This window comes from Peromyscus eremicus, chromosome 3, assembly GCF_949786415.1.
Source record: "Peromyscus eremicus chromosome 3, PerEre_H2_v1, whole genome shotgun sequence".
Taxonomy (NCBI): domain Eukaryota; kingdom Metazoa; phylum Chordata; class Mammalia; order Rodentia; family Cricetidae; genus Peromyscus; species Peromyscus eremicus.
In genome coordinates, this window is record NC_081418.1 from 53,239,733 (window position 1) to 53,309,498 (window position 69,766).

Here is a 69,766-nt window from a genome sequence, read left to right on the forward strand (position 1 = left end):
CATGCAGTAGTTCACAGTTTGATGACATGATGTTCAAAGCTGGCAGTCATTATGGAGGAACAAAGGGGAATTGTCTAGGCATGGCAGTGAGGATCCAAAGAGACATTTGTTCCATGGTCAGTGCTAGTAGCACAAAGGCTGTGGTGGAAAGACATTGCTGCCACTTGATAGGGCTACAGAGGAGGTGTGTCCTTGGCAGTTTAGAGCAGGAAGGGAGAGGATGTGTTTTGCTCAAGCATGGCTTGTGAGCTCCAGATCCACCTGGAAGGTTCAGGAGCTGAGCAAGAGAGTAAGATGTAAGGTGAATTGAAGATCTAGGGCTTCTTAAGGGACTGGCATACATGGTGTTAGGGAACTTGATGAGATGCACTCCGGTGGTTTCCAGGCAGAGAACAGAGGGAAGGCTGTGCGTGCAAGAAGGTAGAGAGGCGAGAGCATCCTTTATTCTCTTCTGCTAGAGGACATGGGACACTGGGGAAATGGGGGTCATACTTGAGTTTGAGGAAGGGACACACTGGCTTTTCTACCTAGCCACCAAATGACGGGGCCCCTCAAAGACCACCATCCTAAGTGCTCGCCAATTCTCAAACAATACTTGCAGTATTGTTTGCATGGTCTTAACAAATGTCAACAAAAGGCCCATATGCTAAATGCTAGGCTGCTGGCCGGCCGGTGGTACTATCATGATGCCTTGGTGGGACTTTTAGGAGTTAAGGGCTGGTGGAAGAAAGTTATTCACAGAGGGTCTGTCCTCAAGGGGACTACTGGCACCTTGGCCCCTCCTTTCTTCTCAGCTGCTATGAGATAAGCCTTTCTATCACTATCACCTCACAGGCACAAGGGCCACAGGGTCTGGTGACTATGGCTTGATATCCTTTAAGTATAGGTGATTGACAAGTGACTTCCTTAGCCAAGAATGTCTTCAAATTACTGTTCAGAGGTAGATGACTTATAAATTTGAAACCTTAACAAAAGTCTACGCTCTGGATGAGGGTTGAGCACTGCCCCCTGTGCACTGACACCCCCCCCCCCCCCCCCGGGGAATGTCTAGACCGAAACAGCTCGTATTTCTAGAGCTGTGACCCTTAAGGGAAAACCATACCTGCAAAAGCCATGAGGTCAGAAGCTGAGCCAGGTCCATGATGTCTCCCTTACTCCCTCATCATGTTCAATCCATCACTAGTTTCGGCCCACAATTTAAGGTACCTAAACTCTAATCTGTCTCTTTGGTTCATCTGCAAAATCTCTCTTGCCCCTCCTGTTCTACAACAGCCTTTTGACTATACACATGTTCTTGCTATTTCCACATTGTCCTACTGTGGCATTTACAACATTCCAAGCTCTTGTCATGCCATTCTTTGTAATCTAAATCTCTGCAGTGGCTCCACATTGTTCTCAGGATAAAGCCACAGCTCTGGCTCAAGCTCTGTATCCTGACCATCCCCAAGCCAGCCTTTCTTCAATTTGCACTGCCCCTCACCCTCAGATGCCCTGTGGGCTTGCCTCTCTGGGGTCCTGGCATGGGCTATGTCCCCAGCTGTCACAGAGTCTTGCAGGAGTGGTTGCTCCAAGTTAATGTTCATGCTTATCTTCCCGATTTTGTATTGGACATCCTTTTCTTGAGCTCTGGGGGTAATACATGCCTCCCAGTTCTATGTTCTTTCCAGTCTCCAGAACAGCTGCAGGTTGCTATTATTTGATGGACATTTACCCTAGCAGATCCCCTAAGGGTGTGGACTGTCTCTGAGGGCTCAATATATGCTTTATGTTATTATGTAATTATACTATGCTTTGTGTTAAATGAAAGGCTGAGAAGCAACTTTGTTTATACTATATCTCACCACAGAATGTACTGGATGTCATCAAAATTCTGAAGCTTTTTTACAATAGAGGGTTGGGCATCTACAATGGGATTCTAGTGGCCCTAAAATTCAGTGTCGGTCAGTAAGTGTATGTAAGGCCTGAGATTTGTGCCAGGCTCTGTGTTGGGTCACTACTAAGCCAACTGCAGCAAGTAGGCTGGAACTGGGAGATTTTTGGTTGGCACAAGTATCATAACTCATGCTTAGGACAAGACCTGTAGTAGTTTGCCTGAGCAAGTTGGTGATCTTGGCATACGCTGTTCTGAGCAAATTCCTTTCCTTTTTCTGACACAGCAGCCATTCGGCACCTAGTGCCCACCCCTGGATGTTGAGGCAAATAGCAACCTACTAGGTAGCATAACCAAACTCCGCTGGCTAACCCATGAGCAGCCACTTCCTGTGTCAAATCTGACCCTTGGGTGAGTTTCCGATGCTCAGCCCACCTTATTACAGGGGAGTGGGAGTGGGAGGCAGTTTCATGTAAGTCCTTTTCATCTCAGTCATACAGGTTAGCTAGCTATCCATACTCATCACCACCGACTCTCTGAAATGTTTACTCCCTGTAATGACATAGCTATTTTCAGTGACAAATGCTGCAGCTTCTAGGCCAGGCTCGCTCTGGTTCTGGCTTCCTCTGGGTGCAGGAAGACGGAAGCAGCAGATGTCCCACTACCGGTAGCCTCTGTGCCAGCAATCTGCCTGGGTTGCTGGGGGTGCCCTGGGCCTCTTTTCCTGTCTGCCCTTCACAGCTCCTGTGGCTGCTGACTCTTTGCCATTTGACCATCTGCCTTGCCTGGCCCCCACGTTGGTGAGCTGACGCTGGCAATGCTTTGGGGTGCCCATCTGGCCCAGCACTAAGGGTGGAGGTCTCTGCCTGCCACGGCTCCTCTGACCCCTGCAGACTTGGCTCCTTCGGCCCTGTTCTCCTCTCACTGCTACTTCAGATCCGATGGGATCCTAACGGAGGTGACAGCTGAGAAGGCCAAGCGGCTATCGCTGTCTCCTCCCTAAGAAAGCACTATGGAGTAGATGATGGAAAAAACAAAAACACCAACATAGCTTTATTTTTTTTTCCTCTGTGAGCAAGGACTAGGCTATCTAGAATATGGAAGTTATTTGAAAATGTGGGTTGACCTGAGATTGGGAAAGAGGAAGAGAAAGTGCATAGAGGAGGAAGCTCTGACATCAGCCACTTGGGCTGACCTGAAAGAACCGAGGTCCAGTGACATTGTAGTTGTCTGTCCTGCCCTTCCACTGGGGGAGTGGCAGCTGGGCATAGCAGGAAGCTGCTCACTGGGGCCTTGGCCACAAAGCTCCACCTTCATCTAGTCTCCATTCTCAAGTCCCAGAGTCTTTTGTACTGGCTAGCACGTGCCCCTGGGACCGGGGAACAACACATTGGGCTGCAAGTGGGAAACAGTAGGCCACGTGTGTGCAGCACTCAGTGCAAGGAGCGTACTCTGCAAAAGCAAAGAGATGTGATAGAGTTCACTCCTCTCTTATATTTCTTAGATTACAGAAGCGATTCACATCCGTGGGGAAATACAACCGTATAAAAGTCTTTTGCTATCCCTGATTCTAGTCCCCAGAGCTAACAACTAATGTTAACAATCCTGTGAAACCTCTTGGCAACATGACGGTATGTAACGGGATTATAGCAGTGTACAAATACAGAATACATGTGTGTGTGTGCTGGCACATAGTTGGACAGACAGAATCTGATGGTGTGGCATGATAGAAAGTGAGTAGTGGAGTCCAGTGGAGGCAGAATTTAAAAGTCTATGGAGGGGCCAAACTGGACTGCAAGAGAAGTTATGGAACACAATGATATAAGTAAGACTGGAGGGGGTAATAAGAAGTAGGCAGGAATATTTAAAATAGTAAAGAACATGTGTATCTTGGTTTGCTTTCTGTTGTTGTGATAAACACCATGACCAAAAGCAACCTGGGGACGAAAGGGTTTATTTGGCTTTTACATCCCAGGTCACAGTCTGTCATTGAGGGGAGCCAGGACAAAAGTTCAAGACATGGAGGGAAGAACTGGAGCAGAGACCATAGAAGAACACTGCTTCTTGGCTTGTTCCTCATGGCTAGCTCCTCATGGCTAGCTCAGCTTGCTTTTACATATACCCCAGGACCACCTGTCCAGGGATGACACAGCCCCCATTGAGCCAGGCTCTCCCACATCAATCATAAATCCAGAAACTATCTCAAATTTGCCTAGAGGCAATCTGATGGAGGCATTTTCTTATTTGAGATTCCTCTTCCCAGATGACCTTAGCTGTGGACAAAAAACTAACCAACACACTGTATTACCAAAAAAAGTATGTAGCTTGGGGGGAAAAAAAAATCCAACATCCAGTTAGCTATAGTTTCCTTAACTGCCAAATGAGGTAATAATAGTAATAATAATAATATATCCTCATGGATTTCTTGTTAATACTAAGTGGGAGTAATATATTCCTACAGCTTAGAAATGTATAACCAACAATGACAATGTATTCTCTCTCTCTCTCTCTCTCTCTCTCTGTGTGTGTGTGTGTGTGTGTGTGTGTGTGTGTGTGTGTGTGTGTATGCATAGTCAGGCATGCTAGGCAGGCACTGTACCACTGAGGTGTACCTGTCCTGAGTGTGAGCAATTATGACAGTCATTGTTACTGTCACGTCATTCCTCTTTTGCCTGTCTGCAGCCTGCATATAGAAGAAACGGCCGATAATATCTCTGGCTCTGCTTTGGAATTTTTTCTTTAGTCATTATGCTGCTTCTTCCATAAAGAATGCTTTGAATGCCATACTTTGTACTGTACACCTTTGCGGGGAAAATACTTTCCCATATCTGGTGCATATAAAGCCTTGGAACTGTGTAGGGATATTTTAGTAGCCAAAGTCAGTGACCATTTTCTGGCTTTCTTTTCCTGATCTAGTACGTGCTTGAAGTGGAGACATTGACTGATTTCCTACACATTACTCATACTATCCAAGAACACCAAATAGAATTGCTTGCTTAAGAAACACACCCAAGAATCATTAGGGTAATTTCTGCTTGCTGTCTGTACATTAAAAGCATTGACTATACCCTCCATCTGAGACATCCTGGGCCAGTCATTCTGACCCTTTGGGGAATTCTGTTTTACTTCTCATTAGTATTTAGAATGGCTGCCTTAAAACTCTTAGCTCTAATATTCTGCATCCTGAATGCTCTTAGTTGTCTGTGAAATTGAGTCTGCCTACACACTCTCTTATTCTTGATTTATAAATAGGCTCAGCTGCCAACAATTACACATACTCTATTTTTTGATGTTCCTTAAGGAGGCTTTGGGAGGGTAGGTCGTTTTTACTCTTATAAAGTTATCTGGAAACTATCTCCATTTCCCCACATGGGCATATTTGGAAGGATGGTGACGAGTCTTGGACTCAAAAGCCCAAGAAACAATCTCCAACATGCAGAGTAAATCCAGTATCAAGTTTCCAACAGACCGTCATAGGGACAGGCCTGGAACCAGCTTATGCATGTTAGAGTGTGAGCACCTGCACACTCTGTGTCATACATGGCCACCCATGGTATGCAAACTATTGTTGATGGAAACATTAAGATCACAGAGAAAAGAGAGACTGGTGGGGCCTAGAAAGATGATGGATGTATAGTCACAGATATAACTAAAGACTTAAGGTTGAAGGAAGGAAAGAGCATTGAATGTACCAAGACGCATTAGACCTGCCTGGCCAACTAGAAGGGAGCTTGTGAGGCAAAGCTGCCTAGGTTCACTGGCTGGGAATTTCCGTTCTTGGCCAGCCTAGGACTTGCATGGTAGGTAATACTGAGAACGATATAAAAATTTCAGGCATGGCATGTTATTTATTTCTTCACATAAACCAGCAGGCAAATGAATTAAAAAACATCCCTTTTACAGATGGAGGCAATGAAACCGAATGAATGAGGAAACTTGTCCGTGGACTACAAAATTGGGCTCCCTGGCTTCACTCTTTGCCAAGGGAGCTAATTAACTCTGACCTGAATTAGCCCCTGGGGCCATCTCTTCAGGTAATGCCCCCGTTTTTTTTCATCCCAAATTCATGGTATTAGTTTGCATTCCCCCCAAACCATAGCCCAGGGCTGTAGGGCGCAGCAGATGGGAAGCGCCAAGAGTTAGGAACTCACAAGTGTTGAGTGTTAGGAGTGTCTCAGACACCAGTCGGGGATTACAGGGTAAAACTAAAGGGAGCACCCGGGCAGTGGTGCGGGGGACGGGGCACGGGGGTGAGTGGGTGAATATTGGACTAGAGGCCTGAATGCATGACTCTATAATTAGGACGTAGGGAATGTGCGAGAAGTTTCCGTGTGTAATTTTACCTAAAGAAAGAAGGGGAGGAAGGTAGGAAGGAAGGAGAGTGAGAAAGATAGGCAGACTCTAGCTGTGTCAGATCTCTTTCATGTAGCCTGCGGCACAGTCTCAGGCTGAGGAATCCGGTTGGACCAGTGGGGGGCTCCACCGAGCTTTATCCCCCGTGAGCCGCTGACACCCCACTGGGGAAGGTTTGCCGAAGGACCCTCAAGGACTAGTCTCCGGAGGCTACTTGGGTCTACCTAGGTTGTAAGTCCCAGAGCGGCCTCACCCAGACTGAGCCCTCGCGCCTCCATTTCCTAGACTCGGAGCTCTGGACTCTTTCCCTGGGGCAGTAGATTGCAGGCAGGGTCTGTGGCTATGCGAATTCCTAGAAGCCTTAAGAGGCTGCCTAGTTTTGGAAGTTAGCATCCCCCAAGAGCGCTTAGGCTCCAGCTCATACACTGGTAGGTTACACAAGGCCCAGCTAGGAGCCGGGTGCCAGCAGGGCTAACGCCCCCCTCACCATCCCCGCCCACCCAGGAGCAGAGTCCCACATCCCAGCCCTGCGATCCCCGACTGACCACAGGACACGTGGGACGCGGAGCTGAAGCTGCAGGGGGTGGCGGGGGTCAGTCAATGGCAGGCAGGCCGGGGGGAGCGGGACTGAGCTGTTTCGGGACCTCTGGGATACTCGCCGGCCCGCTCAGCCTGGAGTGGGGACGGTGAGTCAGATCTCCTGCACCCGCGGGTCGGGAGGGGGGGGGGGTAGGTGGCAGGTCAGGAAATGACATCAGAGGCCTGTGCTGGGGAAGGGTGGTCTATGCCCGGCGGGGGCGGTGGTGAGTGGGGAGGCCACAGGCGGACTTTCGAAGAGCCTGGAGCCCGGGGCAGGACCCGGGCCCCTTCCTGGGGGAGTTTCCTGCCCAGTCCGCCCTCCCCGGCCTCTCCCCGCCCCCTCTCCGGGCCGCTCCTTGTATGGTCTGGGCGCCGCTCTCTCCCCGCCCCCTCCCTCCCTTCCCTTGCACGTCGTCCCTCCCCGCTTGGCTAGAGGCTGCTCCGGACCGGGACGCAGAGTCCGCGGACTCGGCGCCGACGCGGTCACCCGAGACGCGGCGCTCAAGCTCCTGCCCGCGGTGAGGTGCGGGGAGCCGCTCCGCCGCCCCAGGAAGGGGACTCAGGGAGGCGCGGGTGGGGTCACCGAGGGGAGCTTGGACCGAGGGGTGTCAGCCCGGCACGGCGCTGCGTAACCTGACGACCCCACCCCCCTAGCAGCCCGGCCTGGCCATGGCGGCCCCCCGCCCGCCTCCCGCGATCTCCGTCTCCGTCTCGGCCCCGGCGTTTTACGCCCCGCAGAAGAAGTTCGCCCCGGTTGTGGCACCGAAACCCAAAGTGAATCCTTTCCGGCCTGGGGACAGCGAACCTTCTGTGGCAGCTGGGGCCCAGCGAGCACAAATGGGCCGGGTGGGCGAGATCCCCCCGCCGCCCCCGGAAGGTATGTGGCTGTGCTTGGGGGCCCCGATCCCTCTCCAGCGCCAGGTGGGGGTCGGAGGTTTGGGGAATTTGGAGGTGTCTGGAAAGGCTGTTGGGAAGGGGGCTGGGCGCAGCCACCCTGTCCTGAGCAGATGTTCTTACCTCATCTTGGAGCTCCTGGCTGGGAGCCAGGACCCTTGGGACTGTTCCAAGTCTCCCGCCTGGGGGTGGGAGGCGGGAATGTGGGCCAGGAATCTTCCCCTTTGGATCCGTTCTCTGAAGTGTAACGGGAGCTGCATGGTTCCTCAGCCGATCCCCGGCCTTTCTCGACCTGCTTCTCTCAGGGCGTCCTGAGCCCCTGGTTATGGTCCACACACACTCTGGGATGCAGAAAAGAGTTCTTGGATTAGGGGGTTAGAACTGTCGGCTAAGGAGAGGAGGAAAGAGGGCCAGTACTGATAGCCTTCTCTCTCCTTCCTACCTAGACTTTCCTTTGCCCCCTCCTCCCCTTATTGGCGAGGGCGACGACTCCGAGGGTGCCTTCCCACCTCCGCCTCCCCCGATGATCGAGGAACCATTCCCCCCAGCTCCTCTGGAGGAGGAAATCTTCCCCTCTCCACCACCTCCCCTGGAGGAAGAGGGAGGGCCTGAGGCCCCCACCCAGCTCCCACCGCAGGTAGGAAGGCCTTGGAGGGCAGTTTTATGTGAGGTGGGGTGGGGGGACACCTCCGTTGAGTGGAGAGGAGTCTTTACTCTCCCCCGATGGGATTGGGATGTCAAGGGAAGACTGGGATGGGTGCTCTGACCCCTGACCCTCCAGCCCAGGGAGAAAGTGAGCAGTATTGACCTGGAGATCGACTCTCTGTCCTCACTGCTGGATGACATGACCAAGAATGATCCCTTCAAAGCCCGGGTAAGGGGCAGGCTAGTAGGAAAGGCTGGGGCCCAGAAGGAGAGGAGGGAATGTTTGGAGGGGGTGACAGCCTTCTCTAAATGCATTTCTCCCTCTTCTGTTTCCCTTTGTAGGTGTCATCTGGCTATGTACCCCCACCAGTTGCCACTCCGTTTATTCCCAAGCCTAGTACCAAGCCTGTATCTGGGGGCACAGCACCCTTGCCTCCTTGGAAGACCCCTTCTAGCTCCCAGCCACCACCTCAGCCGCAGGCCAAGCCTCAGGTCCAGCTCCATGTCCAGCCTCAGGCCAAGCCCCAGGTCCAGCCCCAGCCTATGTCTTCTACTAACGCACAAGCCCGAGGTCCCCTTTCTCAGGCTCCAACTCCAGCACCCAAGTTTACTCCAGTGGCTCCCAAGTTTACTCCCGTGGCTCCCAAGTTCAGCCCTGGTGCCCCCAGTGGACCTGGGTCACAGCCCAATCAAAAAGCGGCGGTGCCTCTGGAAGCTCCCTCTTCTGTGGGCACAGGGTCCCCTCAGCCCCCAAGCTTCACCTATGCTCAGCAGAAAGAGAAGCCCTTGGTGCAAGAGAAGCAGCACCCAGTGCCTCCACCAGCTCAGAACCAAAACCAAACCCAGGTGAGGAAGCCACAGGCTGAGGCCAGGGGCTGGAGTGGGACTACAGATGAAAGGGCAAGTGGGGTAAGGGTGGGGTAGAGGAGGGGAGGAGCCAGAGTGGGTGTGGCAGTGGGGGAAGTGTGGGGTTATCTGGTGGGGCAGAGAGAAAGTTCTTCTGGGGGAAACCTAGTACCAGCTGGGGCCTGGGTCAGCAGGCAGAGAACAGCAGGGGCCTAGAATTAAAAGGATACAGTGTTCTCTTGTATCTCTGCTCCGGAATGTTAAAGGTGAGAATGAGATCACTAGCCCAACCTTACTTTTTCCCCGTTCTTGGGCCTTGACTTAATCCCAAGGCTCCTGGCTTTGCTGAGCACTTTCAGCACCCGAGGGCACAGCTAAAGATAAAAGTGTAGTCAGCACCAGTACACACCTGCTGGGCCAGCCTCAGCTGAGTGCCAGGGACTGTGCTCTGTGCTCTGGAGGCTGGGGCAGGGGGCAGGAGAGATCTCTCAAATAGGTTCAGCCTTCTGAGGTCATGGGTCTGGGGTAGAATTTCTAGCTTGTTTCTCACAAACTGTTAGACCTTAGTCAAGCTGGGTGAACTTTGAGCCCCCCTTTTTTCTCTGTCTTTGAAATAACCACCCACCCCAAACAGTGATGGCGAAGAGCAAGTGGGCTTATCTTCTTAGTCTTGCACATAAGTGCTCAGAATAGAAATAGACAGCATAGGTGTCTGTTAGTTCAAGAGAAGAGATCTTGAGTTGAAGGGACCTGGTGGTCATCTGGCCGGTCATTGTAAATGCCTGTGCATACTCAGACATGGTGTAGGAAGAAGCGTTGCCAAGTTCCTACAGCTCAGAATCTGAGTTACAGGGATTTGAAAGTAGGAGCCAACATGGGCACTGGCAAGTTCGGAACAGCTTCATGAGGTGGGTCTGCCTTCAAGTATTTGAGGCCTTGAGAATCGAGAAAGGATCAGGAATAGCACTCAGGTAGAAATAGCCTGTTCAGAATTCAAGGGTATGAACACATGGGGGCTGCTTGGAGGACCGGAAGCACGAGGTTCCTATGGGAAGAGCTTTGAGCTGTACTTGAGATTGGTGGAGGTAGAGGGCAGAAGTACTAGGTAAAGAAATCTCCAACAGGGAGCTTGTGCATACTACAGAATCACTGATGGTTTCTCAGTAGTGTGTGGTTTGTCCAGAGGGACTGCTGGAAGTAATACTTTTGGAAGTTTTCTGTAGTATTTCCAGCCGAGATGCATATGAGAGGTAGAGAGGTCTGTGAAGCAGGCAAGTTCACTCCTGGGCCACAGTGGTATTAGTTGCAGTGAGAACTAAGACCCACGGATGAGAGCTGTTCCAAAGGAAGAACCTCCAGAAGGAGGCGACTGATAAGCAGCTGGGGTAGGAGAACACAAATGCCAGGAGGGCTCAGAGCCTGGGCATGCTGGGGAATGACAGTATGACAGACCAAATAGAGAAGTACAGAAGGGGAAATGGTTGGACAGGAAGAGGAGGGGTCCAGCTGTCAGCATGTTGAGCAACAGGCTTCAGGCACACTCTCTTTCAGCTGCATCTGTCACTCAACTACTGTAGGACTGTAATTCAGGGGCAGCCCTCAAGCCAGAGACGTGCACATAGCCATACATACCACGAGATAGCTGACAAGTCTTTCAAGAACTCCATAGCGGAAGTTAAAGGCTTCGGGAACCTTGGGTCATGTAAAGAGAATGGAGGAAAATCCCAGGATGGGATCCTTAGAAGTGGATGAGGTGACCTTGGGGGCTCTTCAGTGTGGGCTTAGGGAATAAGGACTCAGATAAGCAGAGATTTGACTTAGGACTTGGTCGATGGCCTTGGGACTGTTTGTGCCCTATGGTGGTGACAAAGTTGAGTGAACAACTGACGAAAACATGGAAGTTGTTAGTGTAGCCCGATCTCAAAGTTTGGCAGTGAAGCTAAGGATAATGGCCTGTAAGTCATAGCACATGGGAAGTTGAGGCAGGAGGATTGTTAGGAGTTCAAATCAGACTACAGAGTGAGTCTTGCTCTGTGTCTCTCTTTCTTGTGTGTGTGTGTGTGTGTGTGTGTGTGTGTGTGTGTGTGTGTGCGCGCGTGTGTGTTAGGTGCTTCAAGTTAGGGCAGGAGAATCCAGGTGTACATTTCAACCAGGAGGTAGAAGCCAGCAGAGACTAGGCCAGAGATCCCTGAGAGCAGCAGTTGACCTCAGAGGCCCCGGAGGGAGCAAGGACAGGGTGACACACAGTGTTTGGTTGGAAAGAAAGAAGGATGAGGGAAGTTAAACTGGCTAGCTGCCAGACATTTAAGGGGTGAGGTCATCGGTGAGTGGAAGGGAGGGGGCCAAGCTGTGGGGGGCTCCAGGAGATAGGAAAGGTTTGGAACAGCTGCTGTTGGGAAGGCAACTGGGAATCTGGCAGAGCCAAATTCCAGACAGAGAAGCTGGGGCTGGAGGGTGTGGCAGGTGCTGCAGTGTTTGGGGAGCTCTGCAGTGTTCAGCGTCTCCACCTACTTTCTGCAGCACGGAGGCAGAAACAGGAAACAGGCGCTGCTGTGGCCCAGGGTTAGAGATTGGGTCAGCTAGCCTAGGGTGGTAGAAGAGGCCTTTGTAGAAAGAGCTAGTAAAGAAGCCAGTCTAGGGACTTGATGGACGAGGCACACGGGCAGGTTGAAGCCTGGGACACTCAAGCCCTCCTGCTAGGCTGTTAGTAGTATGGGTGGTGAAAGGAGAGGTGGGGATAGTTGGAAAGGATCTTGGGAGCAAAGTGCTAATAAATCATAGGTCCAAGCTATCCTGAGGTGGAAGATGCTGCAGCAGGGAATTTTGAGGCCGTGGCAGTCGGGCGGTGACATTGCTGCTGGCAGGCAGAGGAGGAAGCAGTGAGAGTGTCCCGCAGGAAGGACACGGGCATCCACAGGGAGGAGTGTGGTTGAATATCCTTCCCAAGATGGGGACAGCCATTTATAGTAGCATTTACTAGAGAGCAAGGATGAGCTGAGTCCATTCCCCTGTCCTCAAAGTGCCCGGAAGGGAATCTTAGAAAAGGGCAAAGGTGAAGCTTGCATTCAGGGACCCCCCCCCCCCACTAGTTAAGAGTAGGGGACTGAAGGAGTCAGTCTTAAGGAGAGTGGCTAAGATCCCGGGGAGTGTGACTTTTATACTTTCCTTGGGAAGGTACAGTATGGTAGGTAGAGCTCTGAGTACAGTTCTGGGGGTGGAGAAGGAGATAGTGAGGGGCTTCAGGGACTGGAGGGGTGAAGGCATCAGCAGGTGATGGGGTGACAGTGTCCTTAACCCTGCAATAGACTAGAACCATCCAGAGTTCGTGAAGGAGTGTCTCAGGGACACACTGGCGCAAGTCAGATAGCTCCTGCTCAAAACCCCAGGATTCTGAAGTGCCTTGTCCCTACACAAGGACATCCTTCCCCTCTCCAGTCTTTAGCCCTCAAGGTCCTCTACATAGGAGGAATGGGCTAGCCTAGGAACTGACCTCTGGCTCTCCCCTGGAGACTTGCTGGGGAAGGACTGGGATCAGGTGGACTACAAAACCTTCACTTAGGATGGAACCCAGGGTGTCTGAAGAGCTGAGGGTGGGCTCCTGCAGACAAGTTTAACCTATACTTCCAGCCTCGATGCATCCTCATGCTGACAGGGGCTACTCAGCAGCAGGTGGGATGAGTAGGTGTATGTGTGCATGTAGATGTGTGCATGTGTGGTGTGGCACTTGTCTGGGACGTGGAAGACACTGCCTGAGCATGCTCTGTGAAGTTGGGGTGTGGCCTGGTGTGTTTGAGGATTCAGTGACCTGAGCTGCTGTATGGGTAGTTTCCATTGCTTAGTTGTTCTGGTCTGTCTGGATGCCTCGGGGTGCAAGGATTTGAGCTAGACTGGTGAAGATGTCCCACTGTAGGAGATAGAGGCTAAGGTCAGCTCTGCCCCTATGTTTATATGTGTGGTACTAGGGGTCAGGGCAGGGAGCAGCAGAGAGGAGCTTGAAGAGTCCTAGCGTCAAGGAAAGGAGATGGAAGCTTAATTCTCAATGTAAGAAAGGGGTCAGCTGGTCCACCTGGAAGGAGTTAGAGAATATGAAAAAAGCGTTGGGGTTTTAGGTGCGCTCTCCTGGCGGCCCGGGACCCTTGACCCTCAAGGAGGTGGAGGAGTTGGAACAGCTGACCCAGCAGCTGATGCAGGACATGGAGCATCCTCAGAGGCAGAGTGTGTCAGTGAATGGTGAGTCCCCTGCCCACTCTTGGGGAACACCTTCCCTGTTGGTACGTTGGCTGGGCATGAACTTCCGAGAAGACCCCTTGGGATCTTCTGTTCTTACTGAGGTGAAATTCTCTGATCTCCCCAGAGTCCTGTGGCCGATGCAACCAGCCACTGCCCCGTGCACAGCCTGCAGTCCGTGCGCTGGGACAGCTGTTCCACATCAGCTGCTTCACTTGCCAACAGTGCCAGCAGCAGCTGCAGGGAGGGCAGTTCTACAGCCTGGAAGGGACGCCATATTGTGAGGGCTGCTATACCGTAAGTCTGGGTTGGGGCTTTCTGGCTGTGGTGGGGCTGGATGAGTCTTGGAAGATACGCCTTGGGTTCTCTGATTCCCTCACAACCTGCTCTGATTGTCTCCCAGGAGACCCTGGAGAAGTGTAACACCTGCGGGCAGCCCATCACTGACCGGATGCTGAGGGCCACTGGCAAAGCCTACCATCCCCAGTGTTTCACCTGTGTGGTCTGTGCCTGTCCCCTGGAGGGCACTTCTTTCATTATGGACCAGAGAAACCAACCTCACTGTGTCTCTGATTATCACAAGTGAGAACCTGTCATGTCTTTTTTTTTTTTTTTTTTTTCTCTTCATCCATGTTTTGTCTGGTAACCAGGCTGCCACCTGGCTCCAGGTCAGCGGCAGACCACAGATCTTGCTTGCTAGTCACAGTGGTGGCCCTTGGCTGCTTCCACGTCAGCCTTGGCTCCCTTGGGCTTCTTGGGGTGTGTCTTTGTTCAGCAGTTGGTCCTAGAATGGCTATGTTCGCGTGTAGGCTGGGTTCTCAAAGTTCCTTTGGAGTTCAGCTGCTTGGAGTACTGACTTCTCCCTAGGCCTGTAATAGTCCTAGGCTGGTAGGCCAATAAAGTATCGACATGTAACTATAGGATGGGAAAATTGAAGTCTGTCCCCACCTTGGACAATATGTCTGGGGGATACAGTTGCAGGATTTTGTGTGGGTGACTAGGATTCCTGGTCCCTCCGTTTTCTCTGGGGCCAGGCTGGAGGGAGGCCCCTGAGAGGGAGGTGTCTTCTGTCCTGCTCTGGAGTTCCTGCAGAACTGCACTTTGGGTGGGGCCGGGGTGTGGGAGTGAACACCTGTGAGCGAGGTGTGGGAGATGGAGCCTTGTGTGAGTGGAGAGGCAGGAAGTTTCTCTTGATGAGGGCCTGCGGTGTGTGCCACTTGGTCCTTTGGCCTTTCTCATGAACTCGCTCCACCCAGATATGTGGAATACGAGGGTGTGCCCTTGGCCACACAACCTATGCCTCCTTAGCCTGTGCCCTCCCAGGGTACGCCCGGGGTATCTGGATCCACTGAACCCTCTGGACCTGCTTTCTGACCCTTTAGGCAATATGCTCCAAGGTGCTCCGTCTGCTCGGAGCCCATCATGCCTGAGCCTGGCCGTGATGAAACTGTACGAGTGGTCGCTCTGGACAAGAACTTTCATATGAAGTGTTACAAGTGTGAGGTCAGTTGTCCCTCCTGTCTTTCAGAGGTCACTTGGAGCCTTGGAAAAACCAAGGGACTTCCCAGTGGGAGGGGAGAGCGGTGCGTTGGCCTGTGTGTGTGCGCATGTGTGTGTGTGGGGGGCTGGGTTGGGGGTGTGGGTTCTAGCAGTTGAGAAGCAGTCAGAGTGGAGCTGGGATAGGAGGGGACAGGCTCCAAACCTGTAGTGGGGTGGCAGGGGGTAGGTTCCCTGGGAACTATCTATTCTTGCCTTTCTTACAGGAGAGGCCTGGTAAGGAGCAGGGGAAGTAGTTTGGTCAGGAAGGTATGCAAGGCCTATAAAACGCTTGGTCTTCCTGCTTCAGATGGAGCTGTAGTACAGTAGGGTGGGGCAGCAACCTTCTTGGCCAGTGTCCCTCTTACCTCTCCTCCTTTCCAGGACTGTGGGAAGCCCCTGTCCATTGAGGCAGATGACAACGGCTGTTTCCCTCTGGATGGCCACGTCCTTTGTCGGAAGTGCCACACTGCTAGAGCCCAGACCTGAGTTGAGGATGGGCCTCCTTCCGGAGCACAGGTCCATTCCCCACCACGGACCACCCACACTGAGACCAGTCCTTGCCTCTACCCTCCCTGCATTCCGAACCCCTCCCCAGTATCTCAAGTGCCCTGACCCAGGGCCTCCGCATGGCCTCGCATGGCCTCGAGGTGCTGAGGCCCCGCCCCGTCCGTCCTGGTGCTGAGGCGCAGCCCGGGGCTCCACCCCTTGCCTCTCCTGCAGGGATCGCCCATCCTCCTGAGGTCCCCAACCCAAGGGTCACGTTTAGTGCTGCTGCTTTCACTGCTGCACCGATGCCCTTGGCTGGCCTGAGCAGCCTATGCAATGTGCTTGCTGAGGGTGGGAGAAGCCCTCACCCTCCAGGAGCCTGGCTCCAGCAGCCCGGACACCCACCTTGCCCTGTGCTGCTAGGTTGTGGCCACAGCTAACATGATAAAACCTCATTTTCCAGAATTGCTAGTACTTGCTTCTTTGATAACACCTCAACTCCAGGGGTTGAAATCGAGGGAGCCAATGGGGAAAAAAGATCACGGGTGAGGATGAAAACTCAACTCCTGTTTATTTACAAAAATAGATAATGCATATATAAGTATACATATATATATATATTAAACCCTCCCCCAGTACCCACCCACCCACAATCCCCTTCACTTGTACCGCCCACCTCCCTTTTATAAACAAAGGCTCCATGGTCCAAAGGCAGAGTCCTGATTGAATGGGCAGGAGCAGCACCAATAGCCTACATCTTGTAGGCTGAGGAAAGGCCCAGGGAGTGACCACAGCCCTGTCCTTGCTCATAGAGGGGGCAGAGGGATGAAGTGTCTTTTCAGTGGCCACTCAATCCTTAAATCCTTGAATACTGCAGAGAATGCGTTTCTGGTGCCCCGGCAATGTGATTCCCATCTGCGTCAGGTCCCTATGGAAGAGGGAAAGGAGGCCTTGAGTCTAGAGGCTCAGACCTCAGCCACCCTCTCAGGCCCAGGCTGCCTGGCCCCAGAGTTCTTACTCAGCTGTCAGCTCCAGCACACACTCCATGGTGTCCAGCCCAGCCGAACGGAAGTGCAGGATGTAGCGTTTCATGCGAATGGATTCGAGCCACTCAGAGACGCTTCGGTAAGGGATCCCATCAGAGCCACTCAGGCTGGGCAGCCGGAGGGTCACCCTGTGGGATTTGATGCCATGTTTGTTCCCTTGAAGTACAGGAGCTGGTTGGCCTGGGCCACCACCTTTCAGCCAGCACCAAATCTGATGCTTGCACATAGCTGACCTAGGCTCTCTGTACCTAAACTGGCTGTTATCTGAGCCTACTCCCTGACCTGTTTCCTGCTATGCTCCAAGCAGCAGGTGGGCAGCTGATTGACCTGTTCCATGGGTAGATCTAGGGAATGTGGATGCTATGGGCATCCCTAAGGAAGAATTCCCAGCCCTTCAGACATGAGTGCATCCTGACTAAGATAAATCAAAAGACAGGGGTAGGGGCCTGCTTGCCTTTTCCAAAGATGGCCACCTAGGAGCGGCTCTCACTTGCCACATTCAACCCCCCAACTGCTATTCTTACACTTTGATGGCCACAATACAATGAGTGTTCCTGTAGGAAAGCCAGCCAGAGCCAAAAACCATTAGCAAAGTAAATCTGCTGGGAGAAAAAATATCCAGCATTCCAGAAAGATTAGCACACACAGTCTCCAGCGTCCGAGGGAGTTGTGCTCCAAAAGATAGTCTCAAAAGTTGGAACATGGAAAACAATCCCAGAAACAAGGTTATATATGGTGGGTTTGATACAGAGGCCAGTACACCAGGCTGTCTTACCCGATAAAGCAGTTGAAGTCCACCCTTGCCTGGCTCCCTGACCTGACCCCCTCCTTCCACGTCATTCTCTACATTCTGGCCATGTTTTTGATAAAATACAATTTTGGGAAACTGGACAACATTTCTTGTTCTCACAGTCCTACCTCTGCAGCAGGGCTGGTCCTCTGCACTGATCGCTGCTGCTTTCCCTGTTCACAGGGCTGCTGCCCTCGTTCTGTACTGTCTGTGAACTGTCTGTCATTCCTCAGCTCCTTCTAGCCGAGCCATGCAGTCAGAGGTGGACTCAGCCTCCCTCCTGTCCCTACCCCAGCTTAGCTGCCCAAGCTCTCAGGAGCAGGTACCAGGCTGCAGCAAGGAGCTTGTACCAGGAGGTCCTCCAAGATTTGTTGAATCTGTGAATCTTTCCTCCACATGCAAGAATATATGTATATAGTATGTATATGGGGAAAAGAAATTACCCCAAGTCTCAGATGGCCACAGGAACACCAGAGGTGGGGTCCTAGTCACAATGCAACATAGTGGGAGTGACAAAAGTGACTGGAAAGGTTCCAGGGGAAACAGTGAGGTGGGTAATCTAGGGCTAACTCATGATAAGGTGGCGCACGCCTTTAATCCCAGCACCTCGGGAGGCAGAGCCAGGCGGATCTCTGTGAGTTCCAGGAAAGGCACAAAGCTACACAGAGAAACCCTGTCTCAAAAAAAACCAAAAAAAAAAACAAACAAAAAAACCACTCATGATAGATGGGATCCTACCTCTGTTAGCCTGGGCGTTCCCAAAGGGCATGGACTGGGTGCTATCTCATATGCCAGATTCTGTCCAGAGCTCCCCACGGCCCAGCATTCAGTGGATAGGCTCGACTGTCCATTTTTTATTCTTCCAGATTTGACCTCCACAAACTCCCATCCTTTCTGAACATACTTACCTGGGGTCGAAGTTGGCAATGGTCCTTAGGGAATGGGGGTCAGTAAGCAACTGCTCCAGGTGTGCCTGCAGCTGGAGGAAGTGAGGCCGACGGGTCCTGTCATAAGCCCAGCAGTTCTTCATGAGTTCATAGAGAGGGGCGGGGCAGTCCACAGGAGGGGGCAACCGGTAACCGTCTTCGATGCTTTTCATCACCTGTGGCAGGAGACAGGGAGGGATGCCTAGGCAAGGAGCTATATCTGCTAGGACATCACACGGAATTATGGAGCTCTAAGCAACCTGACCAGGGTAGATGGAGTAACGAACAAAGAAGTAACAGAGAAGAGACCACAGGAAATAGTACCAAATTGGAGTTGGAAAGAAAGTTATAGGGAAGGACCATGTTAGGGGGTGTAGAAGAGACAGGAGGTGTGTCAGGGACGTCATGGGGAAATAGTCCAGGTTTACCTCTTGATTGCTCATCTCCCCATAAGGCTTGTCACCAAAACTCAGCACCTCCCACATTACAATCCCAAAGCTCCACACATCGCTGGCTGTGGTGAAGATCCGGTGGGCAATAGCTTCTGGGGCTGTCCAGCGGATGGGGATCTTTCCTCCCTAAGAAGGCATGGCATCGGAGAGTGATGTTTCAGGGCACGGATGAGTACAAAACGGTGTGGGAAGGGAATCGGGTCTCATGCTTGTGCATGGGTCATCAATGTGAGTGTGGATGGGGCTCTCACCTGGGTTTCGTAGGTGCCATCAAAGTCATCCAGGAGGCGGGTTAAGCCAAAGTCAGATACCTTGCAGCACAAGTTCTGATTCACCAAGATATTCCTGGCAGCCAGGTCTCTATGGACGTAATTGTGGCCACTGAGGTAGTTCATGCCCGATGCTATGCCCAGCAGCATAGCCACTAGCTGACCAGGAGCTAGCTGGTCCTCTCGTTCCTGTAGTGGGATGAATGTATACATCAGAGGATGAACAGTCTCCCCACAAGGCATGGGGCTCCATGGTATGACCCCTCCTGAGCTGGCTCTCTGCCCATCTCACCTTTAGAAAGGCATCCAGGGCTCCATTCTCCATAAATTCTGTGACGATCATGATGGGCTTTCCTGAGACACAGCACATGCATCACACCCAGGCCCAGGTTTCCCCCCTTTGGCATCCTGCTCCCCTCCTCCATTGCTCCCACCCCATCCCCCCTTCCCACACTTTCTACTCCCGTTCCTGGGGATGACTGCATACTTTTTGTGACAACACCTTCTAGGCGGAGAATGTGTGGGTGATTGAACTGGCCCATGATAGTTGCTTCTCGAAGGAAATTCCACCACTGGCCATCTGGGGATGTGTCTTTCAAGGTCTTAATGGCCACGGTCTTGCAGTCTTGGCTGGGGAGTCTCAGGGCTCCCCGATACACTTCCCCAAACTCTCCTAGGTGGGATGAAAATAAGGTTGTGGTCTGATGCAGTCAGGCTACCTCATGATCAGGCAGTGACACCTCTAGTACCAGTTTCTCCTCGCTGGAAATCTGAGGAAGGACAGAGTTTAGGTTGCCCTTCTGGAGAAGCAACAGTCTGGAACCAACCTGAAGCTGGGCAACCTAACCACCACTGTCTTCCATGGCTAGCATGCTGCTTGGCTTATGTTAAGTAAGTACTCACTAAATGCAGAGGGACTGAGCTGTGTTGATGAAGGACAAGCTGGTCCAGGGCTAGTGCCCAAGTAACAGGAGGCCTGCCTGTTTCCTGTGAATGAGCTCCCTGGTCACAGTGCTGGCTTGGCTGCATCATTGACAAGGACACTGCCAAGCTTTGTTCTCTGCTGAGATCTATTTTCCCTGGTGACCCAGGGGATTGGGGCAGCGCGAGGACACTGGGCCCCTGATGGGATGGAAGGCTCTCTTAGGAAGGCTCTGAATCTCTCCAACTTTGGGAACCATCTGAGAACAACCTGCAGCTTGGCATGGTGACACCTCTATGGGTAGAGATGAGGTGTTTAACATTCTTTATCAGAAAGCCCATAACCACAGAGCAAAGTGTGTAGGAGGCAGAGGCTGCTCCAGGGCAGAGCAGTTCAAGGAGGATACAGGATACAGCAGGGCACAGGCTCATCTGGGAACTCAGGCTTGAAGAAAGGAACCTGCGGGCAGCCGCGTGCTACCACACAAAGGGGACCAGCTATGGTCACAGCAGGACTTACCTTCCCCTATGACAGTGTCTACAATCAGCCAGCCTGGGTCCAGTTCCTGGGCAAAGTCCAAGGCTCCCTGTGCAGGGTCCTCATAGGCCTGGAGGTCCACGTAGGGTTTTAGCCACAGCTTGTCCTCTAAGGAAGACAAGAGGGCTCAGCCACTGCAGTATACACTTCAGGGATCAGAGCATGGGGGTAGGGAGAAGGGCAGACAGCTGAGCCCCGTCTCAATCCTTCTCTGCTCTCTGAGGTGAGCCTGGCTCTTTTCTTAGCAATGAAGCCTCCACCACATCCCAGCCTTTTTCTTGTCTGTGCTCCAAGCTTCTTTGTCCTACTGTTCAGGGTCCATAGTGGTGGCCAGAACTCAGACCCTGGAGTAAATTCCCTGTCCAGAGTTACCCAATCTTCCTATGACTTGTGTCCCCAGCTTCTGACCCCATGCTGTCCAAGTCACTTACACCTCATTCAACTCCCAGATGAAGCCTCCCTTCAATGCCAGCTACTCAGACAGACAGCAGACTTTCCCTCTTGCAGAGCCACCTAATGAGGTGACAAGCAAGAAGCCCACATGCCTCAGAGGACTTTAATCCCTTCCTGCCTGGCCTCAGCTCACGGACCTGGCCACCGAGGTGGAGAACACTGCTCAGGGCCCAGGGTGGCTGTGCAATAGGACCAGAAGCTAGTAGATAATTGCAGAGGAGCTGCTGACAGTTAGCTATCACAGCAAAGTTAATTAAACAAAATTAATTAGGTGGCAAAATCCGAGAGCCCTAGGGACAATATACCCCACCTACACTCCCAGAGTTGACCTAGGCATCACACACACACACACACACACACACACACACACACACACACATACACACACACACACACATATACACACACCACTGCCTCACCTCGATCCACATTGGTGACACGTTCACGCTGCCTCTGCTGTCTCTGCCGCTGGCCTCTCCTGCAGAGGAGGTAGGACAACTTCTTCAGGGACCCAGGGAAATCTCAGTGGTCCAGTGGGCTCTGGCTGAATTTGCCACAGACATGAGAACTGGGTGTGGGGCACATCTGAGCTTTGGTTTTAGGGGACAGGAGGATCATCTGGGGGTACAGGCAGGGCTCCTAACAAGGCAGAGGGACCCCAGATAAATGGGTGTGGAAGACAGAGCCAGCACCTTGAACGGAAGACATAAATCCCGATCAGCAGAGCTATTCCAAGCAGCAACCCAAAGATGATGGCCACAATCTCTCCTCCAGTCAGGCTCCTAGAAACTGAGCATAGGGGTCAGATGTCTGGGGGTTCATTAGTCTTTAGGGGTGATAGAGGCTAAAAGGTAGGGTCCTAAGTGTATACCCAGAGTCAGTTTTTAAGTGGGCATTGGGTCTGTGTCTCTCTTTATAGAGATTATTGAGGAGACACATGTGCATATATACAGAGAAGAGCAAGGGTCATTAAAAAAATAGAAATTGAGCCGGGCAGTGGTGGCGCACGCCTTTAATCCCAGCACTCGGGAGGCAGGCAGATCTTTGTGAGTTCAAGGCCAGCCTGGTCTATAGAGCGAGATCTAGGAAAGGTGCAAAGCTACACAGAAAAACCCTGTCTCGAAAAACCAAAAAAAAAAAAAAAAAAAAAAAAAAGGAACTGAAGTGCCTCTGTGAGATGATAATTGCGTATGTTTGGGGTGGGACAAGAGGTAGATAACCTACCTGGTGGGCTTGTCCGAAACTCATGGTCAGGGGAGAAAGGGCCAGGGCCCAGTGGGGTCAATGTTCGCACTCTCACAATGTATGTGGTGTCTGGCTGTAGTTTTGTCAACAAGACCCTGGGTTCCGGAACCATCTGGTGCCATTCTTCGTCCTGTGGGTGGGGCTTGCATGAATGAGGCTGTGCTGAGCCACCCCCTTGGGAAAGCCAGGCAGGTATGGAAGGGCCTGGACAGGGTGGGCTGCCACAGTAAGGTCAGAGACCTTTGCAGACATTTGTCCCGCAAAAGCCTGTTAGCTTTGGATGTTTTCCCCAATGCTATACCCCTAGCTGGGAATGTTAGGGTATACTAAACACTAAAGGGGGTGTCCAAGTAACTTTCTGACCTGGTTCAGTACATGCAGCTCATAACTCAGATTCCCTCCAGGATTTCGGGGTCGGGACCCTGCCCAAGTCAGCTCCAGCTGCCTTGGTTCTTTCTTCACCAGCCTCAGGGACAGGCCAGAGAGTGACTCTGGACACGTAGAATGACAGGATTGAATGTGGAAGGAAAGCAGCAATAATTGAAGTTGCATCTCCACTGCGTCCTGCCCACCACTCATCCCTGTGGTCTTGGGCTTGCTCCAGGCTCCTCACCTGCATGCCCCATGTTGATGCTGAGGGAAGCGCTGCTGGGGCTGGAACTGTCCAGTCCAGACACTCTGTTTTGGGATTTGATGGTGAATGTGTAGTTGGCATAAGGCTCGAGGCCTTCCACCTGCACAGTAGATGCGGTGAGCCCCGAAGCCCCTGGGGCGAAGCGCACGCCTTTTCCGCAGGGTTGACAGGGACCCCCATCCTGTGCGATGCCTCGACACTGCAAGCACTCCACGCTGTATCTGATATCATGGCGTCCCCCTGTATCTTTGGGGGGCTCCCAACGCAGGGAGAGCTGAGTCCCTGATACAGAGAAGCTCAGATTTTGGGGAGCTGACGGGGGACCTGTGGGAGAAGAGGAGTCATCAAATAGGCACCCATTTTGCTCTCCCCTTGGCTACTGACCCCTGCTTCTGTCCATCATCCCAATTACTGATGCTCTCCAAAGCCCTCATGAGAGGAAGTAGTGTAACCACACCTCTGCATTCTAGAGAGATCAGAGGGCAGGGAGGAGCTGTGATCAGTGCCTGACACCCTGGGTCTCCACTACTTGGCAAGCTCTGGGAAGTCCTAGCCCCAAGGAGGGCCCAGTAACTGCTGCCAGATTGCCAGGCCCTGGCTGCAAGACTTACGTGTGCATGCTACCTGGGGGCCCTCCCCAGGGGCTCGGTAATGTCCATTCTCACAGGTACAGATGGTGGCCCCCTCAGACACTGCTGTGCTATGTTGGGGGCACTTGAGACAATGGAGTGTTTCCGTGTCCCTTCGGTAGGAGCCAACAGGGCAGGCTGGAGAGAGAAGACGGGCAGAACCATGTTTTTTGTTGTTTTGTTTTTACACGGGAAAACCAACCCTCCACATTCTTTGCCCCACTCCCTGGAACTGGCACACCCCTGCAGACATGTCACTTAGGTTAAAAATCATGGAAATGAAGCCCTGTTTTGGCACCTGGAAGGCCCACCCAGGTGGGTCCCTGGGGCTTCCTACTCCCCCATTTCTTACCGGTGCATCCCACGCTGCCACCGCGTTCCTCATAGCCAGGCTTGCAGTGGCACTGGCCCACAGGCACCAGCCACTCGCCATCAGGGCTGCAGTGCATCCGTGGTGTACCTGCGGAACCCGGGCTGACCTGTGCATGGGAGACGCAGGTTCCAGCCACTTCGACCAGCCCTCCAGGTCCAGGGAGAGTGTCCGGGAAGTGGGCCAAGCCATGCACAGTCTCTGCACAGTGCTGGTAGAACACTCTTACGGACACCAGGGCCACGCAGGAACCCGGGTTGTGGAAAGCTAGGTAGAGGCCACGGTGGGTCAGGCGGCCCAAGGAGCAGCGTTCTATGTTCAGTTTCACAGAGCCAGACTCCAGGTCTCTAATGGTGAAGCTCTGGTCTGCAGCCACGGTGGTTACCTAGGGGGGACAAAGGAATGATGGCGAGCCCATGCTTCAGCCCTGCATCACACACAATTTTTGGTGTCATATAGGCTGACTACCTCTAATCCACAATTCTAAAACCTGAAGTGCTCCCAAGCCTGACAATGCCCATAGCATGCCACAAATGGAAATTTCTATATATTATCTCATGTGATGGATCACAACAACAATGCAATCATTTACTTTGTATAAAATTACTTCAAGCTACATGTATAAGACATATATAAGACAAATGAAATTCATAATTCGAATTGGGTCCCATCCCCAAGATATGTCTATATAAATACTTGAAAGTCTGAAATCTGAAACACTTCAGACTCAAAGCATTATATGGATAAAGAATGCCCAATTTACATAGCCATGGTGGAAGAGCGTGATGTACAAGGCCCCACGGTAAGCATTTTGTAGACATGCTATACAGCTCATGTCTTACCATCTTACTTAACAGAAGAAGAAATTAAGGCTACGACAAATTAGTCCTTCTAAAAGACAATACAGCTATGACATGATGAAGCTAGGATTGGAACCCAGGCAGTGGACTGCTACAGACCATAAACTTTTCCACTACTGGGAGGTGTTCCCAAGCTTGGTGCCAATGAGGTGATCAGTTACAGAGTGTGTCATAACTAATTTATTACCAATAACAAACTTTACAACCTTCGCCCTTTAGAAAGAAATGAGAGCACATCCTATAATAAGCTCAGACTGTTTTGCTTTCTAGCAGGTTTCTACGTTATGAAAGAATGTCATGGTACTAGTGATTGGCAGCCAGGAACTACCCTGTGTAGTTCCAGGAATACTCTTGGGGTCATGTCACATATGAACATGATGGGCACTGAGGTAAAAAGTCTGAAAACCTCCACAATATACTCCCCTTTCAACCATAGCACCACACTATTTCAATGGATGCAAGTAATAAGGCTATTACATGATGTGGTAACCAATGTTCAGAGAGGTTAAATGATTCCCTTAAAGTCAGAGCACAGCCAGTAGTACTCAGTTCAGCCTTTCTGGCCTTCTGTCCTGAATTCTTTCCCTTATTCTACATTGACGTTTGCCCTGTTCCTTCTTGGCTGAGCTGAGTCATGACTGAGGATCGAGGTAAGGGTCTATCTATAGCAGGGATGGGATTGCATGAAGGGGCAGTAGCACCTTTTGGAACAAAGGCCGTCGGAGCTGAATGCCCACATCCTGGTCACTCTCCATGTAGAGAAGGTTGAAGGTCTCCTTGCATCCCAGAGGCCCAGCTCCCCCTGGGAAACTCTTACAATCCCGCACAGTGAACTGCAGCTCTACATAGACATGCGAAGCTTCTTCCCCTCGGTAGATCCAATTGGAGCGAAGCCAGTGGTTAGTGTCTCCACTTTCCTGTACTGGGCAGTCCTGATACATGTACAGGGGTGTCCCATTCAGCATTTGTTGCCCTTCACTCCACTGCAAGAAAAGAATCAGACTCAGTGACCAGAGCTGATGAAGAGGGAGTTGGAGCCAGAGTTCCCAGGTTAATGTGACTTGTCCTGCCTCACTGTCCTGCCTCCCAGCCCCAGGAGAGTAGGTTAAGTATTTCAAGCTGGGGGGTTATTTGGGCTTGAGGCAGATAAGGTAACAACCCTTTTACATCCTAGCCAGCTCTGGTTGGTCCCTTAATTTCTTTCTTTTTGGTTTTTCAAGACAGGGTTTCTCTGTGTAGCTTTGCGCCTTTTTCTGGAACTCACTTGGTAGCCCAGGCTGGCCTTGAACTCACAGAGATCCGCCTGGTTCTGCCTCCCGAGTGCTGGGATTAAAGGCGTGCGCCACCACCACCACCCGGCGGTCCCTTAATTTCATCTACTTCAATAAAAGAGTATGGACAGAAATTTCGACCTATTTAATCAGCAAAACTGTCAGATATCCCCAAGGGCAAAGCCCATTCAAAATCCATCTGCCTGTTTGTTCAAAGCCTTATTTTTCAAATAGCAAAGCCCCTCTGCCCTTGGAGGACAGGGACAAGCACAGAACTTTCTACATGGGGATCTCACACTCTCCAATATTCCTTCTAGTTAGAGCCATCACCGAAATCTCAACAGTGAACCGGACTCCCAGGCACCACCCAGTCTGTCCCTTGACTTTTTTCTTTAACATTGAGAGGATTTTTAAACCTAGTAATCATAATGGCTGACACTACTATAACTCTCCGCAGGCCGCTGATACAGGGCCAGTATAGAGGGACTTACTCGGGTATTAAGAGGCAGGGTTGGAATACAGAGCCAGGCACTTCAGGTCCAGAACCTATGTTCTTAATCTTCACATCTCTGCTTATTCTAGCAGGTTAGGGACTGACGTACGAAGGTGAGGTCTCCCCAGTCCTTCCACCTTTCTTCTGAGAGGTAGCCATTCTTAAGGGTTTGAAACAAAGCTTTCTAGATCACTTTCAAAACCTCCTGAGGAACTGTCTAAATGGTTCTGTGATTTTAGAATAAATGTCATACAAGGGCTGTTCTGTGACTTCCTTTGTTGTAAGAAATAACGCTGTGGAATTATGCCTATAGAATATGCATACAGACCTGTCTCTTGTTGCAATATATAAACAGCACCCCATCATACAGATGCACCATAATCGTCTAATCATTCACCTATTGTTGGGTAATTATTTAGTTCCTATTATTTATTTATTTATCTATCTATCTATCTATCTATCTATCTATCTATCTATCTATTTATTTATTTATTATTACTTTAGGGAAGTAGACTGAAGAATGTAAGATTTCTATTGAATTGAGTGAATCAATAGATAGACCACAAATTTTATAAGATGTTGCTAAATTGGCCTCCAAAGACTTTATCAGTTTACATTTCTACAAAAAGTGCAAGAGAATTCATTTCTAAAAAGTTCCTCAGAAGGGATACTAATGCTCTTTTTATCTTTTGCCAATCCTATGGCCAAAGCAGCTTAGCCTTTCCAGTCTCATTTCTTTGAAGGGGGAGAGCGCATGTTTCTCTTTTGTTCATTGGCTATTTATATTTTTATTAAACTCTGCTATTATTCACTTGTGGGAGCTTTTTAAAAAATGCAGTATGGACACTAATTATTTGCTTGGTATATATGTTTCAAAATATTCTCAGCCATATCACATTTTTGCTAACGGCACTATTTATGTGAAAACCTATTTTCCATCTTCCCATAATAACATAATATCTTTGGGGCTGTGTATTATGCCTGAGATCATACATTTCTTTTTGTCTTTTGTCTTGAAAATTTTGTAGGTTTGGTTTTTTTGGTTTAAACTTTGATCTCACCAGACTTGATTTTTTTTTTTATATCTGTTCAGAGAAGATGGAGAGATGTTTTCCCTTGCATTCTGTCATAAAAATTACAGATATTCAGTTGTCAGTATGGTGACAAATCAATACTTTCGGGGATCAGTGTACACTCCAAAATATATTTATTTGGTTATTGAGACGATTGCATGAAAAAACAACTATAAATACAGGGTTAGCTCATACAAGCTGCCCTTCGGTAAAAGACATTTACGTCTTTGGAGGGGATTGACATTGTGAGCTATCAGGAAGTACCAGGAAGAAGGCTGCTCAGAGAACACTTCTTTTACCCCAGAGACTTTCAAATGGACACAGCAGGGAAGCCTTTGTTCGCTTCACACTTGGGCCAGTCACCACCTCTCCACCCCCACTCCTTTCCAAAACTCAGGATGACACACAAGCTTCAACCCTCTGAACTTTGCTGGAACTTCATCCTGTGTGAATGAAGGTAATTAAAATAGTGTTTCTCCTGTTAATCCATCATCCTTTGTCACCTTCACAGGCTCACTTAGGGAGAGGGTAGGAAGTTTTTCTGTCCTCAGCAATACTTTGCACATTGACTTAAAATTCCGTGGTCATCCATGTGAAAATAACGTACATGTGGATATGTGTTTGGACTTCCTGGGTGTTCTTGTCATTATTCCAGGTTTTAATTACTGTTGAGGTTCTGATTATCTGTTGGTGGGACAGATATTGTACTTCACCAGCAACATTCTTTCTCTTAAATATTTGCTCGGCCAGATATAGTTAAGAAAGAAGCACGCGGTGCTCACTTTTGCAGCACATATACTAAAATTGGAAGGACACAGAGAAGATTAGCATGGCCCCTGTGCAAGAAAGAAAGAAGCATACAATTTCACAAACCATTTCACTGATATTTTGGATGCCATCCCATTATTTGATGGAGAAGAGACTGAAGCCCTAAGAACGATCATCCTGAGATTTTTATTCCACTCCAGTGAGCAAGCCCTCATGACCAAAAACAAAACAAAACAAAACAAAACAAAACAAAACAAAAAACTAATTAAGAATTGGTAGGCTGGGGCCATCTTGAAGCACACAATTCTGCATTATGTCATAGAGTTCAAAGATCAAGAGGGGTGTCCAAAGGCCACAAACCTGGGAAGAAAGGGTACCTGGAGTTACTGTGGGGAAGCTCTGCTGAGGAGTCAAAGAAAAAGGCGTAGGGCACAGGCAGGTGGACAGGGTGGTCATGGTAATGTGCGGCAGACAGTAGCCAGACTGCCAAAGCCGCAGCTGGAGCCTAGGGAAACAGATGTTCCCAGCTGTAACTGCCTCTTCCAATTCCAGCAGTGACAGATGGGGGACAGCTATCATCCAGGGCTAGCACTGAGGATCCTTTCATTTGACACTCAGGAGTTGCTGGTTGTTACATATGTGTATTCTGGGAGCTCGGCTCTATGGACTTAACTGGTTTTAGAAAGGGGGGACAAGGAAGAGAGCCGGATGGGAGCATAGCTGCTGACGGTGTACTGCCCTTCTAGCACTGGACTGTGAAGGGGGCCTCGCTTCCACTGGCGCTCAATTAGGGAAGACTTATTTGGGTGGGGCTGGTGGAGCCACGAGGAAAGGCCAGTGGGAGCCAGCAGATGGTCCTGCTGCCTTCCTTGTGGGTGATTAGCTGGTTTATGAGATGAGGCACCTATTAGAGTTGGCCTAATCCAGGATTTTCCAAACGGCCCCTCCTGGAGGATACATTATGGTTTAGTCTATTAACTCTAATTATAGGCCACTCTGTGGAAGAGCTCAAAGGGGAGCCTCGACCCTCCAGTCCAAGGGAGAAAGAAAGCAATAACTCATCCCAGAAACAGCTGCAGCACATGCCTTAGGTACTGGAGTAAGGAAAGGAAATCTAGAGAATAGGCCCAGGACCAGTAAGTAAGTCTCCAACCCCAGAGGTATTGCCATGTGGCGCTAAGTAATAATAGTCTCCAACCCCAGAGATTGTCATGTGGCTCTAAGGCCAGCTCTACTGGGTTCCAGCAAGGGTATCTCTGGACTTTAGGCTTGAATACATTTTTTTGTGACGCATTAATAATCCACCTCTGCTCACTGGTTTCAGGGACACCTAAGGTGGGAAGGGACCTGGAGATGGTTTTTTCTTTCTCAAACAGCTGGAACACCTGGTGTTTGTGGAGCCTGCCTGGGAGGGAGAGAGAACAAGCCTAGTGTTCAGGGGCCTTGGAGGGGAGCAGCTTTTAAGTTTGAGGGAGTCAAAGACCTTTAAAGACTTTGGTGAAAGTTTTGGCTCTCCTCTTCAGAAAAAAAAATCCGTACATCATTTACACTTTGATGGAGCTCTCTAATGTTCTGAAACCCATCCACGTAACTCCACTGCAGTGAATAGAGCTGAGACTTCGATGCATTCATTCTAGGTCTCTCTCTCCTCTCCTCCAGCTGATAGCCTTCCTTAGCATAGGCATGCTCTCCCTAGGGGATGTGAACTCAATCCCCGCCCCCTCCCCACTATGGTAGGAGGGTGAGGCATTGGAGAAAGTCCCAGCGGAGTGAAGTTTGACACCCCCCAACCCCCAAGTACCATTCAGGAGGCTCTGACTCAGCTTTCCCTCCCCCACCAGAGGAGACACTTCCAGTTTTTCCTGCTCTTTTCTGTTCCTCCACCCACCTCTCCACCCCATTTCCCACTGGCCTTCAGACTTGAACTTTCCCAGGTCCTTTAGACACTTACCCCGTCCTCTGGGGGATCCAGAAGCCAGCCCAGCTCTCCTTGTGCTTTGCTTGTGTCCATCAAAGTGACTGAATGGGGAGAAAACAACGAGGGTGTCACCTAAGGGGGAGGGGGTGCCCTACTACCCACATTGGGTATTCTGGGACTCCCGGCCCGAGGCTGCCACATTTTCTAATGGTGTGACATCCTGAGGCAGCGGGAGCAAAGGGGTCCAGGATTGAGGAATGAAGCGCTCCAAGGATTACAGTGGATTGCTTCGGAGTGTGATGGGAGCAAGGAAGAGTGGGGCGAGGGTTGGGGGCTGTCCTGAACCAGAGTCAGGACAACAAGCGTTGGAAGAGCAACCTCAGACACTGCACCAGCGGGGTCCGGGAGGACTGTAGTACCCATCCGCTGCAGGGATGCCATGGGTGGACGTCAGGGAAGATGAGCCTTTGCAGTCCTGAGTGGGACCCTGGCAGGGGACTCCTGGTGGAGTTTGACTTTTGCTGTCAAAGGCCAGCTCTGGTAGGTGAAGGTATAGGAGGAGGGGCGCTAGGCGCAGCTCCGATTTTGGGAAGTGGGAGGGGCACAGTCAAAGAGGGTTTGCAAACCTTTATGGGTAAGGCTGTACCCCTACGCCTGGGAGCCCCCGAGTCCTAACCCTTCCACCAGTGGCGGTCTGTCTGTGGTCTGGTTAGGCTGGCAGAAGGAGGCTTTCCACCTCGGACTTCCCAAACTCAGGGGTGGGCCCATGGAGGGTCCCATGATGCTGCAGTGGGGAGTACAGCTTCCTGGCTGTGGTCAGGAACTCCCTCTCCACCCACAAAGTAGGACTGGTCAGCAGAGGGTAGGGGTGACTGAGCCCGTGGGCAGGAGTCTGGGGTTAAAGGCCAAAGACTGCCCTGGCCAATCGATCTCCCCGCTACTGGGGCGAAGCCAAGGAGAAGGAGTGGGGCGCGGAGAGGAGGGCCTCCTCAGGAATGCCGGCTCTTGCAGGCTGCTGCCCGCCGGCCCGGAAAGGGAGAGGGAGGGGGGTCGGTACCTTCCTCGGCGCGCGCCCCCGGGGGCAGCGGGGCGCAGAGCAGCAGCAGCCCCAGCAGCAGCAGCAGCAGCAGCAGCAGCGCGAGCCCCAGGGGCCAGCGCCGCTCCATGGCGCCGGCCGGGACCTGGGACCTCGGCCCCGACGGCTGGGCCAGGTCGCGAGGGACTGGGCGAGCCAAGCCGGCCGGGCGGGGGCGGGGGGGGGCGGGACCAGCTCGGGGGCGGGGCCTCGACCTCACCTGGTTCACCTTCTTAAAGGGACAGGAGGGCAGGAAGGAATCTTGTTAGACAGGTAATAAACTTTTAAGACCTGGAGGCGTCTTGGTCGGAATGAGACTGAGGGCGCCGCCTAGTGGGCGTTGCTAGGAATTGACCAGACATTTCTTAAGTGTAGCCTAAACCCAACCCAGTTTTCATCCCGCCTTCAACCTAATTCGGCTTGACTTGAAGGAGATCTCCGTACTTAATTCTTTTTGTTTTCGGCCGACTCTAGACTTGTCATAGTCACTGGGAAAGTCAGGAGTGGGAAACACTCCTTCATTCTTTTCGGCTTAGATGACGACCATGCAAATTGGTACAATACTTAGCAAAGGCATGAGGAGTCTTCAGAGGGAAGCTGGCGTGACCAGGGTGTTAGGTGGCAGAGATTGAGAAAGGCTTGCAGGCAGGGAGCCTCAAGGTGCGCTCGGGGAGTGGCACACGGACCAGTTTGACTGCTGGGGTACGACATTTGTCTTGGGAGCCAGAGCAGAAAGACAGGTGTGGAGCAGAGCCAGGAAGGTCTTGGTAAACACGCGGAGGAGTTTGAACCTTACCACGCACCCGCAGAGGGGACAGGGCGACCTGGGGGAGCATTCCCAGTATAGTTTTGGAGAAGAAAGGAGCTTGCTGCTTATCTTAGCCTTAGTGGTGGCAGCTCTGGACTCTCCTGTTCTTTTGGGACTGCCTCCCATCCTACTTAATAGATGTCTGTTCCGCCTTCATTATGTATGTGCTCTAAGCTCAGAGACAGTAGCCCAGTCCTTTTGCTAAACAAACTACTTGTCTGAAGAGGAACAGGGGTGGGGAGAGCAGAAGTCAGCCCACACCTGACTAAAAGGAAAGCAGAACTGAACCCCACAGAGGAGAGAACAGGCTGACAGAGTGAGCTCTGAAGATCGCCCCACTCTTCTTCGTTCCTTCCTGTCTTCATCCCATTAGCGTGACTCACACATTTTTCTATCATTTAAATTGTTGCATATTTTGGACAATGTACAGGAGGGAAGTGGTAGATTATAGACAATCTATTTAATTTTTAGAGTTAATGCTTCTCATTATTTTCCTTTTTTTAAAAAATATAAGTATTGCTAGTTAAATACAGTCCCCCATCTCTTGGCTTACCCTATAGTCATTAGAAAAATAATGTTCAACAGGAAGAAATGAAATGTGGAATAGAACTTTCTTTCCCCCTCTCTGCAAAGCCCCAAGCTAACTGCTGTCTACTATCTCTTGTGGTTCCTCTCAGAATTCTCTCCCTATCTCCATGCCATTTTATACTTTCCTCCTGCCTTTCCCTCCATGCCTCCACACAGACTTGCTTTTAAATTGTGGGCAGGGGGTGAGGAACAGAGGACACACACTGCCTTTGCACCAGGGATCTCTTTCCCGATGTTCGGCATCTGGGAAGGAGGAGGCTCATGCCTGCTCTTTCCAGGCAGAGCGTTGTGATTTCAGCAGGGAGGAATGGGTGAAGGGTGCGAAGCCAGCAGGAGCGGGGATGGAGCAGCATTGGACAGTCACTGCTAGGAAACAAGCCAGACGGGTGAGGTAATGCATGTGCTGCTTCATGGAGTTTGTTAAAGTTAGAGGACCCTCGGGACTCAGGGGGATGAGAGAACTGTGTGGTGCAATGAAATACGGAGTGCTGAGCTCTGGAAAGGAACCTTGTTTTTGCTTTAGGGTAAATTTTCTGTCCCAGCGTGCTATTTGTTTGCTGTTGTTTTTTGTTTGTTTGTTTGCTTGCTTTGTTTTTGTCAACATGACACAAGCTGTGGTTATCTGGGAACAGGGAAACTCAGTTGAAGGATTGCTTCCATCAGATTGGCCTGTGGCAATCTGTGAAGGCATTGCCTTGATTCATGATTGACATGGGAGAGATCAGTCCACTGTGGGCAGTGCCATCCCTGGGCAGGTGGTCCTGGGGTGTGTAGGTAAGCCAACTGAGAAAACCTTGGGATGCAAGCCAGTAAGCAATGTTCTTGTATGGCCTATGCTTCAGTTCCCACCCCAGGTTCCTGGCGGATGATGTTCCTTTATGATGGACTATAAACTGTAAGCTGAAATAAACCCTTTCCTCCCCAAGCTCCTTGCATATGGCACCTGAGTCCTCTACCTTCATTCAAGGTGGTCTCAATGTGACATCTCTTTCTGATGTTTGTTCGGACGAGAGGCACTTTCAATTTTGGACTCTGTCTTTGGCCAGCAGTACGACTGTATCTTCAGCTTTGCTGAAACAACATCATATCTGAGGCCATTAGGACTCCGAGTTAGAAAACTTAAGTCCGTTCCCTTAGCTGCTCTGTGCGTTGGTTTCCTTGCCTGTAAAATGGGATTAATCATGCCCATCTCACAGATCAGGAGTGACAATCAGAAGGGAGAAAGTCCTTCCTTATCTGCTACATTCTGAGCAAATGCTAATTTGCTAGGACACCGGTGGAGTCTGGGGCTTGTGATGCTCTCCCATAGGCCCCTCACCTCACTCCTGAGCTCAATAACCTCTGTGACTAAGACATCATTCTTTTTTTTTTACTTTTAAAGTTAACTTTATTGAGGCCTGACAGACATGAAATAAATTGCACCCATTCTGGGAGTACGTTTCAATGGGCTCTGACAAACGCACAGGCCCTCATTACGGCCACCTCAGCCCAGACACAAACTGCTCCCATCACTGAGAAGTAGTTCCTCGTGCCTCTTTGAACAACAGTCCCACTGCGGGCCCCAGGCGTATGTCATCACAGATAAGCATGGCCTTTTCCAGAATTTCATTCGTCCCTGGGGTCCGGCGCTTCCCCTTCAGCAGGATGTTGCAGGATGTCCCTCCCTGTTGCCCATGCGTCAGCTGTTGGCACTTGTTGCTAAGCATCACCCTCGGTGTGGATGTCCTAAGACACCGCTTAACAATTCCAAGTGAAAACTGAGAACGCTCGCTCTGCTGATTCCCTAGCGGCTTAGGCCTCTGATCCTGGGGCCTCCCACACGGACTCTGCTCCTCCCTAGTGAGAAAGAACTGTGTGTCAGCTTCATCCTTACCCAGCAGTTAGGAAAGAGAGCTGCAGTCTTTGTAGCCGGGACTTCCCCCGGACTCTTGCTTGTTCCTGTAGCCTTGAACTTCACACTGCTTTGCTTATATTATCCCTGACTTCTCTCCCTGACGGGTGCCTTTCTGACCCAGGACACGGTGAAATTACACTCAGCTAAGGTCAAGGCCTTCTGTGTCCTTAAAGCTCTGGTTAAAAAGCAACTTAGATCTTTAGAAGGGTAGCCCATAAGGCTGCTAGTAACCACTCGGAGACCATTGGTACAAATTAATGTATCAGATCTGGTCCCATGTAGATGGGACCAGAACAACTTTGCTAGTTACATGGGGCCGGCCCACACTTGCAGGAGTGAGATTTAGGAGATTGTGTGGGCTGTGGGAGGGAAATCTAGCTCATAGCTGTGTGGCGTTGGGGTGGACTCTGCACATCTTTGATCATAGCCTGGTTTGGTCCTTCCCTTCTCTTCTCAGCTGTGTGCTTACCTATCTCCCCTCTGATCCTGGTTTACTATCAGGCACAGGGGCGGGGATAATAATAGTTACCATTTATTACAGCACCTACGCATGCTGCTGGGCACTTTACATATATTATGTCTCTTCTCACACCAACCCTTTGAGCAGTGTATTATTAGTCCATTTTATAGATGGAAAAATCCAAGACACGGGCAGTGGAAGTCACTTAAAGTCACTCAGCTGTAGAACCAGGATTGAACTCAGTTCTGTAGGATCCTTTGGTTAGTGCCCCCTAACTCACGGTTTTCAGAAGCAAAGATGTCACGGTCATCTCATTTTGGCCTCACCCCTCCCACCCCTACACACCCAAACTAACATGTATCGTGGTGTAAAGTACCATCAAATAGAATTTTCTATTTTTGAATATTATAAAACAGAGTCACCTGAAATGCATTCTTTGGCTTTTGAGATCTTTGGTTTACATTACAGATGTGAGCGTTAGTCACGTGGTTGTGGGTTGATTTGTTTTCCAAGTGTGTGATTCGCTCTCATTCATCATATGAAGAGCACCTTATTTTAAAGGACCTCTTGATCTATAGTTAATTGTTCTACCCTTGAATTGCTACAGTGGCTGACTCCCATGGTTTATCCTGCTAGTCCATGTGCCTTCTAGACAGGCTTAATCCTACTGAAACATACTTCCATTAAGGTTTTGCTAATCTTAACAATCATTGATTGATTAATATATACTGAGGCAGCCTGTGGCCATATTCTTCACCCCAATTGTTCTTCTCTTGATCTACACCCCTTTGCTAGGAGGCAGACACTCAAATTGTCCAGGTACTTGAGTCTTCATAGCAAAAACAAGTCTGTTCTGAGACAGTGACAGGTTGAAGTTTCTCTAAGATCTTTTGGGAGGTTTAATACTCTTAATAGCTTAACGTGCTTCTTTAGCCTTATCGTCCCCATGTACAAAACGAGGGAATGGAGATGCTATGGTTTGGATGCCCTCTTCCCCACCCCCACCCCGCCCCAAGCTTCATGCATGGAGAATTTCATCTCTAAATTTGTTTGCAATGATACTTAGAGATGAGGCATTTGGGAGGCGACTGGGATTAGATGCCGTCAGGAGAGTGGGTGGGTCTTCTTGAAGGCTGTAATGGCTCTTCATGAGGAAAAAGCTCAAGTTGTCACCCTGGCTGTGTCTTGTCATGTTGTGATGCAACAAAAGGCCCGTACCTGATGCCCCTTGGCAAGCTGCTCACGCCACACATGTGGCTTCCCCAGCTCCAGACCCTAACCAACTTCTCTTCTTCATAAATCACCCAACCTCAGCTATCTTGTTGCCGCAACAGCAAAAAGAAGCTACGAAGGGTGGCAATGATATTGGTCACAGAAAAGGCAAAGCAAGTGTGATGAAATGTGGGATGGAGGTTCCTGTAGTCACCATGTGACTTAACGATGCAGGCATTTTGTGTTTCTGTCCAGGTTTATTTGTGGAGAAGGTTTGAGAGAATCGATGGTGAAGTCTGCTGAAAGAAAGGAGGACACTGATTAAAATTAGTCTCTAAATAGGAGATTTGGCTGGAGCTCAGCTCTCAAGAAGAGACCAGAGAAAGCTAAAAATAAAAGATCAGCTAAGAGAAATCATTCCATCCACCTCCATTAAGAAGCATTAGGGGACTCAGCACCCTGTTGGCACTTCCGGGATATACTGTGTTTCTCTCTGTTTACATACTCCTTAAGCTCCCTCGATACCTCTGCAGTATCAAAGCTCTCTAAAGCGTTCTGCTTTTTCCTAGGGGCAAAAAAGGAGTGGAGAATCTGTGAGCCAGTGTTGCTTGTCTAGCTTGGGTTATGTGGAAGAGGAATCTCAGCTTGAAAAATGGATGGAAGAAGCCACACAAGGGAGGTGAGCTGATTCCAAGGGTGATGGAAGAGAAACGGGTAGGTTGTGTGGGAATTAGCTTGAGTTATGCATCACACCCAAGTGTGTATTTAGAGATGAGCCTTTACCTAAATACCTTCTTACCTCCGTTCTTATCAGATCTCACAGTAAAGTGGTTTTTTTTTTTAAAGCGTTGATTCACATCCACTCTACTATCCCAATTCATTTCTGCATCAGTGGACTGTAAAAGTGTACATGTCAGTCATGTGGAGGAGCTGTGATTCAGATTTCTCATGGTCGTACCTGTGGGTCTCGTGAGAACTCTTGCCTCCCTACCCTGCCTTGTTTGCATGGCTGCCTGAGAACACAGCAATGCAGAGCCTAGCCGAGGAATTACTGTGTGGTGTTATTAACACCCAGGCAGGTAGGTGGGTGGGAGGAAAAGGAAGAGAGCACACTGTCTTAGTGAACCAAGGCATGTCAAAAATTTAACAAGGGCAGGCTGAGGCAAGTGCCAAACGCAGTCCCCCGGGAACACGGTGAGATCTTGGTCATTGTCAAGAGTGTACTGGTTAGATCTTGGGAGGGGAAAGGAAAACGGCAAACTGATGGTGGTTTAAAGTTGATTTTCAGTTTAGCAGGCATGGGCGGGGAGAGGACTAACGTAGACTGCCAACTATGTGTTCCAGGCTAGTATAGTTTAATTCTAGACTGTTTTGCCAGTCTAGGCTAGCGTCTCTAGGGAATTCATTTCTACAGAGAGCCAGAAAGAAGGCTGGCATAAGCCAGACTTATTTTAAAAGGTAAAAGGTTCCTTTGGCTTTAAAATTGTATTTTTTAATTTTTTTTTTTTTGTATTTTTACCAAAGGACTTGGTAGTGTGAGATCTCTTATTTGAGCATAGATTGATTTGCTTTCTAATTTTGAGCTGCAGAAGTTTTGTTAAAGAATTCTAACAGATAACTTAAAACTTCATCTTAGTTACTCTTCTAATGCTGCGATATGGCTGAGGCAACTTGTGAGAAGGAAGGGTTTATTCTGGGTTTCTGTTTCCAGAGGGTTGGAGTCTGTGATGGTGGACCACAGGGAGCAGGGAACAGGCAGCTGGGCCAGCAGCTGGGGGCTCACATCACCAAACAGAAAAACAGAGAGCAAACCCAAAATTGTGCGAATCCTTTGAGCAAGCCTTCCTCCAGCAAGACTGCACTTCCTAATCCTTCCCAAGCTGCCACCTACAGAGGACCAAGTATTCAAATGCTTGAGACTTATGGGGGATATTTCATTCAAACCACCACAGATTTCTTCTAACTTCATTAAAAAGTTGCTATTATAAGTTACTGTTATATATACTATATATTATATATACATCTTATATACTATTACATATGCATTGTATATTGTATATATTCCAAATATATTATAAAGTTACTACTATAATACTATATATTGTATATATTCCAAATGTGTTTTAAAGTTACTCTTCTATAGACACACTGGTACATATACATTTGCACATACAGACAATAACAACTGCTGGTAAGGGACTAATGTACACCTTTCTAAATCTATCCCTGAGCTTGAGAACTCCCCCATCCCCAAAACCCGGCCATACACTCTGAGAGCCACCTAGTGGTCAAGGTTGGTAGCTGCATCAGCTCCTTCGAATTCCAGGTATGCCAGCCAGGGACATTTGTTTACAAATATCGTAGAAAACCAGGGGAACACTTTTCAGTGAGATGTGTTGGTGGCATGACTATCATATATTGTCATGATTATAAAGATCGGTAGGCCGTGAGGCAGAAGGCTTTCTTGTTTTCTTCATCTCACTAAGAACAGCCTTCCAACCAGGCCAGGAAGGAAGGGAGGAGTTTGCCATGAGATGGCTTAACTCTTAAAAGGGCGGCTTCAAATGCAACACAAAGCAGAGAACAAGTGGTCTAGGAAGTGCCTGCGGAGAGAAAAGGACAGCCACTGTTATCTCCCCCCGCCCCCCGCCGTGTGTGTGTGTGTGTGTGTGTGTGTGTGTGTGTGTGTGTGTGCGTTAGCATATGTGTGTGTGTGTGTGTGTATGTGTGTGTGTGTGTGTGTGAGTGTGTGTGTGTGCGTTAGCATATGTGTGTGTGTGTGTGTGTGTGTGTGTGTGTGTGTGTGTGTGTGTGCGCGCACGTGCGCTCCAATTCTGCGCTGGAGAGAGGGATTTACAGACTGAACATCTTATGCTAAAGTTGGCATATCTTCTGGGCAGGTCACCAGTGAAGAAAAAGGTGGCTGTGTGGTGTTCTTTCTTTTTCTTCCTTTAATTCCCTCCAAACTCACGACTGTTTCTCTTCCTTAGTAATTCCCTCCTCCCCCCTTTCTCTCTTCTTCATTTATTTTCTGCCCTCCATGTTTGGAATTACTATCTCTATATTAGAGTAAAAGAAAGGCCCAAGACCCCCTGTACTGGGTGTTTAATGTACTTAGTTTTTCCTGTTTATTTGGAGAGCTACTGAGGTTAGTAGAAAGAGTGTAAGACCTTGAGCTAACCTCGATGGGTCTGAGTGCTTTCTCAGATGGATTCCATAGATTTCCATGATCCTGTTACCTCTGTGGCTAAGGCTGCATTCATACATATAGGAAGGACTCTAGTTAGAGTCGGAAAGAGAAAGCTGAGGGAGTACAGGAAGCTAACTTTGGCAGGATATCCATGAAAAGGCGATTTTTTTATGTTCACCCTCCAGTGTGACTTCAATGGTGTAGTTTTGGCCCATTCATTCAGCAGAAATTTACTAAACTCTTCTGGTAGACTGGACACTGTCCTAAGCATTTTAGACACAATGACAAATAAGAAAATAGGAACCCCTGCTCACCTGGGCTCACTGCTCACCTGTGAGGAGGAGGACAGGGAGACAGGTGGTACCTTGGTAAGGAGCAGAACATAGTTTTCAGTTGGTGAGAAACACTAGGAGAGAATTAAAACAGGTGAAAAGGAAATTGGATTCTTGGAGGTGGTGTCGATGATGTAGATAGAGTGAGGCTTGAACAAAGTGGGAACAAGCTGTATCTGCTGTCAGAGGAAGAGCAATTCCTGAAGGTTAGGCAGGAAGCTAGGACACAGCAGAAGGGTGGTGGCCTTAGCAGAACAGGAGAGGAGAAACTTTGAAACTGGGAGTCAGTGGGGCATACTGGGACTGGAGACAGGTCACTTGGACATAGACATTGCTTCATGCTTGGGCAGGCAAAGCTTGATAAGTACACACTAGGAGAGTGGCATCTGCCCAAGAACTGTTGTGGTATTGAGGTGACCTAGGCTGAGGTCAGCAGGAAGAAGGGGAGATAAGCCCAATAAAGTGGTCTGGAGCTGGCCTTGGGGACCTGTAGCTAGAGTTTTCCTGCCTGGACCACAGTCAGGACAAATCTCTCTCACCTGCCAGTCCCACAGCCGCTCAGACCCAATCAAGTAAACACAGAGACTTATATTGCTTACAAACTGTATGGCCGTGGCAGGCTTCTTGCTAACTGTTCTTATATCTTAAACTAATCCATTTCTATTAATCTATACCTTGCCACGTGGCTCGTGGCTTACCGGCATCTTCACATGCTGCTTATCATGGCGGCGGCTGGCAGTGTCTCTCTCTCTCAGCCTTCCACTTCCCAGAATTCTCTTCTCTGCTTGTCCTGCCTATCCTCCCTGCCTGGCTACTGGCCAATCAGTATTTTATATACTAACCAATCAGAGCAACATATTTGACATAAAGAACATCTCACAGCCGGGACCGGCTTGTGGAGCTTGAAATTCCTTCTCTGTAAATCAGAGCCAGCAATAATTCTGCACATGGAAGCCATTTGCTTAAATAAAGCTGCTATGAACATCATTGAGCAAGTGTCCTTGTGGTATGGTTGAGCATCCTTTGGGTATATGCCCAACAGCGGTATAGCTGGGTCTTGTGATAGGTTGATTCCCAGTTTTCCGAGAAACTGCCACACTGACTTCCAAAGCTGCTGTACAAGTTTGCACTCCCACCAGCAATGGAGGAGTGTTCCCCTTGCTCCACATTCTCTTCAGCATGAGCTGTTGCTTGTGTTTTTATCTTAGCCATTTTGACAGGTGTAAGGTGGAATCTCAGAGTAAGAAAGGGTGAGATTCCTAATGGACATTTGTGAAGGTTTGCAGGGTGGTATGGATGGGGAGGCTTCTGTCTCCCCAAAGAGTTGCTTTGCACTATGAACTGTGCAATTCTCCTGGAAGAATGGGATAGAAAGAAGAGTGTGACCTGCAGGAAGGGTAGCCTTTGCTTTTCTCCGTTACTTGTCACCTGGTAGCAGGACAGAGCAAGTAGAAATTTCAGTCAAACTCTGACATGTGTTCCCTCTCCTTTTTTCCTTCTGATGGGTGACATTCCTGTTGGCTACTCTTCTAGCCTTGCCCTTTGCTCTGTGATTCTGCCCTGTGATTTGACTTTTGCTTTGAATCCCCCAGTAGTGGCTGCAATGGAAGTAAAGGGTACTGTCTGTGAGCTTCTCTGCATCCTTCTGGTTCTTTCCTTCAGTGCCAGCCTCTCCACTGACCTCAGGTCTAGGCTTCTGCCAAAAGGTTATGTTTGTGCAGATGGGGCTCTTAAGTCTACCTGGTTCTTTACTCATCTTTTATGTCCTCATGGGGATTGAGTTCACCTTCTTTTATTACTTTTCTGGCTTAACATATATCCCACACTGTCTCTGTGCAACTCTGAGAACTGAAAACAACTCAAAACAATAACAAAACCCCTACTGGAAAAAGGGCAGCTACTTTGTCGTTATCGTAACTATTTTAACCTTTGTCACAGTTCCTCACGAAGCATCCAGTTGTAGCAAGCTGATAAGGAGAGAAAGAAAAAGCATAGGTCTTGTACAGGGAGCTCTTTTGGTCCTTGAAGAGATAAGAGTGTAATACCAAAGTCCGTAGACATTCACATACAATCAAAGCAACCAAATGTCCCAAATATATTGGTCAACCCTACTACTTTTTTGCCTTTGATCTTTATTCACTGCTAGCTGTGAGCCTACAGGCAAACCTTTTGAGTTCTCTTGGCTTTGAATAGAAGATCTTACCTGAGTTCTGGGGTAGGACTTCATGGTGTGCTCTAAAGACCCTTTGACATTAAGTTCACTAATTAGAGAATGCCATCTGCTCGGCTCCCAGAAACAAAGTCGCCGGTGATCTAACACAATTTCAGAATCATTTCTTTTTCCCCGTGGAGGAATTCTGAATTAAGGTCACAAGAAAGAAACAAGCTGCAATGTAGCCTTTACCATACATGCTACTATGTCGGCAGGTTAGGAATGGAGCTCCCTCTGCACGCCTCTGGGAGGTCCTGAGACAGAGCACTGATGCCAGCTCTTCTGTCAGACTCGCTGGAACCACGATTGCCCTGAACATTCTACATTCGTTGCAGTTTGGTCTTACAGGGACTTACAATTTGCTCATCTGGTGGATAACGAGACTTAATTCAGTAAAGGCCAAGTAACTGGCTCAGGGCTCTGCATCTGTAAACACAAAGGGGACTTCAAACCCAGATAGTCTGAAACTAGAACTCAGAATATCAGTCACTGCGTTTGGCTCTTACTTGTGTGTGGACAGCAGGGATCCGATCTATGTGAGTATCTTGGTAGGGGTGACCAGGTTCTTTGGGGTCCATGGATTGGGAATATTCACAAAATAATGAAATAGTAAAAAACGTTAGATGTCAGGGAATGAGCATCCAGGTCTGGAGAGAATGAAGGTAACTAACTAACACGGGCAGCTGGTCTTAACATCAAAGCCGTGGCAGGGTGTGATGCGTGTGTCTCCTAGGGCTGGAGAGGAGGCTCAGCAGCTAACAGTACTTGTTGCTACTGTAGATAACATGGGTTCTGTTCTCAGGACCCACATGGTTGCTCACAACCATCCATAACTCCGGTTCCAATGCATCTGAAACCCTCTTCTAAACGCCCTGGACATCAAACATGCATATGGTATGTGTATATACCTATATATACATACACACATATATATGTATATATACACACATATATACACATATCATATATATGTATGTAGGTGAAACACTCATATGTACAAAATAAAATAAATCTAAAAGAGTGAGCAATTGAGGGACTCATACAAGCTCCTGTGAGATCCAACTGCATGTGTACATAGTGCTTAGGAGAATTCTGGCTCAGATGAGCCCAGCAAAAGAGCTATCCACTGTCATCTCAGAGCCCACCAAACAGTTATAAGACATTGTTACTAGAGAATGTTCTGTCACTGTTAAGGAATTAGCTAAGACTGCTAATATACTAATAAGGGGAAGGCCGTATGACTAGTAGTTGAATGAATAAAGCTATTTCAGAAAAATGCCTACATATACTTGTTTATCAATTATAAAAACACACATACACAAAATATAGGTGTCTGAGTCTTAGCAGTCTTGAGGTGACGGAAGAACGAGAAGCATCCCTCTCAGAAGCTCAAGGGGCTCTTGTCAATGTTAAGGACAACAGAAAAACAAGGACTCACCCTCAGGCAAGGCAGCTTATCCAAATATAGAACACTCACATGTCCCAATTTGAAAGATGTTTTACACTTAAAAGATCAATTTGTACCCAGCCTGGGGGACAGATGACACATAACAATGGCACTAGACTTTGTGCACCCCGCCAACTCGTTGTGTGGGTCTCTAGTCAGGGTCCTCCCCTTGTGCGCTCGCACGCCCACACACAGCTGCTCAAGCTTCTTCTCTCACAGCTGTTGTGTTTCTGCTGTTGCTGTCCATCTCGGTGACTGCTTCCTGCCGTTGACCTTGCCTCCCCACCAGCTTCCTGCTGCTCCCAGGAAGGAGAAGGCCCATCTATCGGAAAGATGCCCTCTCCATCAACTCTGAAGAGCTGATTCTTCAAATGACCACGGAGACCTGTTTTCCCACAGAAGACACACTTGGATTTCTTTTAAAGATTTTCCATTTAGTTTTCTGTGTATGTTTATATGTCTGTGCCTGTGTGAGTTTTAATGCATAGAGGTGCCAGCAGAGGTCAAAGGGCAACTGAGCCTCTGGAACTGAAGTGACAGGTGGTTGTGAGCCACCTGATGTGGGTGCTGAGAACTGAACTTGGGTCCTCTGCAAGTACAGTAAGTACTCTTAACCTCGGAGTCACCTTCTGTTCCCCCAGGAGATGTAGGTTTTTTTTTTTTTTTTTGTGTGTGTGTGTGTGTGTGTGTGTGTGTGTGTGTGTCTGTTTATTTTTAGATTTATTCATTTTATTTTGTGTGGACGAGTGTTTGGCCTGCATGCATGTATGTGTACATATGCACACTCTACCCAAGCAGTTTAGAAGAGAGCATCAGATCCCCTGGAACTGGAGTTGTCAATGGTTGAGAGCTGCTATATGGGTGCTAAACCACTAATTAAACCAAAGTCCTCTGCAAGAGCAGCTGGTGTTCTTAACCACTGAGCCATCTCCTCAGCCCTCATTTGCTCATTTGATGGGGAAGTTGAACTCAACAGAGGCCAAGTAACCATCTCCAATAACTCTGGACTAGGGTTTCTGCTCTGGTGTGAATATGGACAGGATCCTCCAAAGGCCCACATGTTGAGGACTTGGTCCCAGTGGTGGGGCTTACTGGAAGGTTTGAAAACTTTAGGAACTGGGCACTGGCAGGAGATTTTAAATCTATTGCATGTAGTTGTTTTTTGTTTGTTTGTTTTTTAACTCTTTGCTTTTTTGGCGGGGCCAGCCACCCGGCTCCCACATAATCCCACAGATGCTTATTCTTACTTTTGAATGCTTGGCTTTAGCTTGGCTTATTTCTAGCCAGCTTTTCTTAACTTATCCACTACCTTTTGCCATTGGGGTTTTACCTTTTTCCTATTTCTGTATATCTTTTCTTTCCTTCTTATTCTGAATCTAGCTGTGTGGCTGGCCCCTGGCCTCCTCCTCTCCTTTTACTTTTCTCACTCCCCCATCTTCTCTTTTTCTCCTTCTGTTTATTCTCTCTACCTGGCAGTCCCATCTATCCCTCTCCTGCCTACCTATTGGCCATTCAGCTCTTTATTAGACCATCAGGTGTTTTAGACAAGCAAGGTAACATAGCTTCACAGAGTTAAATAAATGCAACACATCGTGCATCGTTAAACACATATTCTATAGCACAACAAATGTAACACATCTTAAGTTAATATTCCACAACAATACAGCAATGGTAGTTGTGTCTTGAAAAGGGATCGCAGGACCCAGTTGTCTGTCCCTTTTTCTTTCTTTAGCATTTCTGTCTTAGAGGCCGCACTGCTGTTCTGTGCCACCAGCTGCTGCTCTCATGAGGTTAGCCTCTCTCTGTTGGGATTTGGAACTCCAAGGCTGTGAGCTAAATTAAACTTCCTTCCTTCCTTCCTTCCTTCCTTCCTTCCTTCCTTCCTTCCTTCCTTTCTTTTTTATTTGAATCAAATATATTACTTTATTTGTCATGCAGCCTTCTTCCTAGGAAAATCTTAGAGAATGACCGCTATACACTACTGAAATTAAGTTAATAAATAATACAGTTTGCCTTAAATACGATTAAAAACAAAATAATGTCTTCATTGTAACAGGAATATATGAAGAAATCTATAGTAAACAAATAGTCATTTTGATCACTTGGCATGGGCACATACAGCAGCTGGCATAATGGAGCAGACAGTTGCTCGCCCCTATATGTAGGGTTCAGATCCATATATAGGCAGATTGAAGGTGTGTGTGGCTAACTCAATTCTTGACTTTTCTCAGATGATCAAGAACTCATGGGAGAGATTCAAACCAAACAAGATTTCAATACTTTTGAATTTATTTAGTTGCTCTATTCCTGGAAAAATCATTACATCTTAGAGCAGCGCAAAAATTACTTTGAGTTTATATTTAGTGTAGTTAAATTCTTAGCTCAGATATTTTTCACCCACACAGATGTCTGGTGGGAGACTCGGTGTCATCGTTGGGGGTGGTGGACATTCTTTGTTGTGTGGGACAGACACACCTTGGCCCCAACCAATGAGTGAGTGAGTGCCAGTAGCACCCCTCCCCCAAACTGGTGACAATCAGAGACACCTAGAAACATTTCCTCGGAACATCTAAGGAGGCGGTGCTGTCCTCATTTAGAACAAATGCTTTTGTTTATTGTTTTCTTTGCCCTTCAACTTTTGTTTGAAACAAAGCTTCAAGTAGCATCCTTATGTGTCAGGAAAATGCTCAGTGAAGAGGTGGCCCATGATGTTTTAGCCAAGGGGCCTCATACTTGTGTTAAAGCATGAGGTGTGACTTCTCCAGAGGAATTTTTCTCTCCCTTTCTTCTCTGTGTCTGACCTCCAGACATAGTTTCACTTGAAAATTTCAGAACCCTGGTGTCCTTCCCTTATCTAGCTTTTTGAATCTATTTCTCTCTGCATGGGTACATGTTCCTGATTTCTAAGAGCTTACCCTACTCTACCAAGAATGGTCCACTCAGGCATTCTGACTCATCTCCCATAATTTAATACATGATTTCTATAGAGATGTTTAACCCTCATGGGACACCCCTTTGGTGGGCGTGTGATAACGTGAATAAATCAGGATTGGAATAGGAACAAAATAGGCATAAGCTAATGTTTTTAGCCTGCTTTTGATGAGTGAGGTATCTTGATTGTACATATTGAAGATTGCAAATGGCTGGAGGCATTTCTTGGAGAGACAATACTATGGTTTGGATGTGTGCCGAAGCCCATGTGTAGGAGCCTTAATCCCCAGTGCATTAGCATTGGAACACAGGACTTTGGAGAGGTGATTATGAAAGCTCAGCCTTCATGATCAGATTATTGGCATTTTTGTAATAGTGCATTTGCTGTAATGGTGTGCTCCATCCCCCTTTGTCCTCTGTTGTCCATCGACTTTCCGCCACAGGATGATGCAGTATGCAAACTGCCTTCAGGTGCCAACACTGTTTCCTTGCATTTCCTAATTTCCAGGACTGTTAGACAAACATTTCAGTGCTTTATAAATGACCCAGTCTCAGACATCCTGCTGTAGCAGAGCAAAGGGGCTGTGATAAGTGGTAAAGTTGGACTTTTTATCCAGAGAGGCTAATGAAAAGGAAAGAGATCAAGGTTCTTAGACAGTAACCAGGAAAGAGAGAAGAGTCAGAATCCTGGAGTTGCCGATGGCAGGAAACTTTGAGGATTAGTCTTGAGCTTTGAATGAGATGCCATGAGATGGGGGGCCTTTTAGCCTCCACAGGTGATGGAGGAAGCTACTGAGTGTTCTGAAAGGAAGAAGCTGAGCTCCAAATCATTAAAAAGATGTGGTTAAAAGACTAGAGATTTATTTATACATTAAAACATATAGTCCTTTTTGTTTAACCTAAAGAAAGTATATTGGGAGCGTGGTGAGACGGCTCACTGGATAAAGGTGCTTGCTGCCAAGCTTAATGACCTGAGTTCAATCCCTGGGACCCATGTGGTGGAACGAAAGACCTGATTTCCACAAGTTGTCTCTGACTTCCACCCATGTGCCATGGCACCCTCCATCCCACAAATATACAGAACAACATAGTTTTTTGTTTGTTTGTTTGTTAAGTGTTTCTCTGTGAAACAGTCCTGGCTGTCCTGGAACTCACTCTGTAGACCAGGCTGGCCTTGAACTCACAGAGATCCACCTGCTTCTGCCTCCTGAGTGCTGGGATTAAAGGCATGCACCACCACCACCATGCATCTCACAACATAAATATAAAGAAAATTAACAAAAAAGTTTTTAAAGTACATTGGAATAGGGATGTGGTGGGAGAATTTCCCTCCAGAAAAAGGAAAACCACAGAAGGCATTCTAGGCTTGCATTCTGTTTCTTTTTACGTTAAATTATTTTGCACATATATGAGTGTTAACACATGTGTAATCAGAGAACAGCTTTTGAAGGGCGTTTTCTCCGTCCACCATATGGGTTTTGGGGATTGAACTCAGGCTTGGAGGTAAATGCCTTTACCTGCTGAGCCATCTTGTCCACAGCATTCTGTTTCTTGTGTTTTTTACTCACAACATTTGTGTGTGTGTGTGTGTGTGTGTGTGTGTGTGTGTGTGTGTGTGTGTGTGTTGTGTCTGTCTTGCTAATGACTGGACTGTAAAGAGCTTAGCCATGCACAAAGCACAAAACTTTATTTATCTATTTGTAATATTTAAGACAGGGTCTCACCCTCCTAGTCTTAGGTCTCACCTAAGCAGGTCTACAGCTTTCTATGTAGCTGGGGGTGACCTTGAACTTCTGATTTTCCTGTTTCCAGTTCCCAAGTGCTGGGATCACAGGTGTGTACTGCCATCCAGATTATTCAGTGCTGGGCATTGATCCTAGCTACATGCAGGCCAGGCAGGCATGCTACCAACTGGGTTATAGCTGGAGCTCCACCCCAAATGTTGATTGCCTGATCATGACCTCGTCTAGTGTTATTATTACAGCGGTTTGAGGAAGAGACATCCTAGATTAGCATAAGAAAGCAACAGATACCAAAAAGAAGGCAGGTCCAGACCTGAACTCCATCTTCTTTTACCACAAACCAGCTCTAAGTTAATTTTATTCCGAGACTGTCAAGATGAGCATTTTCATTTTGCAGCTTTCTTTGGAATGGCATGCTATTTTCTTAGACTGCTTCTAGTGTTTGCCTGCTTGGGCGTATTTATTCATTGCCACCTGGTGGTAAATAAGAAATATTATGAGGAACTAGAGAAGCAAGAAGGTGAGAAAACAGTTGTTAGTGACTCAGAATGGCAGTCTTAGTTCAGAACTGTGCAATGTAGTCACTGAAAAATGGCAATAAGATAAAGTCCGTTTGTTCTGACCAGGAAAGGTAGTAGGGCATACAGTGAAACCCTGTGGTTTTAGGATGCTCAATTCATCCTAAAATTGTCGATTGAATTGTCGGGCGAATGTCGATTTGCAGAGTCTTCCTTATATTTTTCTAAGAACAAGGTGGAGGCATAGACTTTGTGTCTAATGATAAAGAGCAGAAGTGGACCGTCCGTATATGGCATTCCTAAATAAGATTACACAAGGGAAAGATGATTGCAAATGAGCTCTACACAGTGCCAGCCATATAGGCTTTCAAAACAGCTTAGTCAATTTGAGATCACGTTTCTTTTCTAGGCTCACTTAATACCTCGTGATTAATTTTTTTTTTTTTTTTTTTTTTGGTTCTGTCCTTATTTTTGTTTCCTCGGTGTGATGGGAAGAAGTGAGCTCACCAGCCTTCCCACCTACTTGGGAACACAAAGCTTGTGTATTGTGGGTTCATACTGCACCTATCCAGTGTTGGCGCAGCCGCTGGCTGTCTCTCCCTAAGCTGCCCGGTTTAGCCACACTGGAATCCCTCTTTTCATCTCATGCAGATAAACACAGAGACTGGGATTTTCTGCAAGAATGGTCAGGGAAAGTTGCATGATAGGGATTTTTTTTTTTTTTTTTTTTTAAACAACTCTTCTCCACTGACTTCAAGGGAAATTGTGGGAGTTTCCACATTGTGAGAAATAGTGGGTGCTTCTTAATTTGCCTCTCTTTTATCCTCTACTTCCCAGCACTACTTCAGAGTGGTATGTAGGTCATCACATTTTGGCCTCACCCCAAGAAGACATTTCATAACCTGCTACCACCAACACTCCCCTCAGACAGACCTGTGCCTTCAGGAAGGGTTGGGATGGTGTGTGGTTGGGGGCTGTTCAGGATGGAAGGAAGGGCAAGGAAGAGGTCACAGGGCAGAAAAAAAAATCGGGAGAAAATTACAATTTGGAAAATGGAAATTTTGGATTATGATTTTTCTTTGTAAGCAAGATTAAGCCATTTCAGCAAATGTGACTCATACTGATTGCTACCCCCTTCTTCCTCCAAATGATTATGAAAAACATATACTTGGAAGATTTTAATGAAATTATGATTATTAGTGATTATGATCTTATTCATGGAGGACAGAATCCAAAACTTAATTGAAAGAAGAAAATGAACCCTTCCTTACAGGAGGTACCACTATTGGTAAACATCAAGGGAACATAACTTGACTGTTTTTTTTGTGAGTAGCCCTCACTCCATTGGCTGCTTTTCCTCATTTTCCCCTTGAGAGTTTATCAAAATTACGTATGCATCTGTTCCAAGGAGCCAGATATTTGTACCAGATCTGTTTTGAAAAAGCAAAACAAAACAAATAAAACAAACCCTGAGAACACTGGTTCTTGTTCCCACCCTCTTGACCTTTCCCCTTTTATGGGAAGCCGTTTCGACCCCTTTTAGCTTGTGTGTATGTGTGTGTATGTATGTGTATGTGTGTGTGTATATACATGTGTATGTGTGTGTATACATGTGTATGTGTGTGTGTACATGTGGATGTGTGGATGTGTGTGTACATGTGGGCGTGTGTGTGTGTGTGTGTGTGTGTGTGTATACATGTGGATGTGTGTGTATACATGTGGATGTGTGTGTGTATACATGTGGATGTGTGTGTGTGTACATGTGGATGTGTGGATGTGTGTGTGCATGTAGGCGTGTGTGTGTGTGTGTGTGTGTGTGTGTGTGTATACATGTGGATGTGTGTGTACATGTGGATGTGTGTGTATACATGTGGATGTGTGTGTGTGTACATGTGGATGTGTGGATGTGTGTGTGCATGTAGGCGTGTGTGTGTGTGTGTGTGTGTGTGTGTGTATACATGTGGATGTGTGTGTACATGTGGATGTGTGTGTATACATGTGGATGTGTGTGTGTGTACATGTGGATGTGTGGATGTGTGTGTGCATGTAGGCGTGTGTGTGTGTGTGTGTGTATACATGTGGATGTGTGTGTACATGTGGATGTGTGTGTATACATGTGGATGTGTGTGTGTGTACATGTGGATGTGTGGATGTGTGTGTGCATGTAGGCGTGTGTGTGTGTACATGTGGATGTGTGTGTGTGTCTAAATTACATTACCCATCCTACTTTTGTTTTTTTAGCTATGAGCATGCTTTCCACTGTGGAAAACAGTTCTGGTTCTTCCTCACCTCCAGTCCTGGTGCATCCCCCTCTTGACTGTAGTTCTAACACTTGTTAAATGCATATGCACCGTTTTAGACGGAGACTCCTTCTCTCTTTCTGTACACAATTTGTTTTCTTTCAGCCTAACAATTGCTTGTGTGTGTGTGTGTTTTTCTCTTAAAGCCCGGTCATTGGTGTAAGTCTTTCTCAATAATTTTGGATGCACCAGTGTTCTGGTTAGTTTTTATTATCAATTTGACACAATAAGAGACACTGGGAGGAGCGTCTCAATTGAGTGATTGCCCGGATCAGATTGGCCTGTGGCCATGTCTGCTGGGAATTGTCTTGGCTGTTGACTGATGTGGGAGGTCCTAGGCCACTATGGGCATTGTCACCTGTGGGCTGGTGGTCCTGGGTTATACAAGAAGAGGGGCTGAGCATGAGCCGGAGGAGAAGAAGCCAGTAAGGAGTGTTTCTCCACGGTGTCATCTTGAGTTCCTGCTCTGACTTCCCTTGACAATGGACTTGAAGTGTGCACAGACATAAACCTTCCCTTCCTGAAGTTGCTTTTGGTTAGAGTGTTTCATCACAGCATCAGAAAGCAAACTAGACTAAGCAGGTAGAACAGAATTTCATTTGCCTGGGATTGTCCTCCCAGAACCTCTTGCTTTGCTCCAGCTTGGACTAGTCATGCTCAGTCCCTCCCTCCGTCTGTCCCTCCCTCTGCACTAACCTCTCTCTCTGCCTCATCCCTGCGGCACCCCTGGTCTCTGCACATCTTGGAGCACGTATTGCTATGACCATGTCTTCCGTTGCCCCAGCATATCCTCTAAGATTGGAGAGTGTGTTCTGCAGTGGCTCCCTGGACAAGTGGATACAGGATGAACTTCTCCTTGATTTTAGTTTTCCCATTACCATAAAACATAATGGATTTTTGTCAGAGCACTTTCATACCTAGAATACATATGCCATTATACTTTTTGTTCTTCATCATTTTCCTCCCCTTCTGTCCTTCTCTGTCCCCCTTTTCCTTTTTGCTTTCCTTGTACTTCATCTTTCTCTCTCTCTTCTTCCCCTCCCTTTTTTCCCCCTCAAGATCTCTCTAATCCCTTTCCAGTTTCCTTTCTACATTCATCTGGATGAGCACACACACACACACACACACACACACACACACACGCACGCACACACACACACATACATACACACACATATTAAATCTGGAATCTTTGTATGAGAGAAAGCATGCAGTACTTGCCTTTCTGAGGCTATTTCACTTAAACGGTCTTCAGTTGCATCCATTTTCCAGAGACTGTCCTGATTTCATTTATCATTACAGATGAGTGATTGCATTTTGTGTATTTACTTTGGAGAAAATAAACGTCTTTGAAAATTTGTCTGTAAAGCCTGTAACGTTGCTTTTGACCTACATGTGGCCCCATCCCAGTAAAGCCATTGTCAGTTGAAAATAGTGTTAGTCAAAAGTGCGGCTAATATATCTAACCTCCTGAGTAGCACAGCTTGACAGCTCAGCAAGCAGAAGAGGATTGGATGTACCCTTTGTGACTACCTGGTTGTCTAGGAGCTGCCCAGCATCTCAACTGTGTATCACTGGCCTGGGAAAAGCTTAAACACAAAACCCAAAGTGTGATTTCAACCAAATTTGCAAAGCTTTTGCATGGGTGTGATGTCAGGAAAAAAAAAAAAAATGGGGTTGACCTTGTAAATCAGGAGGAATTTACCCTTGCATTTGAGCATCCAGTTAGGGAGTTCTAGGTTAATGCTAGTTTTCCTTCCGCTAGGGAAACACATTTGTTCCTGTAGTCTCCCTGCTCTAAGTATGTTCCCTTGTTTCAACTCTGACAACGCAGCCCAGAGAGCCTGTTTACCCTCTACAGGGAATACACCTGAATCTTTTCCTAGGTGAAAGGCAGGTGGCAGCCCCAGTTATGCAAAACAGGGGAACCTGGGAACTGAGTCCTTTCCTCTCCACTTACCTCTTTTTCTCCTCCCTTCCTGCAGTGTTGAGACTCCAACCCTGGGCCTTCTGCACGTCAGGCCAAAGCTCTGCTGCTGAACCCAGCTATTGGAATCCTCATCCTAAACTGACTCTTCATTGTCCTCCAGGGGCAGCTGGTGCCATTTCCCCCCGAGTACAGGTCGGGCTCATTCTTGACTCTCTTCTGCTCACGAAGGATTCAGTTCTCACAGAGAGGCTATGTCTTTGACTGCTTGTTTATCTACTTTTCAGCTTTCCAAATGAGTTTTGTTTTCCATTCTCTCTGTTATTATGGCCTGATGCCCTAAAATAATTTTTAAAAATCTTTTTGCTGGCATTTTAGAAGAGTTTTGAGAAACTAATGAGACGACAGTGAAACCCAGGCTCTGTCTGTCCTTGTCCATTTGTCTGAGTTTTGGTCAAGGACAATAGTTTGACATTTGTTTCTTTTTGCAATGGAGTGAAGTCCCGATTTTGAAATCTCCTGGCAAAACTCAGTATAAAAAAAAAAATAATTGTCAATAGATCAGCTCTGTTGGATGAGAGCTGGAGGTTTTTCTTTCTCTAGTTCTTCTTAGTGTTGGCCCCTGAGAACGTCCTGGAAACGTGGTCTTCAAACCCCTGACTCAACAGCTTGGACGCTATCATCTCTCCCACAGACGTAACATGTTAATGAACTTTATGGCATTAAGGAGGAAGCATTGATTTATTCCTGTAAAGTTCCCTGGTATTGTTCCTGGTTATTCAAATGGTATAAGAAAGTGAGAAAGTGAGCCAGAGAGATGGCTCAGTGGTTACGATCCTGTACTGCCCTGGCCGAGCACCTGAGTTGTCTTCCCAGCACACATGTTGGGCAGCCTATCATGGCAGTTCCAGGGGATCAGATACTTTGACCTCTCTAGGCTTTGTACTCACGTACCTAAAGTACACATGATTAAAAACAGCAACAATAAATACTAAAAAAGAAAGTGAGAAGGAAACTTAATGATTAAAATAAAAGTGGATGAGGACTCTCCTTGAAGGATACTCTTACGGTTGTGAAAATAACCTGAAAGTCCTGTTTTTCAATGGAAAGGAAAATGATGAGAAATTTATTTGAATATTACTAATATTAACTGTGTCTAAATTGTTTTTTTGTTCTATGTTACAATTTTTGATATTTAAAAAACTGTTTTCTTTTGCTTTTTTAAGATTTATTTTTATATTAAATGTATGTGTCTTTACATACATTTAACATGTGTGCTGGTGTTCACAGAGGCCAGGAGAGAGTATCAGATGCCCTGGAGCTGGAGTTACAGGCAGTTGTGAGCTGCACAGCATTTGGGGATTTGAACTCCAGTCCTCTGCAAGAGCACGGAGCACTTTAGCATCTGAGTCATCTCTCTGGCCCCATTCTGTTTTTGAGATAGGATCTCACTGTATAAATGGTATAAGCTGGCGCTTAAAATCCTCTTTCCTCTTGAGCGCTGAGGTTAGAGGCCTGTAGCCCCACACTCAGATATATATTTTGCTGAATGAGGTTATTGGAATTTTCCAAATTTGTTTTCAGAGAGCTAGAATTTTATTTTATAATGGTTTGTTATTAGAATCAATGCTACAGTCTTAAATTATTTACCTAAAGAGAATGAGGAGAAGTTGGTAGGGCTAGAAACAGATATTTAGAACATTTTTAAGAAATATAACTCAACTTTATGCATAGTTTGGCCTAAACTGTGTATAGCACTTCGACATTAAAACATTATTTCCTTCTCCATCCACCTTTTCCTGGCATCGCTGCGTGCAGAAACCTTGAAACAATATGGAAGTATTTATGCACATACTACAGAGCACCTAAAGTTGCAATGGAGAGTGAGCCAAAGGATTAACAAACCTTGTCAAATGTAACACATTTTTACATATCTCAAAGATGACACAATGCATTACACTGTAATAAGGAAAAAAGCAAAGCAAAATGAAAAATTAATGAACAGAAATGAACCAACAAAGACATTTACTAGTGTGGAGAACTAAAAGGAAGGAAATATGCATAGCTCTTTGCAGAATTTTCCATCTGGAACCCAAGATCCTGCTGTGACTCATTCGACACTAGTCCTCCCCTAGAGGACTCAAGCATCATCCTGAAAAACAATATTGTGTCACAGAAAAGAATTTATTACCTTCATTCGTAGGCACCGGACACCTTTAGGAAGAGAAACAGGATCTAGAGTTTTATGAGAAGGTTTGATACTTTGATTACTGTTTTGTGTTTGAAGGACTGTGGAAAACAGCTAAAGTGATGGGCCTGCTTGTACTATCCTTTGGTGGTAGACTGTGAATGGGACAGGGGACCTCTGAGACCCGTCAGATGGACCACTGCGAGCTAGAACAGGTGATTGGGGGAATCCTTCTCCTTATCTTCTTTCTCTTCTCCTTCCTCTTTGTTTTTCTGAGACCGACTCTCACGTAGCCCAGGCTGGCCTCGAATTCACTACATATTTGAGGATGACCTTGAGCTTCTGCTCCTCTTCCCTCCAGTTTCCAAGTGTTGGGATCTACAGCTGCTGGGGGTTGAACTCAGAGCTCCCGCCTACAAGGCAAGCATTCTAACAGCTGAGGCACATCCCAGTTCTGAAGTCGGCTTTCTCACGGGAGGGAATGAGACATGGCATTGTGGTGCTGTCAGCTGCAGAGAAGGTAAAGTCTGGGGACCGAGGGACTCGTTCTGACCAGAGATAGGCTTTGGTGGTAGAACAAGTAACATGAAGGTGCCTGTGAGCACACAATGTACACTTGGTTACACATGGCTACAGCAGGGCGTGGGTGTCATGGCCTCAACTTGCTTGATGATGACATCAGGAAGTTGGCCTCTGGCCCAGGAATTTTGAGCAGAGCCAAACATTGTGAAATGCTCAGAGGCTGCTCACTGCTGCTATCTTTATGGAGAACCAGAGGGAAGCCTGCAAGGCACGCGGCCTAGACCCTGGAGCTGCCTGCAGAGTTAGTCCATTTGGCTTATCATTTCTTCGAAAACCTTTTGAAAATTTAGTAAAAAACAAAGCATTTTTTTTTTCAACCAAATGCTCTTCTCTAATTGGCTATATACCTTTTCCCTATAGTTTCCACTGTAAATCTGTAAATGTTTGATTTCATTTCACTTTGGTCTTTCTTACATAGACTTCTCGCTTGTGGTATCTCGAGTGGGGTCACAGAATATCAGCAGTGAGGCCATTTTCTGTGAGCCATCCTAGAGCACTCTGACTCCAGGATTACTGGCATCTGAAGAGGGAATTCCTGTCTTGACTTTGCCCCGGCATCTCTGCCTTATGCGGCAGCTGCACTTCCTCTTCACTCTTCCTTCCTGCTTCTCCCGTTGTCCACGAGCACAGGCTCTTTCCTTTCTTAGCTTACCTTGGTGAGATCCTCTGCATTACCCCCTGAGCTGGGTTGGCTGATCTGAACTGGCTTACTTTGTGTGGCTGGTGGTGAAGGCAAGATATAACCTGTGTGACATAAATCACTTGATGAATGGCCAGGCTAGTTATTCTGGCAGGATAGTTATTATGATCTTTGGTATTGTTGTGGAATGGAGCTCACTGCACATTCTTTTGGCTCCAGATTTGTCCTGAGCTCTTCTTCTTGATGTAGTTTTGTTTCTCAGCTTCTACTGTGATGGACTTTCTGGGCTATTTTTCCTTCTCTGTCATTCCTTCCTCCTCCTCATCACTACGTATCTTCTCTCTCATATCCTCAGTGCCATTTTAGGAACAAATAAATTTTATTTGTAAAACACATCAAAGCTAAGATGTTAGTGGATATCAGGCCTGAATGTAATATATCAGGGAAGTTCACATTTTAGCTAGAGACTCTGCTATGGTGTCTGATAGGCATCTCTAAAGGTCACTGGGTAGGGAGATTTTCCAAGCCTTGCACATATGGTGTCTCCCTATGTCACTGATCTGGGGGGGGGGGTGAGCCTTAACATAGTGTCTAAAGGGCACTTAATAAAATATTTACTCAGGGCATGAAAGTTCAGTTTCAGAGAAGGAAATACGAGTAGCAGCAACTTTTTTTTTTTTTTTTTTGGTTTTTCGAGACAGGGTTACTCTGTGTAGCTTTGCGCCTTTCCTGGAACTCACTTGGTAGTCCAGGCTGGCCTCGAACTCACAGAGATCCGCCTGGCTCTGCCTCCTGAGTGCTGGGATTAAAGGCGTGCGCCACCACCGCCCGGCAGAGTAGCAGCAACTTTTAAGAAGTACTCTGGAAGCCGGGCGGTGGTGGCACACGCCTTTAATCCCAGCACTCGGGAGGCAGAGCCAGGCGGATCTCTGTGAGTTCGAGGCCAGCCTGGACTACCAAGTGAGTTCCAGGAAAGGCGCAAAGCTACACAGAGAAACCCTGTCTCGAAAAACCAAAAAAAAAAAAAAAAAAAAAAAAAAAAAGAAGTACTCTGGAAAGAAATAGTATATTTAATTAACAATGTTTGCCAGGCAAGATGATCCCACTGGTGTAATAGTGGCATGACTCTTATAGGGGTAACCAACAACTGTTTTCTGACTGAATTTGAGGCTTGCTATACAGGAAGGATTTCTTGCCTATCACTGTAAACCTTGCCAAAATCCCATGGCTGGAGAGGTCATAGACTCTATCAGGGAATATCCAACTGCCTTCTAAATATCTGTGCTTTATTTATGCCCAGAGATTTGTACTACTTTCAACACTGGTCAAAGAAGTTCCTTTCTGCAGTAGTTATAGTTAATGCAGAAACTCCTAACTGCTAAGGTGCTGAGAAGATTTGACTGTGAGGCTCAGCTCTAAATTGGGCATTTATATCACACTCGCTAACCCAAAGCCCAGAGGACATCATGGAGGAAGTGGTGGAAACAATGTGAGAGCTGGGTGGGGAGGGCTGCTGTGAAATGCTATCCTCTGGACATGATGGAGCCATCACACTTACAAATTCACAGCGGCTGTGATTATTTACACAAAGTCCTCCCAAGGTCGAGTCGATCAAAATTCCAGTATGGATAGAAGAGGGTCATAAAGCCCCACCCCTAGCTGAGAAGCTAACTGGAAACTCATTATTCTTCAGGAGTGTGGCCACTGGTAGGTTTTTGACATAGTAGTGGAAGGCCCCATCCTTACACCTCCATGTGCACACAGGAAACACTAATTAGATTCAGTTAGACAAAACAAGCAAGAAAACAAAACTCCATAAGACATGAAGGGGTGTGTGTGTGTGTGTCTATGTGTAGATGATGAAGGACTAGAAGGGTGATTTAGGAATATATATGATCAAGATACATTGTATACATGTATGAAATTGTCAAAGAATAAAGGAAAATAATGTAAAGAAGAGAGAGAGAGAGAGAAAGAGAGAGAGAGAGAGAGAGAGAGAGAGAGAGAGAGAAACAATCTGCAAAAGAGGGGCATTCCCCAGTACTCCGGAGCATCTCTTGCTAACATTTGCCTGCACCTGGCTGTGGCAAAGTAGGCAAATGCAGGTTATACAAATTGAGGCAGGTGTCATTGAACTGGGAGTGATTTCCATGTCTAGGGAGACTGTAATTACTATCATTTCAAGTCCCAGGCACTAGAACTTGGCTGCTTTTGCATGAATCCAGGGTGAGAGAGTTGCCATGTTTCTGGTCTAACGACGGTTTGGCGGTAGATTCTGTTTTCTCCTGTGCCTGTGTCTCAGTGCTCTGGAGCCTGTCTGAACAGATCTTCCCTCAACAAGATGCCCTCCACACCCACACTGATCTTCATGATCATCTTTTGCCTGGTGTCGCTGGCTTCTCTGTTGCACAATGGCTTCATGATCATCGTGCTGGGCAGAGAGTGGATGCGGAAGCGGGCCCTATCAGCAGCTGACACGATTGTGGCCTCTCTGGCTTCCTCCCGGTTCTGCCTGCATGGGATGACCATCCTGATCAATCTCTTGGCCTCCTTTGGTTTTTGTTACCAAGCAAACCTTCTTGGCATCCTCTGGGACTTCACCAACACTCTCATTTTGTGGCTTACTGCCTGGCTAGCTGTCTTCTACTGTGTGAAGATCTCCTCCTTCTCTCACCCTGCCCTCTTTTGGCTCAAGTGGAGGATTTCTCGGTTAGTTCCTAGGCTGCTGCTGTGCTCTGTCATCATGGGTGGCCTGTCAGCCATCATCTCAGCCACTGGGAACATCATTGCTATTCAGATGACCATCTCCCAGGGTTCCCTCGGAAATTGCACTCTTGGTCACATGACATTGGACTTCTTTCGGTACTGTTACTTGGCTCATGCAGTGCTCATGTGGCTCACTCCTTTCTTCCTGTTCCTGGTGTCCATTATCTTGCTCATGTTCTCGCTGTTCCGACATGTGGTGAAGCTGAGGGACCATAGACCTGGGGCTTGTGATTTCCATACTCAGGCTCATACCATGGCTCTGAAATCCCTTACCTTCTTCTTCATCTTCTATATATTATTTTTTCTGTCCCTGGTAATTTTTGCTACAAAAATCAAAACCATGCAGAGTCACTGGTATTGGGCCCGAGAAGTCATCATATACATGGGCATCTCTTTGAACTCCATCATGCTGGTGCTTAGCAATCCAAAACTGAGAAAGACAGTGAAGATGAGATTTTAGGACATACATGCTGCCCGATCATAAGTTTTGAAGGCCTTGGACCAAAGATGTCTCTCCTTTCAAGTGATCAGTGTCAGGACTGTGACAAATGAGTTTATGTGTAGCAAGAATTCATAAGGTTTGGATATCCGCACACTGCTTTCTCTCTTTTCAACTTCTTCCAAGCTCCACAATAACTTCCCCCTAACTCTCTGTGTTTTCTTTTGTCCCCTTCATTTGTGGTAGTCCCTGGTCTGAGTTCCAAATCACCCAGGTTTTTCTTAGCCAATTGCCTCAGTTCCTTAGAGGCTCCTGTGGCTCTCTGTGAAAGCAACCCACATCATATTCTCCAAGCCTCATAAGTACTTCCCTTATGAAGACACGTAACCATTATCGGTTGTTTCCATGGCACAGATTCCTGCATGCCACCCACTGTGTGACCTTAGCTGTCACCCCTCAGCCTCTGCTCTGCTAAGCCCAGTCTCTTTTCAGTTCCTTCTACCTTTCTCTTCTCCTTTCCCTTCTTTTCTGTCTTCTTACCAGTCTTTGCCGCCCCCATCATTTGTACCCTGACTAAAGCTGATCCCACCAATAGGCCCTTTCCAGATTGCCCTAGGAGATGGAGGGCAGGAAGGGTTTGTGCTATCATAGGTCCTGTCCACGACCTCATGTTCAGTGGAATTGTGTTGTCTAATGTGAAAAGATGTTTAGGTTTTGGCCAATTGAAGACAGAGGGAAAACAAAAGGAATTCTCAAATTTTGTTTTGTGTTCTTGTTGGACATCCAGCCCTGGGCACTGCCCATGCTATATGGGGGACTTGAAGATGCAACTACATCCTCATACTATGGTGTTTTTGAGACCAGTTCTCATGTAGCTCAGGCTGCTCACAATCCTCCTGCCTCAGCCTTTTAAGTGCTTTGATTATAGGCAAGTGCCAAGCTACATGACAATTGTTAATTTTGATAATCTTACTTCTGCTTGTCTTGCCCAGGGGCCTTTCCTGGATGCTGTTGCTCAGGTTAGCCTTCTCCAGGCTGGAATTTGGGAAAAGTGACATAACTGGGAGTGGAAAGGAAAATGTGGCCATTTCAATTTCCATTACCTTTTATCTTTTTGTGCATGTTTTACAATGCACATAGCACAACGATGAAGTGGATATGATTATAATTAATAAATATGCATATGGTTATGTCTTGGTTGGTTTAGGCTCTGTATCAGAATATCATAGTCTAAGTGACTATTTCTTACAGTGCTAGAGCCTTAATGTGGAGTGCTGGCATGGTTGGGTTCTGATGACATCCTTCTTCCTGGTTGTAAGCATCTATCTGTCATAATGTGACAGAGAGGAATCTGGGATCCTTTTATAGTTCAACTTTTCAGCCAGAGACACCATCATGGCCTCAAGTGAATCCCTGATGGAACTCAAGCATATCTGGTCATACTCAATATATGTGCATTTCTTTTAAAGTTATTACTTTTGTGTGTGTGTGTGTGTGTGTGTGTGTGTGTGTGTGTGTGTGTGCCCCCAAAGGCCAGAAGGGTACAGTTATGGGCTGTGTGAACCTGCTGACATGGGTGCTAGGGATCAATTTCAGGGTCCCTGAAAGAGCAGTAAGCACTAAACACCCCTTAACCATAAAACTAGCTGCATAATTGTGTCCCTACTGCCTTTACCACTGCTTTACTCTTCTGACACACAGCACAGCATTTCACTCATCTCCATAACGTTTTCAACATTTATTGTGGTGTGCATATGTTGGGGGTGGTGAGCATGTGATATGGTAGGCTGTGGAAGCCAGACGATAGCTTTCACAGATAGGTTTTCTCTTTCCACTATACGGGTCTTGGGGATGGAACTCAGGTTGTTAGTTGGCAGCAAGTGCCTTCACTTGCTAGATCTTATACCCAGTCCTGCTGAACGCTTCTAAGAGTTCTTGGGAATGATTAGGAAGTTACATAACATTTAAAGACAATATGCAGGTCACTGTTTTCTCTTTTAAGCTTTCTGAGGCAGAGCACTGAGTTGAGAATTTCTATCCAGAACATCTATTCTAGATTCCTATCAAACTGCTTTCATATTTACACCAATGGTGGTGGTGGCACACGCCTTTAATCCAAGCACTTGGGAGGCAGAGGCAGATGGATTTCTGTTCGTTTGAGGCCAGCCTGGTCTACAGAAGGAGTTCCAGGATGACCAAGACTACACAGAGAAACTCTGTCTTGAAAAAAAAAAAGACTATGAGAAATTCGAAATTATCAGACTTTGTGTTTACCTAAAAGCTAAATCTAAATAAGAGAAAGCCAAATGTCATAAATACAGGGATGAAAATCACCATGGAATATGTGGCTGCAGAGATGACTTAGTGGTTAAGAGCACATACTGCTCTTGCAGAGGACTCAGGTTCAGTTCCTAGCACCCACATGGTAGCTCATGACCATCTGTAACTCCAGTTCCAAGAGATCTGATATGCTTTTCTGGTCTTTATGGACACCAGGCATAAACATGGTGCATTTATATACATTTATGTGAAACACTCCTACACACAAAATACAGTAAGCAAATATTAAAAGCACACCATAAGTAATTATGTTTTTAAATATAAAAGGCTACTCTTCTTTTTGAATGAATTTAATTTGCACATAATATATGCACAGTAAATGTTTTTGGTTTATGATGTGTGCAGAAAAGCACTTTGATGGCAATGAATTCACTGTTGCAGACCAGTGCTTTTCATACCCGTATTATGGAATAGGAGATGCTTATGAATAACTGTTCAATCAGTTGAGGTTAATTACACATCTTATGAGCCATCGATGGTGTAGGAGGTAGAAGGAAGAGAGAGGAGTTTTCCATACTGCAAGGTTTGCAGCTGCACAAGCTCCAGAGTTCAAAGACCCAGTTTGCCTCATTTCTCCAGGTTCTGCTAGAGAACTGTCAAAAGTCAGCCAAAGAAACCGGGACACAGAGAAGGAAGTTTGGAGCACTATTCCCTGGGAACTGGCATTTTCACAAGAAGGCACAATCACTGTGTCAGTTTTGTGTGCCTTCTTTCCTTTACTCTTGAGATAGGCTCTCCTACTGAACCTGGAGCTCAACTCACCCCCCACTAGGCTGGTGGCCAGTCCCAGAATTCCTTGTGTCTCCCATACCCAGCGGGAGGATTACAGGTTCTCAGCCATTTTTGGAGTTTTCTATGGTTGCTAGGAGAGATAAACAAAGATCCTCATGCTTGTGTGGCAAGCACTTATTGAGGCATTTCCCTAGTCCTGGTTATTGTTTTAAATTTGATTTTGTGTGTGTGTGTGTGTGTGTGTGTGTGTGTGTGTATGTGTATGTATATGTGTGCTCTCAACAAGGTGTCCTCTGTAGAGGCCAGAGGACAACTTTGTGGAGTTGGTTCTCTCATTCCACCTTTGTGTGGTTTCCGGGGAAGGAACACAGGTCTTCAGCCTTGTTGGCAAGTACCTTGATCCACTGTGCCATCCAGTCAGCCCTAAAACTTTAATCAGCAAAGAAACAGAGATCTAGATGGAATCCATAGTTGGAAGAGAATGGAGGTTCTAAGTTAAGTTGCTAACTGTGGTGAGGGGGCTGGTTCTGGAATCAGTGCAGCTCTTGGCCTTCTGCTGTGAGTTAAATATGATTTAAATATGAGTCTTCATCTGTCACTTGTGGCTTCACTTCTTCTATCTATGAAATCAACCTTGATGTCTTCATGCAGCCATATCCACTCTTCCAGGAAAGTTCATGGAGTAGAATGAGTCCTTTTCATGTTTTAGAGATGGAAATAAGGAAACAGAGGGGCTCACTGGCATGCTCAAGTACTCACAGTGAGGAGTGGGGCGTGGGTTGAAACCTCTCTCTGACCAGACCTCTCATAGCCTATCCTATTAGTTTATAGCTCTCTTGATGAGATGCCATCGTGAAAGTCATTGCTAATAGAACATTGTCTAAATTTTTTGAGAGTAAGTCTCTGTTTCATTCTGTGTAACTGTCTCTTTTGGTCTGCTCTGGGATGCTGAATCCTCACCTGACTAGAACTTGAGCTAATCTCTCTCAGGAGAGAGGTTGGGATCAGTTTCTGGCTCTATGCCAAAGGGATGTTCTTACTGTACCTCTTTCAAAGGGTTGCTGTCAGAACTAAATATTTGGAGGGGCATCTAGAACCATGTCTAGTACCCAACAATTACTTCTTATCCTCCCCACCCCCAACCCCACAACATGGACATGAGCTCTGCTATTCAGTAGGATGCATGTCCTGGGGATTTTATTACCAAGTAACTCCAGGTGTGTGGTCTTAGGTATCAGCTCAGAGAAGCGTAACTGCCTATGTAAGAGACACCATATGCAAGGGCCTGATACATTATTCACACGGATGTTGACAATGGGTAGGGGATAGGCAAGAGAGCAGGCAAATATACAGGCACACATGGAGACTTTGTGGAAACTTAGCCTTGGCAGTATTTGCATCTATTCTGAAGAGAAGAAACATTTTTATCCTCCTCAGAGAGCCTGCACCCTCACTTCTGGCTTCACTTCTCCACTTAGGGCGTGTGGAGAGACAAACAATATTGGAGAGACTTCTTAGAGCGACAAGTAGTCCTTCTTGGGACCCATCATGTCGACAGGAGAAATGAGCACAGGTCACACAGTTCTGGGATGTCAGACTGCTGATAAGGCAGTCATCACTTTATTTATCATTTTAGTCCTGTTGTGTCTTGTAGCAATGGTAGGCAATGGATCTATCATTATAGCACTGGGCAAGAAATGGTTGCTCCAGAGAACACTGTCAGCTCATAATAAGTTACTGATGAGTCTGGCAGCCTCTCGCTTCTGTCTACAATGTGTGGTGATAGGTAAGAATACTTATGTTTTCCTGAATCCAACAGTCTTCCCATACAACACTGTAATGCAGCTCCTAAATTTAATGTGGGACTTCCTGACTGTTGTGACTATCTGGTTCTGCTCCTTGCTAGGTTTCTTTTATTCTGTGAAAATTGCAACCTTAGCCCACCCTGTCTTTATGTGGCTAAAGTACAGGGTGCCTGGGTGGGTACCATGGATGTTGGTCAGTGCTGTAGGGATGTCAAGCTTAACTAGTATCCTGTGTTTCATAGGCAATTACATAATATATATGAACTTTGTAAAGAGTGACCAGCAACCTTGGAATGTCACTGGGAATAGCTTAAGAAACTCATTTGAGAAATTCTACTTCTTTTCTATAAAAATGATTATGTGGACAATCCCTACTGTTATCTTTAGCATTTTCATGATTTTGCTCCTCGTATCTTTGGTAAAACACATGAAGAAGACTCTCTCGACCTTCTCAGGACTTCGGGATGTTAGAGCACAGGCCCATGTGAAAGTTCTTCTTACCCTTCTCTCATTCATCATCCTTTTTGTCTCCTGTTTTCTGACTCTGGTATTTAGTTCCATCAGCAGCACACCCTTTCAGGAATTCAGGTACTGGATGTGGGAGGTGGTGATTCATCTGTGCACGATGATACACCCCATTATTATACTCTTCAGCAACCCTGGGTTGAGAGTAATGGTGAAGAGGGGCTGCTGCTGAAGAGAGGGAGCAACCTGAGTGGCAGTTGATGGTATGTCCCCTTGGACAGTGGGACAGAAGGCACAAGAGCAACGGACACAGCTTCTTTTTGTGGTACGTTTGGTATTTATTCCCAGGTTACTACATATAGACATATGAATAATCTCCGTGCAATAGGATTCAAGGTGGGCTCCAAGACCCTGAAAATGAGCAGAGTCACTGATATGTATCATGTTATCTGTGGGACTTGATGTCATCAAAGGACCAGAAAGCTTTGACATTCACTGTAATATTATCTCTTGGAGGTTAAAATTATTCTCTGGGAACTGGGTGAAAAGACCCTCACACACCATATGATAATTCCTGTGCTGAGTCACGCTGGAGAAGATGCTGATTACTGTTTTCCCCCTCTGGAGTCATCCTGTGAACCACTGTTGCCTTTTCACTACTTCAGTTTAGTCATTTGCCTTGGAGATTTCCTTCCCTCACCAGAGACAAAACTAAGACACTCCCTGGTCTGAACTCTCTAGACGGACCATGGTATACCCTGTGCTTGGGTGCAGCCGTGTACGTCATCGTGAATGCTTGTATTCTCAGATGACCTCTGAGACCCCTCTGAAAGCCCAGGGTCTTGGATCTGTTTTTTATATGAACACGACTGTCTATGTTGAATGAACTTAGGTTTAAGAACAACAAGACTCTTCATTTGGTGAGGGACTGCAAATTGCATTTCTGCTTCTCGTAAGAAACCTTCTTTTCTCAAGCCTTCAATACACTCAGTTATCCCTTGAGCAGTTCAAAATGACATCTCTCAACTTCTGGTCCCTTTAGCATCTCTCACACAGCTTTACTTTCTGTTTATGGCTGCTCCTCCTAGCTCCTCTGCCTTAGAAGAGAAATCCCTGCTTTTGGATTTTCCAGATTGACATTTGTGCACCTAGCCACATTTCTCCTTTCTAGTCCCTCAACTAAGACAAAAATTTCCTCTCACATGAACTTTCAGCCATTCTCTCTTTATTACTCTTTCCTTCTTCAACAAACATTCTTCTAAAGTTTCTTTTCTAAAGAAGAAATACATTTCCTCCCCTAACTTCCCCGTCAAGGGACCAGCTGCAGACCAGTTCCTTGCCGAGCTTGCCTCTGCTCCTCACTCCCTGTTACTGAAGTGTGTTTCTGTAAGGACACATATGACTGACTACTCATTTTATAGGATCCCTGCCCTCATTCTCCTATAGCTTTCGGTATCTGTCTCTCTTGACAGCAAATGGTTTCTCAGGAAGCTGATTTTTTTTTTGAAACAAAACTTCTAAGTAATCTTTCTAAAGGGTTTAAAAAAAGTTTGCAAATACAGTTAGTTATGATCTATGCCCTTTATCTTTTCGAATCCAGTGCAATCCCCCTCCTTCCTGGTGTCATTACTCACATAGCTTCAGATATGGCCTCCAGGTGGGTAATTATCAAACTCTGAACCTGTGTTTTCTCCACTTGCTGAACATTATCACCTACCAGTTCATGAGCACTTCACACACAGCAAATTCAGATGTCTTCTTCCTTCTTCCTGTGGTCTTTCCTTGTGTCCCTAATAGCTCCCTCCCTTGTCCTGCTACATCTATTGTTCTGCCACTTTAATGGGGGGGTGGTGGTGCGTGGAATCAGGCTTCTGAGTTTTCATGCCCCACTTGCTATCTGAACAAAACTAGCATAAGAACAGCAATGTTGGCATGCTAATGTGGACAGGGAAAATTCCACATTGTCCCACCCCTAGATGAAGAGCTACAGGTGGCTAATGGCTCCTGAGAGAGGGAGACGCTGGATGCAGCAGGTTATATATACATACACATACATAAATATTTAAAGAAAAGATCACGAATTTGGTAATGGGGACATGGGTGGAGTTGTAGGTGGAAGATAAAGGGACAGGAGTAAATCAGAGGCATTGCTCATTGTCCTGTCCAGTTTTACGTTGACTTGACACAAGCTAGACTCATCTGAGAGAAGGGAACCTCAGTTGAGTAAATGCTTGACTGATGAAGGTAAATAATATCTGACTGTAGGCAAGCCTGTAGGGAGTTTTCCTAGTTAGTGATTGATTTGGGAGGGCCCAGCTCATTGTGGGTGGTGCCACCCCTGGGTTGGTGGTCCTGGCATCTATAAGAAAGCAAGCTGAGCAAGCCGCGAGGAGCAAGTCAGTAAGCAGTGCCCCTCCATGGCCTCTGTATCAGGTCCTGTCTCTAGGTTCCTGCCCTGTTTGAGTTCCTGTCCTGACTTCTTCCACTGGTGAACAGTGATGTTGAAGTATAAGTCAAATAAACTCTTTCCTCCTCTAGTTGCTTTTAGTTACTGTGTTTCATCACAGCAATAGTAACCCTAACTAAGATAGTCATGTATGAAGATCTCAGAAAAAGGTAAAACTATCAAAAAAAAAAAAAAAAAAAGAGGCTCATATGTGCCCCTGTGCTGCCGAGATGTCCGAGAAGGTCATTTCAGCCCAACGAGTGATGGAGGAAAAGCCCACAATGAGACTGTGAGGTTATCAATTAGACCTGCTCCTGAAGTGGGAAATGATGTCTTTTTTTTTTTTTTCTTCTTCAAGACAGGGTTTCTCTGTGTAATTTTGGTGCCTGTCCTGGATCTCTCTCTGTAGACCAGGCTGGCCTCGAACTCACAGAGATCCTCCTGGCTCTGCCTCCCAAGTGCTGGGATTAAAGGCATGCACCACCACTGCCTGGCTGAAATGATTAGTCTTACAGAAGAAAGTACATGCACAAGGAAAAAGGAGCAGTTGGAAAGATGGTTCACTAAGTAAGAGTATTTGCTTCAAAAACATCAAATTCCCAGCACCCCCACAAAAATCTGGGTATGGCCACTTGTGTGCCTGTGGCCCCAGCACCCTGTCAGGGGAAGAGACAAGGACTTGCTGGCAGCCATCCTAAGCCCAGGTTCAGTAAGATACATTGTCTCAAGGCAATAAGGTAGAGGGTGACAGAGCAGGACACCTGAGGTCCTCTGTCCCCTGTGAGCACATACACATGTGAACACACACACACACACACACACACACACACACACACACACACACACGTTCTTTCCTTGTTTGCTTCCTAGCTTCCTAGCACCATATATATAATATAAAACTGTCAATTGGTGGACTTAAGTAATAGCTTATCAATGTTTGAAGATACTAGTAAAATACTATCTTAAAGAAAAACTTCCTTCAGATATATGTATACTTTAAAAAGATTTATTTAGTTTTATTTTATGCAAATGAGGGTTTTGCCTGAATGTATGTCTGTGTACCATGTGGGTATATTGCCTGTGGAGGCCAGAAGAGAGTGTCAGATCTTTTGAGAACTGGAGTTGCAAACTGTGAGTTGCCATGTGGGTTCTGGGAATCAAACCTGGGCCCTCTGCAAGAACAGCAAGTGCTATTAACCATTGAGCCATTTCTCAAGTGCCTTTGAGGTAGGGTCTCATGTAGCTCATCCAGGCAGACCTGTGATAGAGCTGAGGATAACCTATCTTTACTTCCAAATGCCGAATTGTTTCTATATTGGAAGCTGGAAGGTTGTTAGAAACCTTGTTTGAAAAGAAACAATACAATACATGGCTTTTTGATTGTTTTCAGTATGTGTGTTAATAATTATGTGTGGATTTTCAGTGTATCTTAACATAATCAATAAAATATCAGTTATGAAAGCAAGCAACCTAGCCTCAGGCATTTTATTATTGCAACATTACTGAACTAAGATGCCTACCATTACCATACTAATCTCTGGAAGGCATAACTATGATCTATTTCAAGAATACCTAAGCATGTCTTTGTGCCTATCAGACAAAGCTTGGCATTCAAATACCCCTGCAATCTGGTAACGGCTTCCAGGAGAATCCTATGTTTCAGTGAATTTGGATCATCATTGTGATGAGTGAACCTACAGCTGCCTCCCTGACACTGGGAAATGTTTCCCTATTACCTGTACCTGTCAGAATCCTATTCAACATTTTGCCTTTTTTCTTTTACTTTTAAAGGTTGGCCCGGATGCTACTGCCCCATTGAAACCTTTTTGAATGCTCCCCAAGCTTTGATCTTTCCCACTTTTGAGGATATGTAAGTTGGTATTTTCCAGTTGTGACCTGAATTCTACCTCGTGACGCAGTTATTTGTATGCTGTGTACTTCCCAGGAGATATTAGCTTTTAAAGGACTGGGTGATTCATGCTCTTCTGTGCATCCTATGCAGTGTATAAGAGCACTTGCTGCCTCAAACAGACAGACCATTGTACCTGAAAACCAACTATGATGCACATATGTTTTCCTGCACATCTATGTGTGAGCTGCCTGTGACTCAGTGACTAGTTTAAGCTGTAACCTTTTCATTAAGTCAGAGCTTTGCTTAGTTTAATTTCCTATTTGAGGAATTTACTATGGAGGAGTAATAAATGTAGAGGTAAGAGTGCACATACCATTTTGTGATGTCTTTCCATCTTTCTTTTTATACATTAGCATGTTGCTAAGCAACTGTGCATCATTGGCCATCAGGCACTTCATATCACATCTACACAAGAAGCCAGTTCTTGCATTTGTTACCGACCCAGTCTTCCTCTCCAAAGTGCCCTATATAAGCTTTGCTTTGTTCCTTTCAGTTTTCACATCATTAGCTGAGAGAAGCCTAGAATCTGAGTGACCTATCCACAGGGAAAAGTTCATTTGGAGCTTGAGCACACAGGAAAAGACACAAGCAAAGTTTGCTGCATTTAAGAATACCTAATGATAATTTGTTATTATCATTAGCCTTTATTCACAGACCAATTTTTGCATATATTACATTGGTGATATTAGTAATGCTCATTTATTATTTAGTTTGTATAAG

General features: G+C 47.1%; 4 protein-coding genes and 1 non-coding gene across 8 annotated transcripts; 4 read left to right on the top strand and 1 right to left on the bottom strand.

Annotated features, from left to right (window-relative positions):
• Positions 1–7,209: 7,209 nt before the first annotated feature.
• On the top strand, positions 7,210–15,904 carry Zyx (zyxin). Of its 4 annotated transcripts, none has more exons than XM_059257652.1 (10): positions 7,211–7,325; positions 7,460–7,679; positions 8,143–8,333; positions 8,478–8,570; positions 8,684–9,187; positions 13,297–13,417; positions 13,542–13,711; positions 13,818–13,996; positions 14,797–14,917; positions 15,335–15,904. In XM_059257652.1, exons 2-10 carry the CDS (start codon positions 7,472–7,474, stop codon positions 15,437–15,439), a joined length of 1,692 nt encoding a protein of 563 aa, XP_059113635.1. In that variant the 5' UTR covers positions 7,211–7,325; positions 7,460–7,471; the 3' UTR covers positions 15,440–15,904. The 4 variants fall into 4 exon arrangements, with proteins under 4 accessions (XP_059113638.1, XP_059113635.1, XP_059113637.1 ...); XM_059257654.1 differs by having other exon boundaries at positions 7,228–7,320; XM_059257653.1 differs by having other exon boundaries at positions 7,246–7,325; positions 7,457–7,679.
• A 181-nt stretch (positions 15,905–16,085) lies between these two features.
• Epha1 (EPH receptor A1) lies at positions 16,086–31,292 on the bottom strand. Its single transcript, XM_059257650.1, has 18 exons — positions 31,153–31,292; positions 30,129–30,196; positions 25,274–25,555; positions 23,695–24,097; positions 23,325–23,480; positions 22,693–23,037; positions 22,443–22,570; positions 22,059–22,209; positions 21,527–21,623; positions 21,254–21,312; positions 20,364–20,489; positions 19,410–19,595; positions 19,215–19,276; positions 18,905–19,111; positions 18,630–18,779; positions 18,184–18,377; positions 16,458–16,613; positions 16,086–16,367 (listed from the first exon to the last, which is right to left on the bottom strand). Exons 1-18 carry the CDS (start codon positions 31,259–31,261, stop codon positions 16,289–16,291), a joined length of 2,958 nt encoding a protein of 985 aa, XP_059113633.1. The 5' UTR covers positions 31,262–31,292; the 3' UTR covers positions 16,086–16,288.
• Positions 28,184–28,287, top strand: LOC131907513 (U6 spliceosomal RNA). The gene has a single exon (XR_009378421.1). It is a non-coding gene; the product is annotated as a U6 spliceosomal RNA (small nuclear RNA).
• A 27,190-nt stretch (positions 31,293–58,482) lies between the features above and the next one.
• Positions 58,483–59,367, top strand: LOC131905781 (taste receptor type 2 member 143-like). The gene has a single exon (XM_059256593.1). The coding sequence runs from the start codon at positions 58,483–58,485 to the stop codon at positions 59,365–59,367; it is 885 nt and encodes a 294-aa protein (XP_059112576.1).
• A 923-nt stretch (positions 59,368–60,290) lies between these two features.
• Positions 60,291–64,920, top strand: Tas2r60 (taste 2 receptor member 60). Its single transcript, XM_059257029.1, has 2 exons — positions 60,291–60,365; positions 63,949–64,920. Exons 1-2 carry the CDS (start codon positions 60,291–60,293, stop codon positions 64,918–64,920), a joined length of 1,047 nt encoding a protein of 348 aa, XP_059113012.1.
• The last annotated feature ends 4,846 nt before the right edge of the window (positions 64,921–69,766 follow it).

Excerpts from the sequence above, each read along its gene's own strand:
- Zyx (XM_059257652.1), top strand. The coding sequence starts at position 7,472 with ATGGCGGCCCCCCGCCCGCCTCCCGCGATCTCCGTCTCCGTCTCGGCC. Across the intron at positions 7,680-8,142 it reads CCCCCCGCCGCCCCCGGAAG|ACTTTCCTTTGCCCCCTCCT; the intron begins GTATGTGGCTGT and ends CTTCCTACCTAG. Across the intron at positions 14,918-15,334 it reads TGAAGTGTTACAAGTGTGAG|GACTGTGGGAAGCCCCTGTC; the intron begins GTCAGTTGTCCC and ends CCTCCTTTCCAG.
- Epha1 (XM_059257650.1), bottom strand. The coding sequence starts at position 31,261 with ATGGAGCGGCGCTGGCCCCTGGGGCTCGCGCTGCTGCTGCTGCTGCTG. Across the intron at positions 23,038-23,324 it reads CCCCCAGGTAGCATGCACAC|GTCCCCCGTCAGCTCCCCAA; the intron begins GTAAGTCTTGCA and ends CTTCTCCCACAG. Across the intron at positions 22,210-22,442 it reads AGCTGCATGTACTGAACCAG|GACGAAGAATGGCACCAGAT; the intron begins GTCAGAAAGTTA and ends CCCCACCCACAG.
- LOC131905781 (XM_059256593.1), top strand. The coding sequence starts at position 58,483 with ATGCCCTCCACACCCACACTGATCTTCATGATCATCTTTTGCCTGGTG.
- Tas2r60 (XM_059257029.1), top strand. The coding sequence starts at position 60,291 with ATGACAATTGTTAATTTTGATAATCTTACTTCTGCTTGTCTTGCCCAG. Across the intron at positions 60,366-63,948 it reads TCCTGGATGCTGTTGCTCAG|TCCTTCTTGGGACCCATCAT; the intron begins GTTAGCCTTCTC and ends AGCGACAAGTAG.